The sequence below is a fragment of the Bidens hawaiensis genome, unplaced genomic scaffold (genome assembly GCF_021521415.1).
Source record: "Bidens hawaiensis isolate Kalapana, Puna unplaced genomic scaffold, B.hawaiensis_p1.1 tig00009922_1, whole genome shotgun sequence".
Lineage (NCBI taxonomy): Eukaryota > Viridiplantae > Streptophyta > Magnoliopsida > Asterales > Asteraceae > Bidens > Bidens hawaiensis.
In genome coordinates, this window is record NW_027491747.1 from 458,991 (window position 1) to 531,079 (window position 72,089).

Here is a 72,089-nt window from a genome sequence, read left to right on the forward strand (position 1 = left end):
TGGAAATCATGTGTGAAAATAAGGGAAATGACATAAAAGGAATAACACATTTGTTGACTTTTCTCTCTCCACATGCAAAGCACATGCCAAATTCCCCCATCATTTTAAAACGTCAATAATTTTTTTTTACGACACTTTTATTGAAAAACAAATTCACCATAATAACGATTGTCTTTTCATCTTTTATATGAGTACCATATTGTTATATAAAAATTAAAAAAAATTAGTGGGTTTTTTATGTATCGTGTTTTACCAAAATTGTGTTATACAATTGTATTTATCATTGTGTTTTTTCCATTGTGTTTTTTACATTATGCTATACAATTGTGTTTTTTATTATGTTTTTATCATTGTGTTTTTTTTTCATAGTGTTTTTTTCCATTATGTTTTTTACATTGTATTTTTTAAATTGTGTTTATCATAGTGTTTTCCATTGTGTTTTTTTCGGCGGCCATTTTTCGATGACTTTTTTCGGCGACTTTTCGGTGAATTTTTGGGCGATTTTTCCGGCAAAATTTCTCGAGGATTGTTTTCCGGTGACTTTCCGACGACTTTTTCGGTGAAATTTTCCGGCGAAATTTCCAAAGACTTTTCCGGCAAGGTCGTGGCGATGGGTAACGGTGGGCGGTGGAGTGGTGGTGGTTGTAGGAGATGAGTGAATATGTAAGTGGGTTTTATGTAAGTCGGTTTTTGAAAATTAATTTAAGTGGGTTTTTATATTAAAGCATTAAGACTAAAATACCCTCCTTTCTAGCCTTGTTAGAAAAATCAAACTTCTTATTTGAACCTAACCCTGTATATATATATATATATATATATATATATATATATATATATATATATATATATATATATATATATATATATATATATATATATATATATATATATATAAATAATAAATCATTATTATTTTATTAAAAACCGACAATAATATTGAAACTTCTCATTGTTGAAACGTCTTGATAAATTTACTCATATTTATATATTATATATATAAATATATGTATATATATGTATTATTTCTAACACAAAATTTTAATAAACTTGATAAATGCGTTGGACGTATCAATTATGTTTTTACCGTTGGTTTCGTTAAGATTTCCAACATATAAATTTTATGATAATTATATAATTAAACGTTTATTATTATAGTAGGTCTTAACTCATATTTATTTAAACTAATTAATCGTAAAGCCGATTTTTGGATAAACAATGATTTTTATAATTAAATAATAATAATAATCTTTAGAAAGCAATCGTTCAATCCATAACGTATCAATCATAATTGTAACTCAAATTACATTGAAATCCCAAATCCATTATACGTATTATATCATTCATAATTCACTTATAACATTATTTAATTAGGATTCTTGTCGGTATTTCTCGAAGAGCGTGATTTCCGCTTTCTTGTCATGGTCATTCCCATTTGGCTTAATCGATCAGGTGAGTTTTATCATTACCCTATTTTACTCAATTTTCACAAACGTTTCGGGGACATATGCGTATATCATACTATACATACATATCTATATATACATACATACCAAAATAGCAAACGTGTAATTATGTGTGATTAATCAAATCTACTTGTTATGTGCTTATTTGTTTATGTGTGCATTCGTGCTCAGAGAGGTCCCGTGTATCCCCATGTATTGGGTTCTCATTATTGACCACCGTCCGATTCGCTTGGAAACGGTCTTATTCTATTTATTTGCTCATGGTTGATTTACCGGTGCCCGCAATGATTTATTCGACAACTTACTTGCTTATAGTTTGATTTCATTACCGTATTTATTACGTTTTGCTTATTTATCATATTAACATTATTTTTGGTGTCAAAACTTGGTGATAAACTCACTCAACATGTTTGTTGATAAAACTCCATTTTCTACGCATATGCAGGTTACCTGAGTTGAAAGATGGACACTTAGAAAGACCTTAGGATTATAATGAAGACATACATGGATTTAGACTTGTTGTATTTATTTATTTGAATTGTTTGGTTGTATTTGATTATTGTGTGTATTATTTGAATAAGATAATTAATTAGATATTGTCATTTATATTTATGATAGTATCTTCGAGCTGTGAGCAATCAGATCACGCCCCAGTATTTCCGCCTAAGGTTGGGATGTAACAGATTGGTATCAGAGCCGAAGGTTATAAGATAGGTCGTTAGAGATTGTCCTAGACATATGTTAGGAATCCTATACGTGCTTATCTAAACTGCCTTATGTGCTATTTAATAAATTGTTTACAGCTTTCTTAGATTAATTATTAAATTTTATTTATCTTATTTATTTATTGCACACGCACACAAATTCCGAGGCTATGCCTCACATTCAAAATATTTTTTCTAAATCTTTTATTTTGGTAGATTATCTTTTATTGTGTGAAATTCCTTAAGAATTCCCGTGTTTTTTTTTGCTCCTTCACCTTGAAGCATGGGGGTGTGACAAATGTCGTATAACCATAACATTAAGTGGTACCCGTAATCGGCTAAACGGTTGTGTGGTAAACATAACCGGCTAAACGGTTATACTTCCAAATTGTGTTTTTAGTTATTTTTAAGTTTATTTGATTCGTTGATTCAATATTTAGTTGGGTCGGTTAAATGCCATGTAACGCTCATGGTCCAAACAACTCCATTGATTCGATAATTCATTAATTAGTTGGGTTAGTTAAATGCCATGTACACACTCATGAGCTGACCAACTCAATTGTTTGTTACTCGTTATTTGAATTGTGCCAACAAATTGCCATGGAACGCTCATGGGAGGAAATTCACAAACTTTATGTTACTTTATCTAGTTATTTCATTCAAATTGCCATGGAAAGCTCATGGTAGGTCAACTAGTTTGATATGATTGATTATTTTATTCTTGGAAAATTTTATAAACATTGTTCATTTACTTAAGTGCTTCAAACTCAAACATATTATTTTAAATCCCGACTCGTCCTCGAGTCTTCACTAGCACTAATTCATATACATACATATACATACGCATCCCCATTATTTCGTGTCAACTCATTCCTACAACTCACTTGTCATCTTACACATTTTCATTGTTGATCCTCGTAGAATGTCTTCTCAATCTCATCGTCGTAATCACCGCCGTTCGTCGACCCCTCATGATCGCCGTCTGGCTGCTAGAATCACTAAGGAGTTCACTGCTGCTTTACTCGAGGTCGTGGCCCAACTGCAAAATATCAACCCCAATGGATCCGCTACTTCGGAGACACCAAACCACTATCACTACAAGAACTTCACAAGTGCTAAACCGCCTCCTTATCTTGCTGAGGAGAATGCTACTAAGCTCCTCCGCTGGTTTGAACAAATGGAGAACAAGTTTATCCATTGCGAATGTCCGGAAGATAAGCGTACAAGGTTCGCATCGAGCGTCTTTGAAGAACGAGCTCTCACTTGGTGGAACTCTTATAAAGCCCTACATGGTGTTGATGAAGTTTTGGCTATGTCTTGGGAGGAACTTAAGGACGCAATGAAGAGAGAGTTTTGTCCCATGCATGAACTGCAAAGGCTCGAGACGGAGTTTTGGGAGCTAAAACAAATTGGTGGTGACAATTCAACTTACTCGAACCGTTTTAACCTGATAATACCTCACCTTGTAACTCCTTTGGCCCGTGGTATTCGAAAGTACATTCATGGATTGTAGACGATTTTTCATGATGCAGTGGTTAGTCGAGACCCTCTCTCAATCGAGGAAGCTATTACTCTTGCTGCTTCATTGTCTGATGACCATGTTAGAGATGTAACCCTGCCTAGTAAGGATGCTAAACCTACCTTTGACAACTCTAAAACTGATTCCTAAACCAATGCTAAAACCGAACCCAAATCCACTAGTAACCCTTCTCGCCACAAACGTAAAGCCAACCACCACAACTATGCTGTTAACAAGACCAACCCACAACCCTCCAACCCAGATGCTCCTAACAAGAAGAACTATACCGGGTCTTTTTTGTTATGCTCTTTTTGCAACTACCATCACCTGCCTCAATCTCTATGTAGCTTGTGCACAAATTGCAACCGTTATGGTCACTTTGCTAACACTTGTCGTGCATCGTCCGGTACTCAGACTACCCCACTTGCTCAACCTGGTGTTCCTAAAACCAGTAATTGCTATAACTGTGGAGACCCTAGTCATCTTCGCAATGCATGCCCTCGACTTATCCATGCACATCAAGCTCAAGCTATGTCTGCCCCCTACTACAACCCCAATGCTCATCAAGTCCCAACCCATCAACCATATCCACTACAAGCTCCTATCGCCAACTCAGCCTTATCAAACTCCCTACCCGCAAGCTCAAGTTTACCCAACTCACTTCAACCCAGCCCCACTTATGCAAGCAGTACAAGTTCAACCTATCCAAGCTATCCCAAATCCATCTACCGCTACTACTCAAGTCATCAAGGATCCAGGTACCTCAAGTGCTCCAAGTCAAGGGAATCAAGTTAACCGTAATTGAAGATCTTTGGAGACTTTCAAGTTTTTATTACTTTATTTATTTCCATTTTAACACTATCCTATCTTTTCTAGTTTTTGCATCGCATCGACTCATTGGTTATTTGTGACGTTGAGTGATTTTAAGTTGAACTATGTTGCATGTTTCGTCTTATGAATGATGTTTTCTTTTGTACTTTGTTAGGTTTTTGTACTCTTATCTTATTTCTATCCATCATAATTCATTATGGCGTCTGTCTCAAGAAATCCATTTTCTTTCGATCTTCTAAATTTTACTCTTAATAATCAAAAGATATACTAAGGATTTCATGGTTTTATTAATCAAACTCGGATATTTATCACCTTTGAGTTTTAAATTATCAAAATGTTTGTTTCTTTCAAATGAGGATTTTAAATGTCTTATAAACCACATGATGAAACGAGTTATGTGGACCATCCGACGATAAGAGTAATTATGGTCCGGAACATAATTATTCAAGTCCTCGCAAGGAAATCATAATACGTAAAATTGTGTGTCATGATTTAGAACCTAAGGTAGCTTGGGTAACGGTACGAATGATAAGATGATAAGGACATGGTGGATACGCCGCTGCTACATCCTATATATAAGTGCCTTTATCGGATTGTCATTTGAAACGTTGCTTTGGTTATTAGAAGTTCTATGTTATGATATTTTCGTTAAAAGTATAATTGTTTTCAAAACGATGATGTTGTGGTTTTTCTTAATTTCGGGACGAAATTCCCTAAAGTAGGGGAGACCGTAACAACTCGGTTTTCCACGTACTAATTCATACCCGTTACTCGTCCCGTTTTATGTTCGGGAAGTTTTAGCACTGAAAAGTATCGAGTTTATCGAAAAATTTTATTATACTTTATATTTGTTTGTTAGATTTATTTAATATATATTTAATGTTGAAAAATGTACATTTTTAACCCAAATATAAAGTTTAATCTTTTATTGTTTCCACCTCAAATCTTCAGGGACTAAACTACAATTTCTACATAATCCTTTTATAATCTATTGGGCCCTGAACCCGTAACCCATGGTCAATACCCGTTTACCCATAACCGTGACCAGTTTAGAATGCTTGAGCCATAATTTTCGTCATAAACTTGGAATTGAATCATGTTTTTGATTTTCCTTACTATATGTGTAACATTCGTTACTTTTCAAACCCGAAAACCCGACCCATTTTAAAGTTTTCGGTTTCGCTTATATATATATATATATATATTAAGTTTCGTTTCATGTATTTTATTTATTTATTTGTCATTCTTATTTGTATATGTATTCGTATTTGTTAAACCGAACCGTTTTGTCGTTTCAATGTATCCTTGTTCATCGTTTATCGATAATAAAATATTCCCGGGGATTTAAATTTATCGATCGTTCATTTTCTATTCGTGTCGCACTCCGGGATTTAACGTTCTTAATTTGCAAATTATGCGGGTTAAAATATGAACATTATCCAAGTAGTAAACTTTTATAGTATCTTTTAAAACATAACAAAGTTCAAGGTTGGATTTGTAATTTGTTTTTCACTTTTCTAATTTAAAAGAAACTAAATCTTGAGAGGCTAATATTGTAAATATATTAAAATGAATTATCCCCATCCAAAACCTTTCCCCGTCACCCAGCCACCGGTTTTCCAGTGAGGAAATTTCCTGCCAAACTCCAGCGACCAGAGATGTTTCCGGCAACTTCATTTAATCAACAAAACGCGCATAAAATTCTAATTTAAAATTCGTAACGATCTTAGAACGTAACGCCAACCAATATTCAACTATATTAACGAGTCATAACGGGCCGAATCAGTGGGTATATAAACCAAAACCGCCGGAAAATTTGCAAAATCCTAATAATGATTATTAAACACCAATCGCTCCATTTGAGACTATAAATAGGACGTAAATCATCATCAAAACTCGTACCAATCATCAAATCAAACTAAAATACTCTTTAAAATCCCTCTTTGATTCATTCAAGTTCGTCTCCGACCAACCTCCGTTCACCATCTTTCCGGCACCAAATGAAGTAAGTAATATATGGTTTTTAATCATTTTTAGCCGTCTAACAAAACCCATAAATCAATTTTAACAAACAGGGAACCAATTAACAGATTATAACCTATGGTTTTCTATGAGGAAGAAGATGAACTAGAAGGTTAACTGTTATACTTCTGTTTCCATTTTTAAACCAAATGTCAAGATAGTTCAACTGGTTAGTTTGTGTGTGTGTGTGTGTGGACTTGAAGACCCGGGTTCGAACCCAGGTCATGCCATTTTTACCTTGCATTTTTTTTACCTTGTTCACATATTATTAATAACAAAATTAAATTATTAAAATTATTTTAAATCAAATGAAAATCATTTTAAACTAAATAAAGATAAGTGAAATTAATATTTTATTTTTTTTAAAATCCAAAACCCCACTTTTCTATTCCGTTAAAGTTTCATGAAACCCGACAATATTATATTATTTAATTTATTTTCAACCCGTTAATATTATTTTATTTTATTTATATATTTTAGTTTATAAAGTTAGTACGCTGAACTAATGATGCGAGATAAAAACTACGTTAAAACCAATGTTCCATAAACGTTAGAATTCTCATAAATAGATAGTTAAATAGAATTAAATTAATTTAAACCGTTAACGTTAGTTTATAATTCTTTAGCTTTTATTTCGTTAGACTTTATAATTCATTGACACAATCATTTTTGACTTAAAGCTATCGTTAAAGTCTGTAATTCGCAAATCTTATATCCCTCACAATAGTGTTAAATTATTTAAAATAATATTTAAATAAATTAAAGCGTTAAAATTCCATTAAAGTTTAAATATAACAATATAAAACACCATAAAATGCCAATAAAATATATTAAATAAAGCTTAATCCTAAAACGAATTAATTTAACTTTATCCCGATAGTTAGGTTTTGTTTTTATTTTATTTATAGTTCGAGAAGTTCGGTTGCTTTGGTTTCGTTATTATGCTTTCGGTTTGTATTTCAAGTTATCTTCTATTTCGATGTGAGTTTCTCACACCCCCTTTTTAACGCTTTTACTTCTGGGGGTAGCATATATATCCTATTAAACGCAAAGCGATTTTATACTCAGCTATTAAACTGCAATTCATATCGTGGACTTGTATGTTATATGTGCTTACTTGATTATGTGCTCAGCAAGTGGTTGCCTCAATAAGTATGATCATACGCCCCCCCTTGCACCAGGGACCATTTTGTTATGAGTGAAAAAGGGACCCCCGATCCAAGTACGTTGGTTCTTACCGACTGGAAAGGACATTGCATGCAAATTAGTTTAATTTTCACAAGCTTCACGGAATTGCATGGTTTTTACGTATTTATACAAAACTTGTGTGAACTCACCAACTATTAAGTTAGTTGACCGTATTTTATATATATGTTACAGGTACAAATATTAGAGAATGATACTTGGAGAAGACACTAGACTTAGGTTATTTAAACAAATGGATAAAATGTTTAGATGTATTTATATTTTCTTGTATTTCTTGTTTACAAACTTGTGTATATGATGTTTAAACCAATTAATGATAATATTGTCACTTAATAGTGTCACATGTGTTTTGAACAATCTGTACCTCACACTTGGGCGTTTCCGCTTTAGCCAGGGTGTTACAGATTAGTATCAGAGTCGTGACTATAAGATAGTACACTAGACGTAGTGCCCTAGTTAGTTATAGCTTATTTGTTTATTTGTTTAGGGTTGCATGATTAGATATTATGTGGGCCCTATGTGATTGTTCGAATGCACATGTTTATTAATTTATTACTGTTGATTCCTTTACGCCTCATGTACACAAGCACACACACAAGTCCAAGGCTTATGCCTAAAACAAAAATTTTCAATTAATTTCAATTGATTTGATTTCGGTTTTCCGATATTTTTCTTCATAAAGACGGTTCTATGTGGCGGGTATGTAGTAACTGTAAGGGGGACGTGCTTGTTTTCCGAACTTTTGACATCAAGGTTATTGAAACCTAAGGATAAGCAATGCGTAAAAATCCAATCAGACGCGGACCCGGTTGCTTTCCTGGAGAGTTCGGAAAGGGCATAAAACTTATTAAGCCAAAGCATACCACACCAAACGCCACGAATCACTACTTCATGCTTTCAAACGTGACCATGTTCTCTTTGTGAAAAGAATATGGTTACACTCCTAAGGATGTCACACAAGTCATGGTGGTTCATGCGACGTGTGACTCGACCCTCAATGTTTTACAATGTGTTTTAACTAAAAGTCTGACAAGTCGTGGTGATACACGAATAACCAGCTTTTGGTTCGATTTGATTACGCATTTTGATTTATGTGTTTTAACTAAAAGTCTGTCAAGTCGTGGTAATATACGAATACCCAACTTTCGATTTGATTTGATTACACATTTTTTTATTGGAACATACAAGTTATGATAATTCGTACAACGTGTGATTCCGAAGACTCAATTGTTTATATTGCGGTTTTAAAAGTCATTGGGTTATGTGAATAGTCGAGTTTTAGTTCGTTTTTCTGTGTTTATATATTCATAGAAATTTCTAAAATTTGTGCTATTACATGAATTGTTAAGTTTCAGCTCGTTTTCTTTATTTATAAATTCTATTATTATAATTTTAAAAAAAATTTGAAAGGTCATGGTGATACATGAATCGTCGAGTTTCAATTCGTTTTCTTTATTTATATATTCAATTACTGTTATGGGTTTTTAATTGAAAATACAAAAAGTCATGGTGATACATGAATAGTCGATTTTCAATTTGTTTTCTTTATATAATTCGTTTATTATCACGGTTTTAATTGGAAATTTGAAAAGTTATGAACACTCGATTTTCAATTCGATTTCACTACATATATTAAGTTTACGTTAAATTCATATTTTATTTCAAAAGTTGACATATTTTTCATATGCTTATTAAAAGATTAATTAGATTAATATTTAAATGCGAAAACTCATTTCAAATGTTGCTTCATGCGATTTTTTTTTATGATTTATAAAAATGGATTCCGATTTTTAGGAATCTTTTATATAAAGTTTCTTTTGATTTTGATATAAATTTCATATTTACGTTTCGTGTCACGTAAATTCTTCACGCTTCGTAGCATGTCTTCTCGCTTTCCTCAACATGCCCTCAAAACTCAACCCACAAAAAGACAACCTAGAGCATCTAGTAAACGACCACCGTGATCCCGGCCATGATTTCCACTAACCACAACAATACATTCAAACCTCAAAGCTATGTCTAACTCAAACCTAACCCAACAAAAATATTTACACGGGAACCCACCCTATCGTGTACGTGTGATTCCACCACTCCGTTACTGCGATGTCGAAATGCTTCAAATTGTGACAATTTTGGTCACCTCATCAACCCTTGCCACGTAAATATGCATACTCAACGCCACCCACCTGTTCCCATGACCGGTTACCCAAACATTTATCCCAACCATATGCTGCTATCATTATAGTGACCCGAGCACCCCACAATACTTAGACAAACCTAACACGTTACCGCTATGTAATAACTTACCCCGCGTTCCTTGTCGTCTTAAAAGTTTATTGATTTCCGACATCAATACCTAGTCTTTTCAAACTCATCTACCATGACTAAATTTTAAATAAATAAATTTTTCATGTATACTTCTTTACACTTATCTCTTTTTATAAACATCTTTTACTTGAAATTTTAAATCTTGATTATTTTAAAATAGTTAATTAATAAATATATAAATCTTCAATAAATATTCTGTTATACGAAATATATTGAAGATGATTTTCTTCGAAAGAACTTTACGACAATTCAAATGATTCATTTTTATCACTATTATTAATATTATCATTACTATTATTATTACTATTATTATTATTATTATCTTTATTAATATTATTATTATTACCATTAATATTATTATTAGTATTAATATTGTTATTATTATTATTATTCCAATAACGCCCTTAAAATAAAATAAAATATTTTGCTTTAAACAGTCCAAGCCGCGAGGCTATTATATTATCATCAACGAGTTATTTTATCTAGCGACATCTATTTTTTTTAAAACGTCGACCAACCAAAAAAAAAAATCTTTTACACTAATTTTTTTCCTAAGTTTTATAAGCTTTAGCACTAGCTAAGGATATATTTTATCGTGCAAGTTATTATTATAGTTTTCCTTAAGTTATAAAAGCATCGCGTTTTTACAACCGATTTTCACAAACTCGAACGAATCTCAAACGATCATTTTTTTTCTTTGCCAACGCCAACGAGTATCAGGTTAAGAAATCATACTATAATAACCTTTATACCGCAAAATCCATCTTCGAGAAGACAAGCATCGCAAGCCATTTTTCATTTTCCTTTCTTTCTTTTTCATACATATACATTGTTATATGTATTATGTTTGGATATTATCGAAATAATTTTACGTATCGATTTCTTTCGAAGGTTGTTTACGAAGTTAATATTATGTTTGGTTATTCATTAATTAGTGAACTATTTTCAAGCATAGTGCATTTTGAATCGGTTTACTTTGTTATTTTAATCTCGTAGTCTCTAACCGATTTCCCATAAACGTAATTGTTTAGTGGAAGTTAAGACTATGAGCATGTTTATATACATGCTAAGTTTATTATCGTTACACGAATCTTTTTGAGTATGATATTAGTTTTATTCCCGCTCAATGTTTTATTTGAATTATTTCGATATTCTTGATTTCAATATATCGTAATGTTTTATTTCGATCTTAAATTTTCAATTATTTATTCTTGACTCAGTGTTTTATCAATTTGAGACCAAAGTTGTACTTTGATTTTGAAGTTACAGTATTTATTCTTAATTCCAACGTTGCCCTTATTCACATTGATATTTTATTTATTGGAAACTTTGAATTGTTTAAGGAGTCATTATTGGCTCGAAGAACTTACACCATCCTGATATTTTGAAATTTAAAGTTTTGTTTATTTATCTTATTCACGAACCCAATGCCTTACTGATTTTCGTGTTTGTATTTATGCCACATTTATTTACTCTGTTATTCTCGACTCCAATGTTTCGTTTAATTGCAAAGATGTTAATGACCTTGATGTTTTCATTCATTATTAATTTAAGTTACGATTACTTCGTTTAAACTCCAATAACATCGTTTACCTCGTTTAAATTTCAAATGATTTCATACAGACGTAATGCTTTCGCTTATCCTTGACCTCAAGGACTTGTTTATAGATTTTTGCTATTTTTCAATCCTTATAGTTTATTATTTAAAAGCTTTCAAATAAAAATTTATTTAATCCTAACCCAAACAATGGGACGAATTATGTGGACCATCCGACGATAAAGGTAATTATGGGTCGACACGTAATTATCCAAATCCTCGCATGGAAGACATAATAAGTACGTTGTGTGCAATAACTCGAAACTTGGAAGGATTTTAAAAGATGGGACAAATGCAATATGATAAGGGCATGGTGGATACACCGCTGGTACATCCTATATATAAGTGTCCTTACCATATTCCCATTTGTGGCGTCTTTCGGGTCACTCAAAGATCGACGTTATTGTTTTTATTTAATTGTGTACTTATACAATTGTTAAAACCTTTTTACAACTCCTTGTATAAGTTGTTTTCTTTTAAAATTTTATTTTTATTTTAATTTCGGGACGAAATTTCCAAAAATTGTGAATCCTGTAACATTCGTTACTTTTCAAACCCGAAAACCCGACCCATTTTAAAATTTTCGGTTTCGCTTATATATATATATATATAAAGTTTCGTTTCATGTATTTTATTTATTTATTCGTCATTCTTATTTGTATATGTATTCGTATTTGTTAAACCGAACCGTTTTGTCGTTTCAATGTATCCTTGTTCATCGTTTATCGATAATAAAATATTCCCGAGGATTTAAGTTTATCGATCGTTCATTGTCTATTCGTGTCGCACTCCGGGATTTAACGTTCTTAATTTGCAAATTATGCGGGTTAAAATATGAACATTATCTAAGTAGTAAACTTTTATAGTATCTTTTAAAACATAACAAAGTTTAAGGTTGGATTTGTAATTTGTTTTTCACTTTTCTAATTTAAAAGAAACTAAATCTTGAGGAGCTAATATTGTAAATATATTAAAATGAATTATCCCCACCCAAAACCTTTCCCCGTCACCCAGCCACCGGTTTTCCGGTGAGGAAATTTCCGGCCAAACTCCGGCGACCAGAGATGTTTCTGGCAACTTCATTTAATCAACAAAACGCGCATAAAATTTTGATTTAAAATTCGTAACGATCTTAGAATGTAACGCCAACCAATATTCAACAATATTAACGAATTATAACGGACCGAATCAGTGGGTATATAAACCGAAACCGCCGGAAAATTTGCGAAATCCTAATAATGATTATTAAACACCAATCGCTCCATTTGAGACTATAAATATGACCTAAATCATCATCAAAACTCGTACCAATCATCAATTGAAACTAAAATACTCTTTAAAATCCCTCTTTGATTCATTCAAGTTCGTCTCCGGCCAACCTCCGTTCACCATCTTTCCGGCACCAAATCAAGTAAGTAATATATGGTTTTTAATCATTTTTAGCCGTCTAACAAAACCCCTAAATCAATTTTAACAAACAGGGAACCAATTAACAGATTATAACCTATGGTTTTCTATGAGGAAGAAGATGAACTAGAAGGTTAACTATTATACTTCTGTTTCCATTTTTAAACCATTTTAATATAAAACACCATAAAATGCCAATAAAATATATTAAATAAAGCTTAATCCTAAAACGAATTAATTTAACTTTATCCCGATAGTTAGGTTTTGTTTTTATTTTATTTATAGTTCGAGAAGTTCGGTTGCTTTGGTTTCGTTATTATGCTTTCGGTTTGTATTTCAAGTTATCTTCGATTTCGATGTGAGTTTCTCACACCCCCTTTTTAACGCTTTTACTTCTGGGGGTAGCATATATATCCTATTAAACGCAAAGCGATTTTATACTCAGCTATTAAACGGCAATTCATATCGTGGACTTGTATGTTATATGTGCTTACTTGATTATGTGCTCAGCAAGTGGTTGCCTCAATAAGTATGATCATACGCCCCCCCTTGCACTAGGGACCATTTTGTTATGAGTGAAAAAGGGACCCCAATCCAAGTACGTTGGTTCTTACCTACTGGAAAGGACATTGCATGCAAATTAGTTTAATTTTCACAAGCTTCACGGAATTGCATGGTTTTTACGTATTTATACAAAACTTGTGTGAACTCACCAACTATTAAGCTAGTTGACCGTATTTTATATATATGTTATAGGTACAAACATTAGAGAATGATACTTGGAGAAGACACTAGACTTAGGTTATTTAAACAAATGGATAAAATGTTTAGTTGTATTTATATTTTCTTGTATTTCTTGTTTACAAACTTGTGTATATGATGTTTAAACCAATTAATGATAATATTGTCACTTAATAGTGTCACATGTGTTTTAAACAATCTATACGTCACACTCGGGCGTTTTCGCTTTAGCCGGGGTGTTACAATATGCGGCCTAACCGACAACACTAATTAAGAAACAAGATCATATATAACGCGTATTGATTCATTAGCTAAACCGACTTGACCTAAAACCGATTATGTAACTTAGGATTAATTATAATTTAATTCCTTGCATCTGCCAATATCTAGACCTAGCGTAAACCAAAGCCCTATGGTTAATTGAGTTATCTAGGGATGGCAATGAAACCCAAACCCGATGGGAAAACCCGAAACCCGATATAAATGGGACGGGTAATACCAACCCGTTAGGGTTTGGGATGGGTTTGGGAATAGTTTTGAAATTTTTCGCGGGTTTGGGATTTTTGATATGCCTGATTTCCCGACCCGATTACCCAATAACATAGACCAATTTACCCGATTATATACCCAATGTACCCGATATAGCTTATTATATTATACATATACAGTATTCCAAATATATTATTTGTCGAAACTTATTTATGTCAATTATTTGAGATATTTTACCTTTATGGTAACCATCTTTGTAATCGATTAGTTATATTTTTTTAAAACCCCGGTAGAAACCATACGATTTTTGAGCCGGGTATACTCGACGAGTATTTTGTCAAAACCGGATGGGAAACCCGAAACCCGATGGGAAAACCGAAACCCGACGGGTAATTACCCAATTAAAACTCGACGGGTTTGGGATGGACTTTTATAACCAGGTATGGGTTTGGGAATACCTAAACCCGACCCAAACCCGACCCATTGCCATCCCTAGATTATCAAAGTTTGGTGATACCCTGTTCGTCGTTCCTTCTTGCCGGCCCTGTTAATTCAAATTGAATCTATGTTCAAGCATCAAATTAGGTAATCAGTTATATCGTTGAGTTCGTTTTGGAATGCTTTACAAAAACCCTAAATCAATTTAAACAAACATTAAACAGATTGAACGATTGCAGATTTAGGGTTCTTATTTCAAATTTGGTTTTAATAGTATTGTATAAATAAGATTGTTTTCATTCCATAACCAACTAACACACCAGCGCGTATGGCTAGTGTGTGTGTGTTAAACCTTGGAGTAGGTCCTTGGCGCGGGGTCGAGTCCCAGCTAGCCGAGTTCCGGTTATTTTTATTTTTTTATGATTTTAATTTGTTTTAACGATTTATGATATATTATAATTAATATTAAGTACTAAATAAACAATATTTTATTTAACCGACATCATAAAGTTAAACGTTTCGTGTCAATTAGCCTCATTGCAAGTTTTCGTATATATATATATATATATATATATATATATATATATATGTTATATACTAAACTAACGATTATTTTATTAAAATCTAACACCAATATTGATGTTTCTCGTTGTAAAACGTCTTTATAAATTTGCTCATATTTATTAGATATTATATATATATATGTATTATTTTTAAAACAAAACTATAATAAACGTATTAAAAGTGTTAATTATATTTTTACCATCGAATTTCGTTAAGATTTCCAAAATATAAATTTTATGATAATTATATAATTAAGCGTTTATCATTATAGAATATCTCAACTCATATTTATTCAAACTAATTATTTGTCAGTTCGATTATACGATAAACAATGATTTTTATAATTGAATGATAACAATAATCCGTAGAGATCAATCGTTCAATCCATAACGTACCCAATCACAAATATAACTCAATTCACATTGCAATCCTAAATTCTTTATACGTATTATATCATTTATAATTCATTCATAATATTGTATTATTTAATTAAGATTCTTGTCGGTAATTCCCGAAGAGCGTGATTCCCACTTTCTTGTCGTATTCATTCCCGTTTGGCTTATTTGCTCAGGTGAGTTTATCATTCCCCTATTTTACAACTTTTCTAAACGTTTTGGGTACATATGCGTACGTATCCGTATTTCATACTATATATATATTCAAACAAATGCATATGCGTTATTGTGAGTGACTTAATCAAACATATGTGCTACTTGCTTACTTGTGTTACCATTCAATCATTCATATATTGGGATTACTGTTCATTCATTCATATAGCGGGTGTTCCTGCTGGTGACCAATGCCCGATTCGCTTAGCAACGGTCTACATACTTGTTCATGGTTTGATTTTATTTACCGCACTTATCACGTCATGCTTATTTATATTGTTGTGTCAAAACTGGTGATATTCTCACTCAAATTTATGTTGACAAAACTCCATTTTATACGTATATGCAGGTTGTTTGTATTGAAGATTGAAGTTTGGACACGTCGAAAAGACTTTAAGATATAATCAAGTTAACCTTTACTTGAACTTATATTTGTATATTTAAATTGTTTATTGTATTTGGATATTGTGTGTATAATTGAAATAAAATAATTAATTAGATATTGTCACATTTATATTATGATAGTATCTTCGAGCCGTAAGCAATCAGATCACGCCCCGACATTTCCGCCTTAGGTTGGGGTGTGACAATGAGACATGAACTCTCAAACGCTTTACATGCACGCTTACACAGCTTTAGAAAAAGAAAATTTTAAGTGCTAAATCAACTATTAACTTTAATGGTTTCGTTTGTGTGTTCTACGGGAGTTACGGTGTTTAAAACCATATAATCAAAAATTCGGATGTTTGAAGTTTTGGGTGTGGAAACAAATATTGGAATTATGACAAAAATATATTTATCGTTTAATGTTAAAAAAATATTAAAGAATTTTATAAAATTTTGAATATTTGAAATTAATTATATTAACGAACCGGACAAACATTGCGTTCATATTCGTTCCTTTAACAATTGAGCATATAGCATATTCGTGTTCATTTATGTTCGTTCGCATAAAATATATATGAGCAATTCATGAATATATTTTAACACACATAATTGAACATACAAATACTTTTAATTACATAGTAGGTATTATAGTAGTATAACTATTATTTTCTGTTAATATATGCGTTAAAGCAAATCTAGGCCCTTTAGGATTGTGGATCAAGACCAGCTCGAATAACAGATAATATAAGTGATATTGAGACAAGTATGAGAGATTATATGAAACACATAGTTAAAGGTGTATTGTATTGTTGATAATCATATGAGCATTGTTACAGTTATATATTGCTATTTATAGCGACAATATGGTACCTACAGATTGTACTATCGTTCTTCATGGTCGACCGAGTGGTTTGACTTTCCTTTCTTCTCTACAACCATTATCTTGTCCTTTTGTCTTTACTAAAGGGTCATTCCTTTTGTATCTAGTATCGCGATGCTAAATCATTCGTACCAATGCTTCTTTCGTGTAAGACCCCGAATCTCGGGATTCCTACAGTTGGTATTCATACAAAATACTTATAAAAATACTTAACGCAAAATCGGTTCATTCCATTAAAATAGCTAATTCAGAGTATAATTCAGCGGAAAACCATAATTAATAAAACAAGTTCCCAAAACCCGGGAGTTATGCCCAAAACCAAGTTAAATGTAGTTAATAGAACTTTAAAAGGAAAATGTTCAATATTAAAACTTCCGTCTACGTATGCCCTTCACCATCCAAGTAGCTTCGTGCACGTCCAAGCGGTAATGCATTCTCCTCCTAGCCTGAAACTCACACTAACATGCGCAAAAGTCAGCTTGAGATGAGTGAGTTCAAGTTTTAATAATTACATCAATAATAAAAATCATCATAGTCATTCCAAGAGTTTCAAAATAATCGGGATATAACAGTTAGGCCATCATCATAAATAAATAATCATTCTTATATATATATATATACATATATAAATAAACATCCTTATAATTACATCCCTATATATATATATCATCCAAGTAATAACATCAGGGTCGAGCACACGTACAACCCAAACACATAACATCTCATCCAACGTATGCAAACACAAAGTAGGCATATGTAAACATCCTTAGGCGATAACGACTAATAAACATCGCCAATTATTGGCCATACAATAATACATACAAACATACTATAATATCATCCCAAGGCCTACCCTATACAAGTAAGCCTATACAAAATAGTTTAAACGGTTCATCAAGCAAAATTGCTTAGGTATGCATGCTAGCCCAAAAAAAATAAAAGAGTAAAAAGGGGCATCATGAATTCACCTAACACAAGGCACGAGTTCACCACGAGCTAGAGAACCCCTAAGTATCCCCACAACTCAAACGCCTGTCGGTTTACACACAATCATTACTAATGACATCGAAAGGACTCGTTTATCCTACAAGACGTTCTAACATGGTTCGAGTTGCCTAAAGCCTCGACCTCATCAAACTCAATCATAAAAGCCCCCGGGGCCTTGCATTCACCAACACGACCCTTAGGTACTTCCGGGAATAAAGAATTCCCAAATTACCCCCGGAAGCACTAGGTGACACTAGCACGCGCTTTTAAGAGTTGTTTAGGGAATTAACATCCAACCCAGCCCCGTGTGGACCCAATATGGTAAATTCACAGCCAATAAGTCCACACGACGCTACACGAGTCAAATGGGTCGGAAACTCGCAAGTACAACGCACCAACTATTCAATAAACGTAAATGCGCGTTGTACCGTCCCATTTGAGTAACCGACAACCAATTCAACCCCATAACTTATAAAAATGATTTTTCAACAGCCCATACATCAACCCAAGTTCACCCAAGCTGAATTGGTCGTTAATCACTTCAACCTTCGCGTTAAACGCAACAATCTACAATTCTAGTCAACCAAACACTAGCATTCAAACTACAACTAGTTGACCAATCAAACGGACACCAATGAACATGATTTCAAAGTATGTTATACTAGACATACCTAGGAAGACTTTGGTGCAAAAACCTCAATCAAAACAGTCCCGAAACCGCTCAATTGGACAGCCACCCGGTTAACCTAAAACAAGCCATTTATCGATCAATACGCGCGATATAAAGATCAATTAAGGTGTAAAAGACTTGGGGAAACATAGAACTAAACTTGAATTGAAGTTTTAGACCCTAATGATGGCTGGAAAAAATAAAAATCACAAGTGGGGGAGGCTACTGTAGGCCGATTGGACATGGGGGGAGGGGCTAATGTTAGTTTTATGATATAAAACAACAATTTACACTATAGTCCCTCATGTATGAAGTGTGAGGCAACTAGGGTGGAAAGTTAAATGAATTTAATGTACCGGGAAGTTGATAAGGTCAACGAGGCAAGCCGGATAACTCCCGAGAAATATACATACTTTACAAGCTTCAAATCTTTGACCCGAAAATTAACTGGTGTTACATTTCGGGGTGTTCCCCTACAAGCCCCCCCCCCCCCTAATCAGTCGATGCTACGCTTTGTTTTAGGATCATCTGACTATTTCCGTGTGGGTCCTTTGACTTTTCTTTGTCCGATGCCAAGTGTCTTCCGACTTGACAAGATCCCTTTCTCTGAGACGGTTGCGTCATCCCTATTTTCCCGCTTCCCAACTTGCCATAGGGCTGTAATTGCTTTTCATTTTTCTTTTATCCTTTCATTCCAACCCTCTTCATTTTCTTTCCTCTCCATAGGTATCTCTTCCTCTCTTCTCCTTCTGATATTTTATTTCGTCATGTCGTCTTCCTCTAAAAATGGCATGTCTGAACGTTTTCGATAATGAACGACGATGACATTAGGGCTGTCGTCGACGAATTTCATAATCCATTAGATTTGAATCCGACTAGAGCTCCGTCGGATAAACCCATTTATCCCTTTCCTAAGGTGTCTAACTGTGGGATTCCCTTTAATAAGTTTCTGATAAGAACCTTGATATCTTTTGGCTTACATATTTCTCAATGTCATCCGTTGGCACTGACTCGTCTTTCCCATTTTGAGGTGCTATCCCAGTCTTTTCGAAAGACTACCGTGAATATTTTTAGGGCTCTCTGCCGTTTGATTAGGACTGGTCAATGGTTTATTTTGAGAAGCGTCATAATGTCACTCTTGCCACTAACCCTCTTTCGAATCTCCAAAATCATTTCTTTTACCTTGATAATCGTTGTTTGCGGATCAATATTCACGGACATTAATAAACAAATAAAAATGAAAAAGGTAGATAAACATAAGTGAGGGTAAGTTAAATTAGGCTCGTCTGACTTGAAACGAAGCCGGGCTAATTTCGAGCAGACCGAAACCCATCCATTATCCCGCCCTGCAAATTCTCCGAGATTAACACTATGCATATACACTGACGGAATCACTACCACCACTATTGTTATTATTATTAATGGGAGGCGTCCAATTTCAACAACACCACCAACAAATGATGAACCCAATTTCCAGAAGTAGCCTTCGCTTACGCTCCGTCCTCTCCAACTGCTGTTTCTTCTTCTCCACCTCCACTAAATTAAAATTATTATGCTCCACTAATAGTCTCAAAACTAAGGTAACTAAGGGGGCTTCTGCTGATGAACTCAAACACCAGTGGTTGCATTCTCTCACTTGCCCCTCTTCTCTTGTTAATCAAACGGATGAGGATGGTGTTGTTTCCCCGCAGTGGGTTATTGGGGTTGACCCGGATGTGTCCGGTGCGTTGGCGGTATTGAAACCATATGATGTTTTGGGCTCTTCTGCAGCTCAGGTATCATTCATTCACCCTAAATTTATATTTGCAGTTGTTATGTTATGCTGCAGCCTGCCTGCAACTAGTGTGTAGCTATGCATTTTTGCCCATGATAGCAGTGATGTAGAACCAAGACCATCTCCAAGAATCGTGAAAATTTTTGGGCCGAAGGCAAAAAAAAGTTGGGCCTTAAATTAGTTGAGTAATTGGGTTTAAATATTAAGATTACATATATTTTTTTTTCCAAAAAATATATATAATTTTTTTTTTCAAAACAAAAACATTTAATTTTTTTAAAAAAACAAAAATTCAGGCCTATCGGGGTGTCGGGCCGGGGTCAGTCGACCACCTAGCCCTGCCTCATAGTCGGCCTTGTGTAGAACTTGCTAGGTGTTACCGGTTAATTGGGATTAATCAGATTGGAATTTTATATGTATTTTTTCAGTATTAAATATATACAATTTTTTTCAAAGTTTTATATGTAGTTTTTCAAACTTATTAATCGGATTGGATTAATAAGTATAATTTTTCGAATACTTCAAAGATTTTGACATCATTGAAGTTCATATGAGCTGTACAGTCTATACAAGGAAAATACGGTCATATGGGCTGTATAGCAGGGAGAAAATGGTCCAATGGGTCGTATGAGTGCAAGTTATATGGGTCATATGATGTTTTTGAATGGCAAGTGATTAGGAATGACTAATTTATCACTACAAAAGTTATTATGACCATTTTCCGCCTGTATGATGTGATAGGCATTATATATTGATTGTGCCTTATGCACCAGTATCTGTTCTATTATAATTTTTGAAATTTAGGGTAAAATCATAAATCTTTTTTGGTGATCTTGTTTTGAATCTCATTAGTTATTGGTGTGTTCTGATTATAAGCTCTTTGATGTTATGCTTTTTGCATAGATGCAGCATTCTTGATTTATGCAGGAAATAATTATTTAAGTTGTATGAAGTGGATTCAGGTTCATGTTTGGACGTTTGCTGTTGTTTGTATGTTTCAGGTGTACGATTCTCCTAACGTGAAAGTGTTGATAGGAAACCGTGTGCGTCGTCGTATGGACACTAAGGCTGTTGTTGAGTTACTTAGGAGTCTTAGTATTCCAACTGGTATGTTACTGTCTCTTCCACCATTCATGATTTATCATAACGTCTATTTATTATTAGTTTAAGCTCAATATCTTTTTTGGTCATTTCAACATGGATAGTTGCTTAAACAGTTTATACGAATTCTCTAACCAAATTTACTTATGAATTGGTTGATTTGAGTTGTTATAATTTTAAGAAATTGGTCAATTCGTGGAACTGGTCCAAAAATGCCAGTGTGTAAAACATCTTAAATAATTTTTATAATAATTTAGTCTATTAAATATAACAAACTTGTTTATTCGTTTTTACGTTATTAAGTTTGTAACATGTATAAATTTTGGACAACTAGTACTTCTGCTCAACCCGACCCATACAGAATTGTAAGATGTATTATATATAATGAGCTTTTTAAATCATTTAGCATCCTATAATTGTAAGTGATTGACTATAAATTTTGTTGCATGACAGTGTATTCTACAGAGTGCAAATCACGCTAGTGATTTATGGCGCTTACTACTTTTTTATAATTTTCTTTTTATGAAACTTAGAAGTTAACAAATAGTAGCCTCCTCAGGTTCATGTCATTCTAATATTTATATATATGTTGTGACTTGCAAAATTTTCATCAGGAACAACTGCATATATAGAACAATCAATTCCGTATCCAGGAGACGGGAAACAGGTTTGTTTTTTCTTTATTTATTTTATGTTGGTGTTCGGATATGCGTTTTAAACTGTTCATTGTAATTTGAAGTTCAATGATCAGATTTTAATGCTTGGATTCTGCTTTTGTTATGTGATTATTTGTGGTTAATATACAGTTTTGAATATTTAGTTTCAACTCTTCTTTTATCCTTAAAAGAATTTATTCTTCATAAAATTGTCACTTTTGGACATTGTATCTATCAAATAATTCGTTTTGCTTATATTATTATTACAATTTTACAAAACAAAAATACATCCAAACACTATCTTCTTCTACAAAGCTTTTTGTTTAAAAAGATTTACTTATTCTATTTTTCAATTTCACATTATCACTTTCAAAACGTGCATCGAAACACCCTTTTAACTCCCAAAATATTGTTTTTATGAGGTTTAAAATGTTCAGGGATGGTGGAGTGGCGGATTCAATTATGGGCTTTGGATTGGGGTCCTAGTTGCGTCCGGGGTTTCTGTGGTCCCAGTGCCATCTTTGCGATGGAAACAGGAATTCAAACTGTCCGGAAATGGCAAAACAAAGGTTTGTTAATTGCTCCTAAATACAAAAGAAAATATATTATTATCCTTTTAAATTTTCATATACTTAACTAGGATCAGTGCTTTTTTGGCATTTCTTGAAAAATTATATATTCCGAGTACCGTAAAGTAATATTATTTTTGTTAAACCTTTCGGTGTTTTAATTCTAATATGTGAAAAATATGTTTGCAGGACGATAGCAGGGCACTTGCATGCTCCCTCTTTCCATCATTAAGTTCCTCACTGAAAAGGAAAAAGGATCACGGTACTTGCACATATATCTCTATTTTTCCTGTCAGTTGAAAGTGGTCAGGTTGGGTAACAGGTTCAGTTTGGTCGGGCCGGGCCGGGCCAATCCACATTCACTTTTTTTTTCCCTATTTTGCTAATTTTAAATAACTAGTACGTCAAATATGATTACAATGTGCAAACCTACAATGTTAATAGGGGTGTAAACGAGCCGAGCGGAGCTGAATCGCGCTGCTCATGTATATATTTATATACTAGATAGAAACCGTAAGTTACATGGGTTGAATAAAGGTAAATTTTGAATTAAATATTATATAGTTAGAAATAAAGATCTAGAAATTAGAAAAGCATAACCGGAAAACAACTTATATATTAGATGGAGAAAGAAGAGCGGGAAAAGTAAATGATGACTCACAAGATTGTACCGAGTGGCGCTCTCAAGCGTCCCATTTACTTATATATTATAAATAGATTTATAATAATTATATGATGTAAATGTATGTTTAATGCATTCAATAATAATATATAAATAATTGGCTTGTTTAGGCTCATGAGCCTACTCGATCTTGATAAATGAAGCTCGGGCATGGGTTCATTTATTAAACGAGCTTGTTTTTAGACCAGATATCGAGCTCATTTAAGCTCGGCTCGATTTGAGCTTTTAGCGAGTCGATCTCGAGCACGAGCAGCTTGGCTTGTTTATACTATATTATTATATATCTAAACCTTTTTTTAGTAAAACAATTTAGAAGGCTTATGCACTTGAATAAATTTTGGATAACTTTCATCTTGTTTAACAACCAGATGCATTTTTAAGTTGACTCTTTTAGATTAACTTGTTTGACCTGTTAGAGATTTACTTTTGATTTCTGCATGGGTTAACTTTTGCAGGGCGGGCTGAGGCGCTGCTCATTGCTGCATATGGTAAAGGCATAAGATTAAACTCTGAATCCAAGTCATTAATGACCATTGACACGGACAATAGTACATTGTAAGATGTTCATGCCTGTGGATAGCTTGGAAATGCATGTGTTAGTGAGTAACGGGCCTAATTACGTTAACTAAAGTTGGTTTTCATATGGAATCTAATTATGGGTAAATGTGACTTGGTTATGGAATTTGAGGATTGTTTTTCTGTACAATTGGCGGCATCTGTAAGCATATGCTCTTAATACATTTTTATGTAGATCTTATTGGTTAAATAGTGTTTTTTTTTTTAACAATATTTGTGTTATCTTTCTTCTAGCCAGAACACTATCAAGTAGTATCAACATAGTACCAAATATGTTAAAATCAGTTTACATTTTGTTGAAGACCGAGTTGTGTTTAGTCTTGTCTAGCTACATTCCATTGACTTATTTGTTGATGTTTTTTTTCACTTTACTTTACCTTTTGAACTGGAGGTGGAAAACAATACTGGGTTGCAACGCGAGCTTGGTTTTCAACCCGAACTGAACTTGATTTGGTTGAACTGGTTTGGACCTGAACCAAACTGTAGGGTTGAAATTGGTTTGTAATCCTAGACTTTGAAACGGTTAAAATGTGGTTTTAAACTGGTAAAATTCGATCCTTTCCTTCTAGAAACATGTTCAACTTGAACAAGGGTAGGCCATCCTTTGAACTAGAGATGTAAAAAGAACCGGTTTGGGACCGGTTCACTGCAAACCGACCCGAACTAGTTTGACAAGAGAACCGGTTTCACCTAAACCGGGTCCCAACGGACCCAGCCCGCCGACCGATTCCCTTTTTGACCTATCAAGCTGGTTTGAGGAAAACCGGTTCTAAACCGAACCGAATCGAGTTGGACAAGTTCGACCTTTCTTGCTCCCAAACCAGTTTCTAAACTGAATCGGTTTGAGTCAAACTGGTTTGGACCATGGTTTGACCTAACCGGTTCGGTTTGGGAAAAAAAACTGGTTTTGTACACCTCTACTTAGAGGTGGACAACAAAACCGGTTCCTGGAACCGGTTCGGCGGAACCGAACCGGAACCGAACCGGTTCCTACCCGTTTTTCGTAGGAACCGGTTCGGTTCCGTTTCAACCCGACGATCCGGGACCGGTTTGACATGTTTGGAGGTGGACCGGGTAGGAACCGGAACCGAACCGGAACCGGTTCTGGAACCGGTTCGACCGGAACCGGTTCCGAACCGGTTATAGCCGTTGGAGTGGTTCTAGCCGTTGGGAAACGGTTTTATGGCCGTTTTTTGACCGTTGGGGTCAAAAATGGCCGTTTTTTTGGCTCCCCAAACACTCCACTACTAGTATAAATAGGTATTTAGTGTAATGGGTTCATCACAACACTCAAAACGCAAACCCGAACGCAAAAAAATACAAAAAAACGCTATTACAACGTTCTGAGTTCTCTAATCTCTTGTTTTCTCTTCTTCTATATTCATATTTGTTGTTATGGCTGCCTCACAATCATCGGTTGGTCAAGGTTCCACCGCCGGACCAAGTTTCGTTCGTATTGTACCTCATAATCGTAATCAAGAGATTTGGTGCAATTGGGATTTGGTTGAATTGAGTGACCATTCATTGAAGGCTCGGTGCAAGTTTTGTGGGATTTATTTAAACCCACTTTCGAATTCAAATTTGAAGAAACACATCGAAAGACCGTATTGCAGGGCGTTGAAACAGAACGTCGAGTCGCAACAAACGCAAATGGATAGTGAAGGCGGAATATTTACATACCAAATTGATCGAGTTCAAGATCGTATGGCGAAGTTTGTGATTCAAGAAGCTTTGCCGTTTAGCCACTTCGACAACCCTCGCTTAACCGCCATGATTCGAGATACGCTTCAACCACAATACACTCACGTAAGTCGTCATACTCTTAAACGTTATTGTTTAAAATTGTGGAAGAAGGCCAAAGAGGTACTAATTGCATATTTTGAAAATATAAATACGGGAATAAACTTAACTACTGATGTTTGGTCGGCTCCACATGGTCTACCCGAATCTTATCTTTGTGTCACCGCTCATTGGGTAGACCCGTCATCGTGGGAAATGATGAAACGCACCATTGCTTTCGAACTCTTTGAGTATCCATATACGGGAGATAATTTGTTTGAAATTTTAGATTATGTTATAAAAACTTATAAACTAGAAAATAAAATATTTTCAATTGCATTTGATAACGCGTCGAATAATACATCGGCGGTTGATAAATTAAAATTAAAATATACGCCGATTTGCAATGGTGTATTTTTTCACTCAAGGTGTGTTGCACATATCATTAATTTAATCGTGCAAGACGGACTTGCTTCGGATGAGGTTACATCGGTTATAAACGATTTTAGAGTAATGCTACATGAAGTTTTTAAGAAAAGTAAAAAAAGACAAATGGATTATAGAAAATTTTGTAAAGATACGGGAAGAAAAGCTTTGGGAGCTAATTGGGATGTACCTCATCGATGGAATTCCACTTGCATAATGTTTCAAAGTGCTTTGAAACAAAGAGACACTTTACAAATGTTTCATTCTAGTCTTGCCGAGAATGATTTGGCAATCCCCTTTTCAAATGAGAAATGGGAAATTATCAATGACTTATCGACTTTTCTTGAAGTTTTTAAAACATCAACTACGAAACTATCGGGAACGTATTATCCGACAAGTCCCTTGGTTCTTTCGGAGTTATTTTTAATCGTTAACAATCTTAAAGAATTTGAAAATAAAAGTCCAATGTTTTCAAACATCATATTACCAATGAAGTTTAAATTAAGAAAATACTTTCTTGAATTGCCACCGATTTTTACTTGCGCCGCCGCTTTAAACCCAATGTTAAATGTTACGGGGGTTGAATGTGTGATAGACGAAATTTTTTCAGCCTTAGATATGCATGAAGTTGACCCAAACTTTTCAACAGAGGCACAAAATGATTTTAACTTGAATTTTAAATTTATGTATGACTTTTATATAAATAAATATGGGTCAAACATACACATGCCTACGCCGGGGGGGTCTTCATCAAGTTCAAGTGCTCCTAGAGTACGAGACCCCATGATTAGCCTTATGAACACCGTTCGCAACGTAACGGCTAAAAAACAAAGGGGTAACACCCCTTCAAGCGAACTAGGAAGGTATAGTGCATATGATTTCTCTACCGGTTTATCCGAAGAGGAATATGGCACTTTTGATGTTTTGGCTTGGTGGAAGGTAAAGGAAACCGAGTTTCCGATTCTTGCCACCATGGCCCGTGATTTACTAACCGCCCAAGCTTCTACGGTAGCTTCGGAATCTGCTTTTTCTCTTAGTGGCAGGGTAATATCGGTGAGAAGAACAAGACTGAATTCGGAGTCGGTGGAGATGTGCATTTGCTTGAAGGATCACTTGGACTCAATCGATCGTGTTCAACACGTGACCACTCTGGAAGACGAAACACCACTTGATGTTCGAGTGCACGACGAACAAGAAGGCGTTTCTACAAGTAATTCTGATGAATAAGTCGCCACTCAATAATTACGACGAACAAGAAGGCTTTTATAGAAATAATATGTCACAACTTTATATTTATAAGTTTAATGTTTTGTTAGTTTGTTTTTGAATATTTTAAAACATGTAACCTTTTTTTTTGAACTTCTTAAAGTAAATAAAATGAATTTTATGTTAATTGTTTTTTTTATTTAACATGTTATACAAATACGAATCGTATAACACCGCTCTTGATTATAATTCAGCATTTGACTTGCGTAAGCCAAAAGACTATAATACATAGCAAACTCAACAAATGTAACACGATACAGATTTAAGTTCACCATTACACGATACACGATACAGACTAATCAATTCAAACACGCTGACACTCATAGCATTAAGTTCAATATGTTGTTTACCATTGCTCTGTGGGTGAACAACAAAAGTAGCATGAGCCTCTTCAGAAATCAGAAGAACACAAATTATCACCTACACAAGCAGCGGAAACGAAAAACGAAAAAAAAAACAATATTTTACACTGTAACCGGTTGTAACCGGTTGGAACCGGTTACAGTGTAAGAACCGGTTTAGGAACCGGTCAGAACCGGTTCCACCGGTTCCGGGTCCGAGGGTTGGGGAACCGGTTCGGTTCCCTAACCGGTTCGACCATGGAACCGGTTTAAACAGTGATGTTGACTAATGGAACCGGTTCTGAACCGGTTCCGGTTCCTTTGACCAACCCGATTTGATCACCTATACCTCTACTTGAGCTGTCTCTTAATATAAGCTTGCGAGTTGGGCCCATCATGGATGGGCCTTTGAGTAGTTGGCTTGGGCCCAACCATTTCGTTGTAAAAAAAATAAAATAATGACCTTTCTATAAACCAGTATATTATTGCTTCAAAGAGAAAAAAAAAAACAAGAATGCTAATAATAATGAACTACACGATATTCATGTTCAGTTTTTGCCATCATATTGCTGTACTACACCTCATAATACCTAGGGTACAATGCACAAAGAATATGTGTTTCACACGTAATTATCTTGGTATAGATTTAGAGATTCCGTACAACCGAAACTTCACATGGTTGTGTCCATGCCAATGAGACAAATCACAAATGAATATGGATAATGATGTTGCTATATTTATTTGGTCATCTAGAAACAAAGTTGGCTAAAGGTAATTTAATTGCTTCTTTGTCCAATTTATTTAGATGTATCTACCAACCGAAAAGCATACCATAATGCATATTATATTACGATCTTATTTGCATGCATATATTTTTTAGCTATAAGCATACATCCCATGTATATTTTTATTGTTGGACTCGTTATGCCCAAGACACATATTATTATTGATGTGGTTAGTATGTCATGATCTAAGTCCGGTCATACCCAATAACAAGCTAGACAAACACCAATAATATTTGTTTATATATGACATGATCATAACAAATGAATATTAACACTTGAGTTATTTAGAAAAATGGTTTCTAAATACAATGTACTTGTGTAGTGAATAAATCATATGGATGATTTATATTTTGAGATAACTTTACATAGTGTTATTTAAGTTGGTTAAATAACAATGTGTAAACCAAATTACCAAGCAAGTTTTATAACATAATTTATAAACATATAAATTGATTGTTATAAAAATTGATAAAAATAATAACAAGAAAAGAAAGCCCCCCCCCCCCCCCCCCTCCTCTTTCTCCTTCTCCTTATTATTTTATTATTTTACTAGAGGTTAGTGGAGACATGCAAGGATTGTGAATGGGTGGACTTGGATGGTGCCACTTTGAAAGACTTATAATCTTTCTTTCTTTCATTTCACTTAACAATACAACACAAGAGACTAGAGGAAAAATCCTCTACACACTCTCCCTCTTTTTTCTCTCTTGGACGGACAAGAACAAGAACAAGGAGGAGTTGTCAAGTGTTACTAAATCCTAGTTACAAGTGGTGTTTGTTGGAAAGCTTGGGGTATGCTAGCTTGAGGAGCTTCAGATTCAAGTTCTTGCCTTCTTCATCATCATCTCCTTCCTCTTCCTTGGATTTGAAAGGTAGCTTTAACATGCATGGACTTATAGTGACATGCATGTATTTGATAGTATGTATTTCGTATTTGGATCCGGGCTTGGGTTTTGCATGTGTAAAATTGGTTTTATACATATCAAATTAACGAGATTTAAAACTAATTTCCGCTGTGTTTTTCATAAAATTGGGATTTTATGACTTTGATAATCTTGTTAAAACCCAACAATGGCATCAAGAGCCGCTTATACGGATGCATGCTTTATTAGACCCAAAAATTTTCGAGTTTATGGTGGGGTTTACCATATGGCCGAAAATTTTAGGGGTTTTGGTTACCCCATGGTTTTTCAAGGTTATACTTTACATGCATGTGGTAATCTTGAAAAACTAAGTCATTTGGATGATTAATTGTGTTGTTTGGACAAAACCCGGAACTTTCGGTTTTTGTTTGTTTTGGCCGAAAGTTTCAAGGGTCAAGGGGAACCATTTTGGGTCTTGTATTATTGCATATTTGGATATGTAATAGATGTTCATAACCTAGCCATGGCCTTGAGTTTGGTTGAATGTATGTGTTGTTATGTTTGTTCATTCAAAGTGGTTGTTTGTTCATTCAATATGGTTGTAATATTTATTTGGGTTTGTAATCTATTTATTCTTTCAATTAGTTTGTAATAATAAGTATATTAGGAACATTTCTTTTACTAGAAAAGTGTATTAGGATATGTTTTGTAAAAGAAGATGCAAGGAAGAGAACCCAAATAAAATGAAGGAGACCATAACACGGGGGTGAACACTTGGAGCATTTGGACGCGGGATCAAGTGGGAGTTCACCGACACAAGCTCATGTCCTTTTGGGTCCCTTAGGAGAGACTTTTTGACACACTTGTCTTCGGTCAACAAGTGTAGTCAACATTAGGAGGCTATAATTATTAACTTGTGGTTGTGTATTTTATGCTTGCATGGTTGATTTACTTTTGTATATGTTATTACAATTTGGATTGTTAACAACTTAAAATCAACAACTAACATAAAATTGGTTCTTTAGAAATCGTTAGGTAATAAAAATTGGTTTTATTAAAGGCTAACGATTTCATAATAAAATGGGTTTATTAATAGGAACTTTGAAAATGGGTTTTTCAACTAAGTACCATACATTTGAATGCATGCAAATGAAAGGTACATAAAAAGTTTTCCAATCTAGAATTTAGAAAACTAAAATCCCTTTTATAAAATAAGTTGAACACCATCCTTTTATACGACACTCGAATCACTTGGGAACTCGGTGTGGGATAAAGTTCACCTAACCGCATTAGAGGAAACTTGTGAGTTTGAGGTGGGTTTGCTATATTTGTGGGATAAAGGTCACCTAACCACTTGGTGTGTCTAAGTAGGACGACTTAAATTGGAAACCATGTGAATAGGGTCACCGAAGCATGGTGTACAATGGTGTTGATGGGATTAAACATGCCAACTAAGCATGAGATGCTTAACCGATCCTATAAAACTAGAAGTTGCAAAGGGTTTCAATCATCAAACATTAACTACCTTGTTAATTTAAATAGTGGGATAAAGGTCACCTAACTACTATTTGAATGTAACATTGGGTTCTAGATTTTAATCATTAATTGTCTTGGAGACATAAAGGGTATTAAAGATTAAAATAATTGATATAGAAAATATTAAAATTGAGCTTTGTTATATTTGTAGATGGCCGCAATCAACAACCCACCTAACGTTATTATTCCACCCGTTAATAACCTATCTCTAAGATCTATACTCGACGAGGATCATCTAAACTATACCAACTTTATGGATTGGTATCGAAACTTGAGAATCGTTCTCAAGCAAGAAAAGAAATACTACGTATCAAAAGATCCTATTCCCGATGAACCTAGCATTGACGATGTCGAAGACCATAACAATTGGGTTAAGCACAATGAGGATTCGGTGCAAGTTTCTTGCCTCATGTTGGGAACTATGATTCCCGAGATTCAAAAGGATTTTGAACTTCATGGAGCATACGACATGATCACCCAACTTAAGGAAATGTTCCTTACACAAGCTAGGGTGGAACGCTTCGAAACGGTTCGAGCACTTCACGCATGTCGTATGGAGGAAACCCAATCGGTCTCATCTTATGTACTTAAGATGAAAAGCCACATTGATCGTCTCGAGCGCCTTAATTGTCGCGTCTCAAACGAGTTAGCCACGGATTTGATCCTAAATGGCTTAACTAAAAGGTTTGAGACATTTGTTATGAATTATAACATGAATGGGTGGGACAAGAGCATTGGCGAGCTTCATGCAATGCTTAAAACGGCCGAGATGGGAATGGGTAAAAAGGTTTTACCCATTCTCACGATCAATGAGGGAGGCAATAAGAAAAGGCATCACCCGGAACCCAAGGCAAAGGTTGCCAGAGGTAAAGGACAAGTCAAGGGCAAGTTCAAGGGAAAGGCTAAAGTGGAACCACCCAAACCAAATAAGCTAAAGGTTAGCTCGGAGGATCCGTGCTTTGGATGTGGGGAGATTGGGCATTGGATGAGGAATTGTCCAACCCATCTCAAAGAGTTGAAAGCTAAAAGGGATGCGAGGCAAACCTTGGGTACAACTTTCATGATTCACATTGATCTTATTCTTATTTCCTCTAACACATGGGTATTGGATACCGGATGTGGAACTCATATTTGCAATTCATTGCAGGGGTTCAAGGGAAATAAAGGATTCAAGAAAGGATATATTAGTCTCTTCATGGGCAACGGAGCAAAGGTTGTTGTCGAAGCCCGAGGAGACTACACATTGAAGCTTCCAAATGGTTTGGAAGTTATTTTGAAAGACATTTTGTATGCTCCTAATTTGACTAGGAACATTATCTCCGTTTCTTTGTTAAGACAATATGGTTATGATTTTAAGTATATGGACAATGGTATTTGTGTTTTCATGGATAATGTCTTTTATTTTAAAGCAATGCTGTATAATGGCATTCATGAATTAGTTCATGATAACACATCCTTTGATAACATGTTGTACCAATCAAGCACCAAGAAACTCAAAATGGATTTGAGTAAGACTTATCTTTGGCATTGTCGCCTTGGTCACATAAACAAAGATCGCATACATACACTTCAAAAGAATGGTCTTTTGGAATCAAGTGAAGATGATTCATTTGATAAGTGTGAATCTTGTTTACTTGGAAAGATGACCAAGGACCCCTTTAGTGGAATAAATGAAGGGGCAAAAGAGTTATTGGGTATCATACATTCGGATGTATGTGGTCCCTTTAAGGCAATGACAAGGAATGGTGAAAGATACGTCATTACTTTTATCGACGATTATAGTCGTTACGGGTATGTGTACTTGTTAAGACACAAAGATGAAGCCTTTGAAATGTTCAAAGTCTTCCAAAAGGAAGTACAAAATCAACTCGATAAAACCATCAAAGTACTTCGTTCGGATAGAGGAGGTGAATACCTAAGTGATGCTTTCCGAGATCATCTTAGGAGTTGTGGGATCATCTCACAACTTACTCCACCCGGAACACCACAACATAATGGTGTGTCTAAAAGGAGGAATCGAACTCTATTGGATATGGTTCGATCTATGATGGCTAGAAGCACATTGCCTCTATCATTTTGGGGTTTCGCTTTGCTCTCCGCGGCCCGTATTCTAAATATGGCCCCAACCAAGAAAGTGGACAAAACACCTTATGAAATATGGAATAGAAGGGCTCCATCATTATCATATTTGAAGGTATGGGGTTGTGAGGCTTATGTCAAGAACAACACCCAAAACAAACTTGAAAGTCGATCCACTAAATGTATCTTTCTAGGATATCCCAAGGACTCTATGGGATATTATTTCTACAACCCAACCAAACAAAAGGTGTTCGTTGCTCAAAAGGCCGAGTTCATGGAAACTAAGTTCCTTGTGGAAGGTACTTGTAGAACGGTGGAACTCGAGGAGGATCGAGAACCACAAGCCGATACACGTTTGGTTGATACTAGCACTCAACAAGAGGTTGTTGAGAATGATCAAATGGTTGATCAAGACACACAAAACGTTCACAAATCCGGTAGAATTAGTCATCCACCCAAAAGATATGGATTTTTGGTGGTTGGATGCTATGTGGTAGATTCGGATGAACCCACCACATACCGTGATGCAATGTCACAATCTGATTGTGACAAATGGCTAGAAGCCATGAACGTTGAGATGCAATCCATGCATGACAACCAAGTATGGGATTTGGTTGTACCACCTCTTAATTCCAAACCGGTTGGAAGTAAGTGGGTTTTCAAGAAGAAAACCGGTATGCATGGAAACTTGGGTACTTATAAAGCAAGACTTGTAGCAAAAGGTTTCACTCAAACTCAAGGGGTTGACTATGATGAAACTTTTTCTCCCGTAGCAATGCTAAAGTCTATTAGGATATTGTTTGCCATAGCCGCACATTATGACTATGAGATATGGCAAATGGATGTCAAAACCGCTTTCCTAAATGGGCATCTTGAGGAAAATGTCTATATGGTTCAACCTGAAGGTTTTGTCGATCCACAACATCCTAACAAAGTATGCAAGTTAAAGAAATCAATCTATGGATTGAAACAAGCATCTAGAAGTTGGAATCACCGATTTGATGAAGAAGTTAAGAAATTTGGATTCATCAAGAATGGTGATGAAGCTTGTGTGTATAAGAAAGCTAGTAGGAGCATCATTACCTTCTTAGTATTGTATGTTGATGACATACTACTATTTGGGAATGACATTCCAACCATGGAAGGGGTAAAAGCATGTCTTGGAAGTTGTTTTTCTATCAAGGATCTTGGTGAAGCCGCCTATATTTTGGGAATAAAGATCTATAGGGATAGATCAAGGCGGTTGATAGGTTTAAACCAAAGTGAATACATTGACAAAATCTTGAAGAGGTTCAAGATGGAGAACTCTAAGAAAGGTTTGGTACCTATTCAAGGACGAACGATATTGAGTGCGTCTCAATGTCCAAGCTCGAAGGAAGAGCAAGATAGAATGAATGGGATCCCATACGAATCGGCTATTGGATCCATCATGTATGCAATGGTATGCACTAGACCGGATGTATCATGCGCTTTAAGCATGACAAGTAGATTCCAACATAACCCGAGAAGTAGCCATTGGATGGCGGTCAAGAGTATATTGAAATACCTTAGAAGGACTAAGGATATGTTTCTAAAATACAGTTTGGGTGAGGAGGAACTCGTTGTAAAGGGTTATACGGATGCGAGTTTCCAAACCGATCGAGATGATTCTAGATCACAATCGGGATATGTTTTCGTTATGAATGGTGGGGCAGTCTCTTGTAAGAGCTCAAAACAAAATGTGGTAGCTTTGTCCACCACGGAATCGGAATACATCGCCGCCTCATTGGAAGCTCAAGAAGCTGCGTGGATTAGAAAATTCATTGTCAACCTAGGGGTAGTCCGTACCATTCAGGACCCTCTAGAGATCTTTTGTGACAACGAGGGTGCGATTGCTCAAATCAAGGAACCTCGTGCACATCAAAAGACGAGGCACATTGAGCGGAGGTTCAACTACATAAGGGATGAAGTTGAAAAGGAAAAGATATGTATTCGCAAAGTTCACACCGATCAAAACATTGCGGATCCACTCACAAAGCTCCTTGAAAGGCCAAAGCATGAGGGTTATACTTATGCCTTAGGACTTCGATATTCTAGTGATTGGATATGATCGAATTTTGTATTTGGATATCGGAGCAATTGTTATTTTGACTCATTCATATGATTATGGTTTATGATTATGACATTTTGAGTTATGTTCCATTTTAGCATGTTTAAATCCGTGAATAAGTTACTTATTCTAGTCCGTAGTCGCTCATATTTGTGGGAACAAATATGAAAGTAAGACTATTATGAACTTGGATTGGTGGATATTCATGGGATATGAATATAGAGCAAGGGTTGCTGCCAAGGTTCATAGATATTTATGAGTTATAAATATTGGACTGACCCGCTCTCAAATGTTACTACATGGAATCCTTGTGATTGATCATAAGTAAATTTGAGCAAAGGCGAATATCATAGTATCCTCCGACCTGAGATACATATTGGGTCTTGATATTCACCAAGTATTATACTTTGACTTAGTTCTTCGCTGCTCTGAAACATGACAGTACATAAGGCTAAGATCAGGTCTGGTACAAGGTGATTGTGAGAGACGTATGTAGTCAAGAGGGGATTTGTCCCTCTTATTCGTTGAGAGTGAGATGTCTAAGGCCTGAAAAGTTAAATCAACAGAGAATGATCACTCTGTATCTCTAGATTTGACATGACATCTGTAGCAAAGGGATAAATGATAGATGTACCTAAATCATTTCAAGTAAGGGACTTGAAGGGGATGATGTTATTGAATGGCACTTCGTCATGCGTATTAGGGGTAGTAAACCGTAGTTAGGCGGTATTTGCTACTTGCATCAATCTTCTATGTATCTTGTGCAAGTGGGAGATTGTTGGACTCGTTATGCCCAAAACATATTATTATTGATGTGGGTAGTATGTCATGATCCAAGTCGGGTCATACCCAATAACAAGCTAGACAAACACCAATAATATTTGTTTATATATGATATGATCATAACAAATGAATATTAACACTTGAGTTATTTAGAAAAAGGGTTTCTAAATACAATGTACTTGTGTAGTGAATATATCATATGGATTATATTTTGAGAGAACTTTACATAGTGTTATTTAAGTTGGTTAAATAACAATGCGTAAACCAAATTACCAAGCATGTCACCTACAAGTTTTATAACATAATTTATAAACATATAAATTGATTGTTATAAAAATTGATAAAAATAATAACAAGAAAAGAAAGCCCCCCCCCCCCCCCCCCCTCTTTCTCCTTCTCCTTATTATTTTATTATTTTACTAGAGGTTAGTGGAGACATACAAGGATTGTGAATGGGTGGACTTGGATGGTGCCACTTTGAAAGACTTATAATCTTTCTTTCTTTCATTTCACTTAACAATACAACACAACAGACTAGAGGAAAAATCCTCTACACACTCTCCCTCTTTTTTCTCTCTTGGACGGACAAGAACAAGAACAAGGAGGAGTTGTCAAGTGTTACCAAATCCTAGCTACAAGTGGTGTTTGTTGGAAAGCTTGGGATATGCTAGCTTGAGGAGCTTCATATTCAAGTTCTTGCCTTCTTCATCATTATCTCCTTCCTCTTCCTTGGATTTGAAAGGTAGCTTTAACATGCATGGACTTATAGTGACATGCATGTATTTGATAGTATGTATTTTGTATTTGGATCCGGGCTTGGGTTTTGCATGTGTAAAATTGGTTTTATACATATCAAATTAACGAGATTTAAAACTAATTTTCGCTGCGTTTTTCATAAAATTGGGATTTTATGACTTTGATAATCTTGTTAAAACCCAACATTAATGTGTCATATTTATATATTGTAAGGGTTGTTAAACGTGTCGTGTTTGTGGGTTGGCAGGTCCATTTGACACGAACCCAAACGTGACCTGACTCGAAAATTGTTTCGGACACATGAATTCAAACACGGCCTGCACATGTTTTATTATTGTGTTTCACACGAATTAGCTTAATCACTTTATAACTTTTAGGCATTAGGCTAGCTAATTCTATATGTAGAAAGTAAAAAACCATTTAGTTTTCCTGTGTTCACCTAGCCATTTCAGTGTCGAAATAGTTGTAAAGCCGTTTCTCATATTCGGTTCAACACCTGACAGCATCAAGTTTTATTCACGAGTGGTGGCTATACCTGTTAGTTTGTTAAAACTTAACCTTTAGATTTTTAAAAATACAATATGAAATTTTAAAAAACTTTAATGCACAGAAAAAGGTTAGAATATGTAGCTTAAAATTAGTGGATTATTCTATTACTAAGTCATATAAAAAGCTAAGTTTAAACAAAAAGAAATCCTTTAAGGACACGTTTCGTGTAGATAAGCACACATTTTTCCGATAATCATCTAATACCATACTCGTCCAGATATCCGGTTTTCTTTAAAACTAACCTTAAGTCTAAAGATATGTCTTATTACCGGTTTCGAATAGTTTTTAAGTTTATTTTCCTTCCATGTGTGTATCAATCATTTTGGGAAATCAGAATAGAAACAAAAACTAGATAAACTTAACTTCACATTCAAGTATTCAACAATGACATTTTACCATATAATCCTAGTCCTTATAATACACCCCTAAACACCATTCACCATATTATCTGTCACAATGACATTTTTACTTCTTCTCATCACCTTCACTTTGATGATCTTCCTCTTTCACACTCTCTACCACCACCTCTGGTTCAAGCTCCCGCCCGGCCCACGCCCCTGGCCGATCGTCGGGAACCTCTACGACATTAAACCCGACAGATTTCGTTGTTACGCTGAGTGGGCGCAGCATTACGGGCCCATCATATCCGTATGGTTTGGATCAACACTAACTGTTGTCGTGTCGAACAGCGATTTGGCAAAAGAGGTTTTGAAGGAGAAGGACCAGCTGTTGATGAATCATCAGAGGAGCCAATTGGCGGCCATGTTCACCCGGGACGGGCAGGATTTCATTTGGGCGGATTATGGACCGCATTATGTGAAGGTGCGAAAAGTGTGCATGCTTGAGTTGTTTACGCCGAAGAGGCTTGAGGCGCTTCAGCCTATTAGGGAAGACGAAGTTACCGCTATGATCGAATCCATTGTCAACGACTGCACTCGTCCTGGTGAGTATAATAAGTTCATAGTTCTGAACACAATGTATAGTTGTAACAAATTAATATTTATTATGTTTGAACAGATAGAGCTGGCAAGAGTTTGGTGTTGAGATATTACCTGGGAGCAGTATCATTCAACAACCTTACAAGACTCCTTTTCTGGAAACGGTTTATGAGCAACGAAGGCGTGATAGACGACCAAGGAAACGAGTTGAAGGCAATAATGGCCAACGGGTTGAAGCTGGATGCATCTTTGGCCATACCCGAGCACATTCCATGGCTGCGTTGGTTCTTCCCGCTCGATGGAAAGGCGATTGCAAAACATGGTTAGCGCATTGAGCGTCTCACACGTGCCATTATGGACGAGCATACGGCTGCTTGTGTGAAAACCGAAGGCACCGAGCAACACTTTGTCGCTGCGTTGCTCACCCTTCAAAAGCAATATGACCTCAGTGACGACACGGTTATTGGCTTACTCTGGGTAGGCATTGTTATTTTGATAATGGGTGTTCGGGTACTCGGTTAACTAATTATTGTTTCACATGTGAACAGGATATGATCGTTGCTGGAATGGATACAACCGTGATCTCTGTTGAGTGGGCGATGGCGGACATTATCAAGAACCCGAGGGTGCAACGAAAAGCACAAGAGGAGTTAGATAGTGTGATTGGACCCGAACGTGTCCTCACCGAGCCCGACTTCGTTAGCCTCCCATACCTTCAATGTGTAGCCAAAGAGGCATTGCGGTTGCACCCTCCAACCCCGCTCATGCTCCCTCACAAAGCGAATACAAATATCAAACTCGGTGGCTATGACATCCCTAAGGGCACGAGCGTGCATGTAAACTTTTGGGCGATAGCTCGAGACCCTGCTACATGGGAAAACCCACTTGAGTTTCGTCTTGAGCGGTTTTTATAAGAGGACGTGGACATGAGAGGACACGACTTTCGGCTATTGCCATTTGGTGCAGGAAGGAGAGTTTGTCCGGGTGCACAATTAGGTATCAACCTGGTGACCTCGATGTTGGGTCCCCTTCTGCATCATTTCTCATGGTCTTTCGCTGACGGCGTGAGACCAGAAGAAATTGACATGTCAGGAAACCCGGGGTTGGTGATGTATATGCACTCCATTGCAAGTGGTCCCCACATCAAGGTTACATCCTATGATGCAAAAGTAGAGAACAAACTATCTTAAAATAAAGGGAATGCAAGTTGCAAACTGATTCTCTATTTAGTGGTTATATTATTAAATTGTAACACGTGCATGCCTATCATCCATGTTTCCGGCTTGCAATCTACGGTACAATTCATAGTTAATATAAAGTGATATTGATATAGACTTGCGTATTAAGAACAATGCAGACAAACAAATAACACCACGCGATAGCGATAATGGTGGGTGCAATCATAATGTTTAAAATCACAAATAACAAATTGATGTAAATTTCACTTTCTTTTTTCAAAACGAGGGTATTTTGGTCATCTTAAATAACATAACTATAAAAACTAACACCAATATTATTCTAACTAGTAACCAAGTGCATAAATATTTGACTTATTTTAAATCATACAAAATGTAGCATCTAAGAACTACATGACACTCAAATGTAGCATCTAAAGGGTTATATCATATATAACTCCCTCAAGATTTGAGATCACCGAACGAGTACCTTCAACTTCATGGATCTGCAGCCCATGCGCAATAGCTTCTTTAGTAACCATAACATCCATCCTGCATTGACAAATCGATTATCATCTAGAATTCACTTCCGACAATACAAGCAAACTCTTATCTTTTTACCCTTTTCACAAAAATACATGCCAAGTCGATTATAGACCGCGCTACTTACATTTTTGAACGAGATACATAAGCCAATATGAATCTGCATCACTCTTTTCCTCTTCGACAAAGGAGCTGTTTCACTGTGTCAAAGAGTGGAGGCACGCTATTTTGCTGAAAGCTTATAAATTGTCAAGGCAAAATTCATTTGGATGTTACACAAATAAGATTATTCAAAGGCACTGCACTTATATTGGTACTAAAAAAATATGAAAGCAGGATTGTCCCCTATTTACTTGTTCTTGTATTTAAACAGTCACCGGTATAAGGTATCAGGGCGTTCTTGGCAAATGGGTTCGCCTCGGTTTACTCGAAAATGGTTTCGGCTTGGATTTTTGGGTACTACCACCGGATCAAAAATTGTGAATTGTGTACAAAACTCAACAATAAATAAAATGTTAAAAATCATTATTTCTTTTAGGCATCCATCCTCTTTATTTCTTTTATATTTTTTCAATAAGTCAATGAATATGATTGAAAGGATTAAAACAAAGTTACTTTATAAGGCCAACAAATTTGGAAGGATAACTTATATAATTTATGTTCTGTTTTTATTTTAAAAAAATGGAAATGCCTTTTTTTTTCCAATATAACTTTATTTTAGTTTTAAAAAATAGAATTTGGATACTTTGGGTAAATTATCTATTTAACATAATGAAATTGTTTTTTAATATATAATTCAGTTTTAATTTAAAAAATGGAAAAAAAAAGAAAAAAAAGTGGGGTTTACCAAATCCATCAATTTGGGTACTTTTCAATGGATTTGGTAAAAAACGAGGTGACACTCCCTCATTGGTTGGAGCAATTTGGGTACTTCCGGTATATGCATACATACACGCGAAGAAAAGATCATATAAGGATATAGATGTCAGCTCCAAGAACCAGATCAAATCCCTCCGGATGCTTCTGTACTATATGGTTTAGCTGTTCCGAGTTTCCCCATTCTAGTTTTTCTGCACTTAAAGCTGTTGACAACAATCTCGATATTAGGCAATCAGTACCATAGTTATGGCTGTAAACGAATCGAACGCTTCGGCGGGAAGTTCGTCTACATTCGTTCGTTTAATAAATGGATGAACATGAACAAAGAATTTTGTTCGGTGAACTAAATGAAAAAACAAGAACAGAGGCCATGCTCGTTCAATTTTGTTCATGAACGTTCAATAATGTGTCTGTTTATGTTCGTTAATGTTTGTTTGTATTTAAAAAAATATCTTCGAGTATTATGTGATTAATTTATATGTAAAATTAGCATATGAATATGAATTAAAAAAAACACCAACACAAACTTGGTAGCCAGACCGAATCGCTAACACTGGCCATTTTCGGTTAGCTAAATCAAATAAAACAGTGTTTGCGTTCACTAATCTTCGTTTGTGTCTGTGTACCGTTCACGAACAGGTTCGTTTCCTTAACAAACGAACACGAACAAGAACAAGAACAAGAAATTTCGTTCGGTCAGCTGTTCGTGAACCGTTAGCTTGCCCGATAAAAGCTTAACGAACGAACATGAACAAGGCCTTGTGCGGTTCGGTGCATCTGTCCATAATTACTCTAATACCAATTAATCTTACCAGCACATGAACTAGGATTCTCAGAAGATTCATGAAGCTCAATGTTTTTCATCAAGATCTGAAAACCACAAGTTACGTAAATAGTTAAAAGCCATAACTTTGTGCAGGATAATAGTAGTCTTGCAATCATGCCTTGAGGACTTCATCATTATGATCAGTAAGCACCACTTCACGGCAAAATCTGCTGCTAAGTATACCAGTAATACCTGCATACGTAGCACAAAATAGATTTAAATGATTAATATGAGTATCTGATGTCAAACAATTTGCAGACAGACAATGAATGATTGAGTGTAGTGTCTGAAAGTAACCAACCTACACCAGATCCTAACTCGATAGCAGAACATCCTTGCAGAAGCTCAGCGTTATTGGAAATGTATCCGTTTATGTATTTAGAATTAGAATTTTACACATTTACTGATACAGGGTAATTGTTTCTTGGGTTGATCTTTGGATTGAATATTAAATATCTAAATTTAAAGTCTTATTAGAAGCTCTTTTGTAATTATATCTTTCTATATGCACGCACGCATGTGTGTGTGCTGGGGCGATTTCATCAGGAACCACAAAAAAGTCTGGGAACATGTAAAAAAATCCTATAAAAATTATTTATACATGTAAAAAAACCTTTTTTTTACATAAAAAGTTGTTAGGGCTATTGTATATAAACATATTTGGAAGTCGTTTTAATAAAAAAAAACTCAAAAATAAAAAATAAAAGTTAAGAAAAGAAAAAAAAAGTAAAATTCAAAAGCGAGTTTTTGTTAGAATGTCTACTACATGTATTTATAGCAAAAGCTTCAAAAAAAATAATGAAAAGTTGAATTTTACATGTAAAATTGAGCTTTTTAAAAATATGTGTGTGCTTATATGATTATGTGTGCATAAATAAAATGCATAATTTTAATTCAAATTTCAAACCGAATCGAATAGAAAATCACAACTTTTTATTTTTTATCGACTCGAAACCTGATTACTAAATTTGAATCGAACCCAATTCCCAGAAACCGAATTCGAATACCGAACACAAAATAAAAATTGAACATACTGGAAGCTGATTGGAGACAGAGAAGCTGAAGAACATGAGGCCCAAATGTAAAAGTAGCAACCTCATAGCTTCACATTAACATACAAATTTAAAAAATATATATATATGAATCAATTGTCCAATAATAATCATTTGTTGAGACTTGATTGACGGGTACTTGTTATCTATGAAGAATGATTCTCCCAAGCAAACTGTACCATCATCATCATCGTCGTCGTCATCACTGACGTTTGCATTTGGTTTAACCAGTTTGTTTTCAGACATGGAGTTTGTTTTGTGATGCACAAAAACCCTAACAAACAACAAAACATAAACCTTAACCTTTGCAACTTGCTTGCGACTAGTTATGTTTGTTAAAAACTCTAATCGAGTCGAGCCATAAATTAAAACGAGATTTATTTGAGCTGGCTCGCAAGCATAAACGAGCTTATTATTTATACAATTTTTATTTTATATATTACATATAAAGAACACTTGTTTACGTCTCACAATGGTGAGTTGACTTTACTTCGGAAGGGTTGACGTCACTGTTGGTTGCCTTGCCCCGACTATCGTGAGAGATCTCCTGACAATCCATCGCCAAATACTCAATTATGTCGTGATTTTGGACATTTTAAGAGGATCAGATGCTAGGAGAAGAGGAGAACCAACATTAGAGGCTGGGAGAAGCTGGTTAGAAGATTGGAGATCATCTAGAGCCAGGGCCGTCCCTGAGAATACGTTGACCTTTATAGACCCCGTGCGAATTAAAAAAATGGCCCCCTAGATAAGTTAATTATAGTAATTGAACGATAAGTGCGATAACATATTAGCATTAATAAAAACAATAATTGTAGTTAAACTTTCAAATAATCAAGCACATTTAAATGCATCTATAAATAAATAAACCTAATGCACAATTTCATAATAATACTTCGTAATAGCCCGATCATGAGATCAAAGTTTGATTCATTTTCAACAGTTTAGAAGGCAAAATGAGGGAAAAACTAAATTAAAGAAAACACGGTAAAGTTTGTATGAAATGAAATTATGAAAGTAAATTAGGAAAATAAATCAGCACATGGATGCATAAATCGTACAATACAACGGGTAAGTGGAGAAGTGGGCTGGGGTGTTTTAATTGGTTTTAAATTGTTTGGGCCAACCATTTCAGAATTGGGCCAAATACAACAAAGTTTTATTTGAGATTATTGGACCTGCTTGGTGCTAATAAAATTTTGATGGGCCCCTTCCGGTTTTGGGCCTTGTACGGCTGCACAGCCTGCAGATGCCCAAATCCGGCCCTGTCTGGAGCTAAGATCGAGACAATAAATGGGTTATGTGGTTCAGTTTTATTGTTTAATTAATATTTACATGTTTATTTCAATCACGATAAACATGTTTATGTCTTATGCTACGGTTTTGGAGATGCCAGTTAATATGAGAGGCTAAACCTCTTTAGTATTGATAAGGATGGGTTGAGCAATGTTGATTTATGCATGTTTCGGGTTCCTTTATGATTTGTATCTATGGTTATGATGATGTTATTATGAGTTGATTTTGTGTTTTTGCTGTTGATTATGATTTCATTTGGGTTGATTGAATCACGGTAGTCTTACTGCATTCTTTGCGTATTGGAATTGAGATTGTATGTTTTCTGGACACTTTGTGTGTCTAGTTGATGTATGGTAGACATCACTATTGGATTTGACCAGTTGAATGACCTCATTGTCAGTAGTGTACCTTCTATTAGTCAGACCATCATGATAGGAGTTGTTTTGTCTAGTCGGCTATTTTGGGGTTACCTATCGATATAAGACCAAGGTTGCTAATTTCATATATTTAGCGTGTGAAACAAGTTAATAAACTCATCTAACGTCATTAGCCCCAGAGTACCCTAAGTCATTGATAAACTAATCTTATGAGAAACCACGTGATTTATCTTTAGGGGTCATTAGAATATTAACCGTGTGACAAACTGATTAATTAAGTATTTAGGTGATTCGTTAGAGAGATTGGCCACGTCTATCTATACTAATAAACAAAAATAATAATGATGATGTGTCCTAACCACATTCAATCCTAACTTTAATTTCCCTCCTATTTTCAAATCTCTACTCTTCTTAATCCATGTTATTCGTGGGCCATGGGTTTAATTGGTATGACCAATTAGTTATAACTCATATGCAAAAACATGTATTAAATGTAATTTAAATCACACTAAGTTTTACTAGCCCGTTACATCTAATTTTACCATTAGATATAGAAAGTTTAACCATGATTTATTTAAAAAAGCATAAAAACTATTGAATATCCAGAATAAGTTTAAAATCAAACAGTGAATTATTAAATTAGTTAAATAATTATTTACTAGCCATTATCATATAAAAATTAGTGACCTATGCTTATAAAAGATATTTAATTATATGTGCACTTCAAGTTTCGTCAAATAATTACAATATTTATGAACTTATAATTTGTAAAACATTATTTAACTTACATTCGTGTTGATCATATAAAGCATCTTTAATGTGTTTATGTAATCACTACTATTTGATTTTATACCATCTTAAAACATTATTTTAATCTTAGAAAAATGTAACATTTAAATATGTAACATTTGAAGTGTATGTGATAATATTAAAGTTAATCTATAAATTCAAAAGAAAATCTTTAAATTACGTATATTTAAATACCTAAATTTCGGTCATTTGACAAATCACGTGTAATATACGGGTTCAAAAGCGAGTGATTTAAAAATCCCTAATACCATTAAGTTGACTTATTATTCGAAACAAGATATACAAGCCGCTAGAATCTGAAGTTGCATTAATTGACATTAGGATCCCTAGTCTAGGAGATTCTCCTTTCCTGTATTCTGACTTCGCTATTTCATATCTTCAAAGTGTTAATATTTATTTATATACTAACATAAGTGTACGCGCGTTGTGGCGGATGTAAAACTCGATCATATTACTCTCTTAGGTTTAGCATTTTTTACAGTCTTATATTCTCACCAATTGATCCTCTCATGATATTTCGTATCATGAAATGCATCTACTGTTAAACTCATACATATCCGGGTATTCTAAATAATAAACTTTTTTATACACAATCCGAAAATGATGATATGATGACGTGCTACACTTAATAAAGAATACAAAAAGCTTTGGAAGTTAATTTAGTTTGGAAAGAAATGATAAATTTATGTCATAACTGCACTAATGGAAACGTGTATTCCACGAGATTTAGAATTAAAGTGAATAGAAGCGTAAAAATAAAAGAAATTCAAGTAACGAAGCATGGCTGGATTCATTTTATTCAAAGATCTTGCAAAGGTATTGTTTTTGTCATTAGAAGGCATAATTATTTATCAAGAATCGAATTGAACACCATTTGCAGGTTAATCCAATCTTATCCAACCCGTTTTGACCCGTTGTAAGAAAGAGATGATTACCAGTTTTGTAGGTGGAATTGTCCTCTCGAATTGTAGATTTTTTTTTAAATAGTAGGTTTATTATTAAAAAAATGGCTTTTAGGTACCTGACAACGAGGCAAATGGGATTTAGGTATCCAGCCATCTGAGATGGCTGGATTGAATTCTTTTCTCCTAGTGGCATATTGTTTCTTTCAAAATAGGGATTTTAAATGTTTTATAACCCACATGATGAAACGAGTTATGTGGACCATCCGACGATAAACGTAATTATGATCCGAAACATAATTATTCAAGTCCTTGCATGGAAATTATAATACGTAAAATTGCGTGTCATGATTTAGAACCTAAGGTAGCTAGGGTAACGGTACGAATGATGAGATGATAAGGACATGGTGGATACGCCGCTGGTACATCTTATATATAAGTGCCCTTACCGGATTGTCATTTGAAGCGTTGTTTCGGTTATTAAAAGTTCTATGTTATGATATTTTCATTAAAAAGATTAATTGTTTTCAGAACGATAATGTTGTGGTTTTCCTTAATTTCGAGACGAAATTCCCTAGGGGAGACTGTAACAACTCGGATTTTCCAAACCCGTAATTGGTACTCATAATCCGACCCGTTTTAAACTCGGGAAATTTTAACATCGAAAAGTATCGCGTTTATCGAGTAATTATTATATAATTATTATTTGTTTATTATATCTATTTAATATATATTCAACTTTGGAAAGTGTACACTTTTAACCCAAAAACCCAACTTAAATCCTCTATTGTTCCCACCTTCATTCTATAAGGACCAAATTACAAATTCTGTAAATTAAATTTATTCCCCTTTGGTCCCTGAACCCAGACCCGTAAACCATATCCATCTACCCAAAACCGTTACCCGTTTAGTTTCTTGAACCACAATTTTCAATCTAAACTAGGAATTTAATCGCGTATATGATTCCCCGTATCATTTACGGCCTAACCGTCTTAGTTAATTAGGAAACAAGATCAAGCATTACGTATAATTGATATATCACGAACCAACTTAACCAAGAATCAAATATATACGCTAGGGTTTATTATAAATCAATTAATTCCGTCTGCACGTCCCTCATGCCAGCGCCTATTGAACCCCTAAGGTTAATTGGATTGCCGAAGTCTGGATTTACTTGTTCATCGACCTTATAGCCAGCCCTGTTACGCTGAAATTAACCTGCGTTTAATCATCGTATTAGGTAATCAATTATATGTTTTTGTTCGTCTTGTTGAGCTTTACAATAGCCCTAATGTTAATTAAACAAACGAATAACGGCTTGTTCAATTGAGAATCTAAGGTTTCTAATCAATTTGGGTTTAAATGGATTATGTATATATATTACTGGTTTCATATTGTTAACAACTGACACACCAGCTGGTGTGTGTGTGTGTTCAAGATTCAGGCCGGCTGCCACCCGGGTTTGAGTCCCAGCTAGGCCAAGTTTTTGATATTTTTTCTATTTAAGGGTTTAAAACTTGTTTTATTGATATATAATATATTATAATTAATATTAATTATTAAATAAAAAATATTTTATTTATACCGACATCATAAGTTAACGTTTCATGTCAAATGGTTTCGATACAAGTTTTCGTGTGTGTGTGTGTGTATTTGTACATATATATACATATATATGTGTATGTATTATAAGTATATATTTATTTATTAAACAATCATTATTTTATTAAAACCGACACCACTATTGATGTTTCACATTGTTAAAACGTTTTTATAAAATTGTTCATAAATATTATATATATATATATATATATATATATATTAGTCTTTTTAAAACAAGAATTATAATAAATGTATTAAGCATGATTAAAAGTGTTAATGATATTTTTACCATCGAAATTTGTTAAGGATTTTAAAATATAAATTTTATAATAATTATATACTTAAATGGTTATTATTATAAATAGATCTCAATCCATATTTATTTAAACTAATTATTCGTAAACCGGATTTTATAACAAACAATGATTTTTATAATTAAAATGATAACAATAATCCGTAGAGATCAATCGTTTAATTCGTAACATACCAAATCATAATTGTAACTCAAATCACATCGAAATCTTAAATTCGTTATACATGTTATATCATTATAATTCACTCGTAATATCATTTAATTAGGATTCTTGTCGATAATTCTCGAAGAGTGTGATTTCCCCCTTTTTGTCATAAACATTCCCGTTTGGTTTATTCAACCAGGTGAGTTTTATCATTCCCCTATTTTACTCGATTTTCATAAACGTTTTGCGAACATATGCGTATATAATACTATACATACATATCTATATATACATACATATCAAAAATAGCAAACGTGTAATTGTGCGTGACTAATCAAATCTACTTGTTATGTGCTTATGTGTTATTGTATTCATTCGTTTGACATATCCCCTTGGAGAGGGTTCTCATTCTATTGACCACTGCCCGATTCGCTTGGCAACGGTCTTATTCTTATATGCTTATGGTTGATTCACCAGCGCCCGATTCGCTTGGCAATGGTTTAATCGACAACTTACATGCTTATGGTTGATACCGCATTTATTACGTTTTGCTTATTTATTATATTATTCTTATTTTATTACAAAACTGGTGGTAGACTCACTCAACATGTGTTGTTGACCAAAACTTCATTTTCTACGCATATGCAGGTTGCCTGAGTTGAAGGATGGACACTTAGAAAGATTTTAGGGTTATATTGAAGACAAACTTAAATTTAATTGACTATATTTATTTATTTGAATTGTATTGTTGTAATTGAATATCGTGTATTATTTTAATTAAATAATTAATTAGATATTGTCACATTTTATATATGATAGTATCTTCGAGATGTGAGCAATCGGTTCACGCCCTGGTATTTCCGCCTTAGGTTGGGGTGTGGCATTCATTTGCTCCATTGTCAAGTACCTAAAAAGCCATTTTTTTAATACTAAACCTACTATTTAAAAAAAAATCTGAATTGTAGGGGTTGCAATGAGTCACAAAAGAACCAATCTATGTAATTATATAATGATCGTGTTTCGAGGTAGACCAACATGCAAAACTTGAGAAACAAGGTACTAAGTCTTTATAACGAATCTGCACCAAAAGATATGCAAACACATATAAGAACATTCTACAAATATGATACGATTACATTTATCACGATTAGAATGCCTAAAATAATAAACTGTGAAATGATGTAATTAAAAACTTAGAAACCACAAAACAACGTGTACATGCTGGCAGCATATGTAAACTGAACAGAAATGAAATCAAGTATAATCTAATTATATTCAATATTTTTATATTGTATACTCAAATTAGAACTTAGCATTTCTGTCAACCCTTTATAGATAAATATGGTGCGTTAAGAAAAAATTGATAATGTGTTCAGTAGGGATAAGAGGGATTCGGTTGGTAGGAGTTGGTTAGTTAGGGTAACTACATTTTGCACAATCAAATTAGTAGTCGGTAAAAAAATATGAAATTTATATAGCATTATCACAAACAGTAAGTTAAGCATAGTTATGTATTTAATTTTTCTTTTTTTAAACTTAATAAACGACGGTTCCTTAGTCATTCGCTATAGTATGCAATTTCTAGACTAACTTGCCAACCCTACGACCAACTAATCCTCAACAAAGTTATATTCATAATATTTTGTATAATCTTTAAAGACCTTTTGGATTACATCGAAACAGAAGGCAAGCGGGCAACAAGCTGCGCCGCTACCCCTTTTTGAATTGCAAAATCCAATCTTTTAAAAACTATATTAAACATAAATTTTATGATTAGAACCTTCACTTGCCCATATAGTACCCGAGTTTTAATCCCTGTTGTTTATCAAGTGAGCCATTACAGCCTAGACATGAAAGTCACCCACCATAAAATCACCAATGACCTCGACATCAAAATCAATCGCCTTGCAATTTTTACAAACCTCAAGTCTCAAAGAATTCATATTAGTTAATATCTTGAAAATAATTATTTACACATTAGAAGCCGAACAATGGATTTTGAAGGTCTCAAATAATCAAACTCATTTTAAATTAATGCCCTTTTGCTTGCCTACAAGAACATGCAAAGAGATGAAGATTAAACATGAACTAAGCACTATTAAGAGTTTAGTTACCTAATTTTGGAGTCTCAATGTATTTGAGAGGCAATAGGGTTATACCTTCTGTAACTTCTGCATAGTTGAGCTAAAATGATAAGAAAATATTGAGCTTCATTAAAAATTTATGATCATGTTTTATTATTTTTTGCAAGCATGTTTTCAAAAATAAAGTATCTAGTGTTATAGTTGACTAATATTTCTTGGATTTGACCAAAAATCCAACATGAAAGGTCGTGATGTTTTAAAGGCACTGGTTCATCACAATAAATACTTATGGATAATTGTAATCAAATATAAAGTGTGCTAAGATTTTATAAAAAAATCTCTATTTTAATCCAATCTTAAAGGAGTAAGTCAATGCTATAGTTGAAACTAATTGGAACCAAATTTGCCATCTCATTTAACAGTTAGAACATGTCATCATTAGTTTTACTAAATAGCTAGCACTGGACATTCACACCTACAAGCATTGCAACTCGATTTAACAACGGCTGCTAACTACAAGAAATGACAAACTTGAGTGGTTGGCTCGGCCTGACAAACCAGTTTGACAGCTCAGTTCCCGCTGTTTGAACCAATAGTTATTATTTATTTATGTTGGCATGATCAATTCAGTTTCCATGGTTGTTTTAAGATTCAAGCCGAATGATTAAATCACCAAACCAAAAGAATTGAACTATGAACCATGTACCAGCCGACTTGTTTAGAATGCTTCAATCAGTTTCAATTGTTTTCTTGAACACAACTTAGTGGTCCTCATTCAGTCATTCTGCAACTTGATGAAAATTCTACTCTACTTTTCTTGGAGAGAATAAATCTTAATAAGCTGCTCATATTCACAGAAATAAATCTATGTTTACTAAAACAAATTTTCCACACTTCTTTAATAAATGAATACATAGTTTATTAAAAAAAATTGTACATGTACAGTTTATAAATGAACGCATAGTTTTAACCACTATTGCTAGCCTTCAAATGCATCTCCTATTAATGGTGGAATAGAACCATAACCTTGAAGAGTTTGCTCAAATGCATGCCCCACTCTTAGCAATTTCTCTCAACAATTAAACCTAAGGAATTAAGAAAAATAATAATAATAAAATCAGCCTAAACAAAAATGTTAGGCCTTGCTCCTATGTCCATCCATAGTGGGTGTCTTCCCTCCCATACCCCCCTCCCCCGGGGGCACTTTGGAGCTTTTGGAAGTGGGGGCGCTTCTCACGCAACGTTGGTGTTGTAGGATTGTGATTGGTGGAGGTGTTTTCATGTTTTAAAATAATAATGGGATAATGATTGAAATGGGGCTATCCACTGCACACATTTTGTGTATAATGTCGCTATGGTAGCGTCGCGTCACATGGCAAACAACGCCCCCATAGAAGTGTTATCCAGTATCCACGCACACGGTCAAACCAAATAAACTTTCCTTGCCAAAAAATAACTAGCCCGCCAACTAAAACAAGAGTAGATGTAAAATTTGTCAAACTCTTATTATACCTCACAAACACCCTGACCCAAGTTTTCTTACAAACAACTACATCTCAAATTCAAATTATTCCCTCTTCACAACAAATAACCTAAACCCATAGATATGTACAAGTTGTTTTATAAGGATCCCGTTTCAAGACTCCCATCTCTAATGTCTATGTTGACCAAGCAAGATCCCCCACCCCCTCCAACATTTTCTACACAACGTAACCCTACAAAACGCCAGAGGGGAGGGGGCGTTAGCGTTTTGGGCTAAAATGTGAGGCAAAAACTCTAGAATACGCATTGTCTTAGAAAACTAATAATAAGTTGTGACAATTGAGGCAAAACCAGGTACCCCCTGATATACAGTTACCAAAATAACAATTAAACGCGTATTACGTAACGATCAAATGATTAACTGAACGGGTCTGGTTATGACCCAGATATTCCGGGAGGCCATCTATAAGTGATGTACGATTAATATAAGCTAATATATTGGTAATATGGCCTTAGTTTAATAGCAAATAAGTTAAACGAAAATCTACTCATTTAACTACCCGCTATAGATTTAAACGCGAAAGATAGTTACAAACCAAGCATTGTATCATCCGTTAAGCCAAAAAAGACTTACCAAACACTTATTTGAAATGTTTTAAGCGATCCATGAAAATATTTTCAAATTTTACAAATGTATAGTATATTTTTATAAATTTACATAAAAATAGCCGAAAAACACTCGTTTTCGCACTGTTTGACGTACCCGATATGTTTTTCGCGCCAAAAACCGAACCCGAAATAAATTTGAACTTGGGCTTGTAGAATCACATATTTTTTTATATATATAACATGTTAGATATTTTTGTAACATAAAACTCAGCAAGTTTTGGATTTCACTCTATATTTCAACGGAACATTCAAAACCTAGGTAAAAATTTCATTTAAATCATGTTTTCATTTTATTAATCAAGTTTAATTCCATATAAGCATAGTTTGATTACCAAAAATCATTCCTAACCATGTAAAAATCCTAAAAATGGTCCATAAACATGTTTTGATCATACACATGGTTAGGAACCTGTTTTGATAGTTTTTTTGGCCATAAACACGGATTAGAGGGTTTAAACGGCGTTTTTACAGTTCAAAAGTTCGGTTTTATACCCTAGCCGAAACCTTAAGTTAAGGGGTTGTTGTGTTGATGAAACTTGCTTGGTTTATGATATGGGAGCTCTATCTAGCTTTCATAGGAGTACAAGAACCTGAAAACTTGATTAGAAAGGCGAAAACGAACCGAAACCGCTAAGGTAATACCGAAACACTCGCTTACGGGCTGTTTAGGATTCGATTGTTATGTGCATATTTTTAGGTTATAAAATTTTGCAGGGACATCAGGGACCATATCATTAAGTCTCTATTCAAATTTGGTAATTTTTCGACCATCCGAGAATATTTGGTGAATTTATTACCGAATTGGGGCGTATATTTGGGAAAAATAGTTAAAATGCTTCAAAAATTATGAAATTTTGTGGGGAGCTCAGATTTGGTATATTTTGATCACATATGAAATTTGGTAGCATTTGGAAAAGTCTAAGTAGGTTTTATGCATTTGCGTTCATATGAGTTTTTGTAGTCGTTTTTGGCCCGAAAAGAATATTGAACAAGGTTGTTACATTCTGGAATTGATACAGATGGTTTTGGGATATAATTTGAGCATCCAAGAATTTTTGTGAAATTTTGGAAATTGTTTGGGATAAACGGACGATTTTCAGGCTAAATATAACAGGAAAAATGAATTTTTATAAATTAATAAACCAGTAAATAATTCCAGAAATATTTTTATAAAAATCTAAATATTTTATTTGATAAGTGGCTAAATTTTCATAAGTTAATGATTAACGGTTAATTATTTATGCTAATTTGAAAATTTAAACAAATTCAATTCTGATAAAAACCGGCAAGTTTGTGATTAGCAAACCTGCGGGAATATCAGAATACCAAGAATGATCAAAAATCATATTTTTGGATTAATTAAGTAAAAACAAACCCTTTTGGATAGATTGTGTGTGTTTCTCCTCAAATCAAACTGAATAAACGGAAACGGGCCCCGTAGCGAATTCGGAACCCCAATGTGTGATCTTTTTTTATAACTTAATCATTTTATCGACCAACACATTTACCCAAGCTTACTTCCCCACAACTATTTTATGAACTCATAAACGAACAACTTGGCCCAGCTAGGAAAACGGGGAAACTGAGCCAAGTTCGGTTTTAAGGATTAGACATTGAACAACATCACAACCTAAGCCTATTGACTCTTTCTGGGCATTCCAGCTATACCTAGATTAGATATACAGCCCATTTTAGTATTGAGATTATAATAATATTATAATATTAATATTATTATAATTTTAATTATAGGGACCAGTGATTACGAGTCGAGCAAACCCTGAATTGTTGCACTACTGATTCCCTCTCTTTAAACAATTTTATGAACTTTTGGGATGAAAAGCATGTTTTATTACATATGCATTCCTGAAACATGTATTGATGTGAATTATCTAAGTGCTAACACATGAAAGTCCCCACTAACACAGTGATTAACTTCGAGCCAGTGGCTTGTGAATAGTACTATTGGTTTTACAAACCCAAATGGAGCCGGCATGTGTTGCTGAGACTTTACCCCGTTTGCACATGGCCATAACTATACAAACACGCTATGTAGTGTTAGACATAGCTACTTGGGGCATATTGTGGACGGAAAGGGGGCCACAGTGGTTGATTGGACGTGGGAAATGGATGCACGCAGCACAAACAGTCAAGGCTTCACTGTAGCTTAGCATAATTACATCAGTTACATACATACTTATATCATAATCACAAGTGTTACTTGTGATTAATCATAACTGTTTTCTCGAAACGCGTGAAACTCACCAACTCTAGTAGTTGACCCGTTTTAAGCTGCTTTTCAGTATACCAAAGTTAGAATAATTTGGTGACTAGCTACGTGAACAAGGTGTGGTTGATGCTATGTGAATAGAAGCAAGGGTGCTAGTAGTAAGATTAATTAGTTTAACGAACTAGTTCTATTTGTATCGCCTAGAGTGTAAAACGATGATAGAACAACGTAATGTGATATATTGTAAATTAGTTTGTAATGTTTTTTTATAAACAATGTGGTTGATATCAGAGGTGTCTGTTACATTCTCGTTTTACGCTTCCGCATTGTGCTAGTCGGGGTGTGACAGAAGTTGGTATTAGAGCCATTGGTTATAAAGGATTAGGTTATCCCTTAAGGTACCTAAAATATAACCGTAGGCTCGATTAACTCTGGGAGAATAATTAAATAATATTTTAATATTTTATACTGATGGATGTCGGGATGAACTTGTAGGGCAAGTAAGTTATTGTGGTCCGGAACATAATAACAGACTTGCTTGTACGAGGGAATTCGGGGAAAAGTCGCGAAACGTGCAAATAGATAAAACTGGCAACATATGTGTATAAAAAGTAATACTGAGTACGTATATATACGTAAAACACATACGTGCTTATTTGAAACAAGGTGTACGAACACGTGTACGTACGATACTATTGATAACGGTAAATCTTATTATGAATATTATATTCATTTATATTCAATATTAATTCTTGCTATAATTAAAATTAAATTTTAATAAAACTAATATTATATTTTATTATAATTAATATTAAATTTGGTTTAATAAATTAACCTCCCCTACAATAGTTAACCCTAGTAATAAATATTATTCTTGTAAATAACCATTGTGCAGAGGTATGGCAAGAAATAACTACGTACCGGAAGAAGAACCGATAATATCTATTGAGGAGGAGTACCCATAGGAGGATCCAGAGGAGGACCCAGAAGAGGATACGGAGGAAGATCCGGAGGAGGATGAGGAAGAGGTTGAAGAGGAAGTGATTTGCAGAGAGCTACCCATAAACGAGCCTGACCTATCCGGCTACAGATGCGATAGTTATCCACCCAGGTCACCACACAGAGGTCAGAACGAAGTTACCAGTCAGTATCATTTACCTATTAGGGTAGCTAGATCACCCACTCCACATGTCCACCTGTCCCCTACAACTGCAGCTACTTCACGAGTCAGACAGACTGCTCGTATTAGGGTAACCCTCATTGACCCTACCTCAGTCCCATTTAGATCTACCTACCATCGGGGAGAGCCTTCACGTCCTAGGACAGGTACTCCACCTTCCCGTTCGTTGAGTAAATCTACATCTAACCCTAACCTCCCAAATATAGGAACCAACTCTTGGATGGCTGTCCTGACTGGCCGTGTGATACACCACTCGATAGCCATAGCTAACATTAACCAGGGGGGAGAGACATGACCCAGTGCTTATTGACATTACAGCAGATAATACTGAACTTGTAGCAATCGGATGCTTACCATCGATGGTGTTTGGATAGGATGATAGTCCGTCTGTGGAACTGTTACTGGGTGATTCCGATGCTGTTATTTTTATGCTTGTGGTTAACCCATCAGTTGTATGGATAGATGTAGGATGTTACAAATTTGTGTACGTGGTCTTTTGACACTCCATGTATGTATATAGTAGTATGTTATGCTAACATGGAGCATGATTTTGTGTATTATTAAAAGTACTGACCCTTACCGGGTTAAGTCTAGCTGTCACTTAGTGACAGATTTTGATATATACATGCAAGCACTGGCCTTTATCAGGCTAAGTCTATGTACCTTTTGTTATCATGTACATAACAGTTTGTGAAATACCAATGTGTTGTCTGATTTACTTGTTCAACCCTTATTGTAATTATTGTTACAATGTGTCATATATTAGAATTAGTATTAATTAGCTTATATTTGATTGTCATTATAGAATGGCCCCAAGAAAGCAAATCCTATGACTGAGGCAGAAATAGCCGAGATGATTGATCGGGAAATGCAGGCAGCAATCCCACTTATTGTAACACAAGTAACTGCCGGTGTAAATGCTAGTATGCAAATAAATCAACAACCAAACAACAATGCTCCCCTAACCAACACTGAAACTGTCACAAATAACATTCCCCAACCTGATACAAATGCCCCTCCCAATGCAAATAATCCCCCACCTGATACAAATAATGTCAACAACAATAATCCTCCACCGAACCCAAACAATAACAATAACAATCCTAATCCCTCTCATAGAGAATACTCAATTTAGAACTTTATGGCCTGTAAACCGATTGACTTCAAAGGCACCGAAGGGCCAAACGGATTGATCAAACGGATCGAGAAAATTGAATATGTTCTTAATATTAGCAATTGTCCACCCGAGAGCATTGTTAAGTATGTTGCCTCTACTTTTGCGGATCACGCTTTGATGTGGTGGAACACTACAGTTCAGATAAATGGGCAAGATACGGTTAATCGCATGACTTGGGCTGAACTCAAAACATTGATGCTAGAACATTTCTACCCAAAGAATGAAATACAAAGGTTAGAACATGAACTTTGGAGTCTAGAGATGAAATGAGCGGATCATTTGGGATACACGAACCGCTTCAATGAACTGGCTCGCTTAGTACCATGGTTAGTAAATCCTGAAGACATACGAATTGAATGTTATATGTGGGGTTTAGCCCCAGAAGTGAGGATTTTGGTGAACTCTGTTGCTCATACATCGTTTGAGAATTCCGTGACTCAAGCCGGCATTGTAACTTTTGACTTGGTGAGAAGTGGAGTATTGAGAATGGCTGGGGATTCATCGGGTATGAAGCGAACCAATTATGGATCGGGATCACAAAGAAGGCAAACAAATAAACGTGCACGCCCGACAATACAAAATTATGTCATGAGCAGTTCTGAGGTGAAACGAGATAGGTACAAGGGACCATGGCCAAAATGTGATAAGTGTAGTTTTCATCACGTGGGTGAGTGCAGATCGTTAATTTGTCAGAAGTGTGGGAGAACGTGGCACAATGGCCCTAGTTGTAGAGTCAGTATGGAGATTGTCAACCGATCCACCTAAGCAACTCAACCTCGCCGTTCACGACCACCTAGAAAGCAACCGACTCGTCAACAACCCATCCAACAAATTACGGCTCCAGCAACCCGCCATGCTTGCTATGAATGTGGTAGCACGGAGAATTTTAGAAAGGAATGCCCCAAGCTGAACCAAGGAGCAGTCACCGGTCGGAACCAAACATCAACTTCTGGTGCGCCTAGAGGACTCGCGTTCGTTATCGGGTCAGGAGAAGCACGACAAGGCCCGAATGTAGTAACAGGTACATTTGTAGTTTCTGATCAATACGCTTCTGTATTATTTGATACTGGTGCCGATAGATGTTTCGTTTCCACTATCTTTGTATCACTTGGAAATATGCCAGTTAGTGAACTAACAAATCCCTATACTATAGAACTCGCTAACGATAACTCTATATCTATCAACCAAATAGTCCAAAACTGTTCCATTATTCTAAATGACCACCCATTCCTTATTGACCTACTCCCAGTAGAGTTAGGAAGTTTCGATGTTATAGTCGGCATGGATTGGTTAGCCAAGTATAAAGCGGAGATTGTGTGTAATGACAAGACAGTTAAAATTCCTCTTTCGGATGGTGAAATGAATATAGTACAAGGAGAGAAGTCTGGTTCGATATTACCTCTCGTGTCTCATCTCAAAGTGTTGAAATATTTACGCTAAAGGTGTATGGAGTTTTTGGCAAACGTGACCATAAAGAACCCTGATGAAAAACACATAGAGGATATCCCCGTTGTACATGAATACCCCCAATGTCTTTCCCGACGATTTACCTAGATTACCATCGAACCTAGAGGTTGAATTCCGTATTGACCTAATCCAAGGATCAGCCCCTATTGCTAAGGCACCCTATCGATTGGCACCCTCTGAAATGCAAGAATTAGCCAACCAGTTACAAGAGTTGTTAGATAAGGGTTTCATACGTCCTAGCAGCTCCTTGGGGAGCACCGTTACTGTTTGTAAAGAAAAAGGATGGAAGTTTTAGAATGTGCATTGATTACTGGGAGTTAAACAAAGTTACCATCAAAAACCAATACCCTCTTCCAAGAATAGACGACTTATTTGACCAATTTCAAGGGGCAAACTATTTCTCAAAAATCGACCTCCGATCTGGTTACCATCAAGTTAAAATCCAAGAGGAAGATGTGTCTAAAACAGCGTTTCGAACTCGTTATGGTCATTATGAATTCTTAGTCATGCCTTTTGGGCTGACTAATGCACCCGCAGTTTTCATGGACCTCATGAACCGAGTTTGTAAGCCGTACCTCGACAAATTCGTTATCGTATTTATAGATGACATTATGATATATTCGAAAACCAAGGAGGAACACGAACAGCATTTACAAGCCATCTTAGAATTGTTGAGGCAGGAAAAACTGTATGCCAAGTTATCAAAATGCGAATTTTGGCTACAAGAGGTACAATTTTTAGGGCACGTTGTTAACCGACACGGGATCCATGTAGACCCGACCAAAATTGAAGCCATTAAAAATTGGCAAGCCCCGAAGTCATCAAAAGAGATACGTCAATTTTTGGGATTAGCTGGATATTACCGGCGCTTTATCGCAAACTTTTCCAGTATAGCCTAACCTCTAACCCTTTTGACACAAAAAGATCGTGCTTATGTTTGGGGAGAAGAACAAGAAGCGGCTTTTCAATTGTTGAAACAGAAACTATGCCAAGCCCCGATATTAACAGCATTTACAAGCCATCTTAGAATTGTTGAGGCAGGAAAAACTGTATGCCAAGTTATCAAAATGCGAATTTTGGCTACAAGAGGTACAATTTTTAGGGCACGTTGTTAACCGACACGGGATCCATGTAGACCCGACCAAAATTGAAGCCATTAAAAATTGGCAAGCCCCGAAGTCATCAAAAGAGATACGTCAATTTTTGGGATTAGCTGGATATTACCGGCGCTTTATCGCAAACTTTTCCAGTATAGCCTAACCTCTAACCCTTTTGACACAAAAAGATCGTGCTTATGTTTGGGGAGAAGAACAAGAAGCGGCTTTTCAATTGTTGAAACAGAAACTATGCCAAGCCCCGATATTAAATCTTTCAGAGGGAACTGACGATCTGGTAGTTTATTTTGACGCGTCCCGGAAAGGCTTTGGATGCGTACTGATGTAAAGAAACAAAGTCATGGCATATGCTTCTCGACAATTAAAGGTGCACGAGAAGAATTACACCACCCATGATTTGAACTAGGCGCGGTTATTTTCGCACTTAAGATCTAGAGGCACTACTTGTATGGCACTAAATGCACAGTATACACTGACCACAAAAGCCTACAACACATATTTGACCAGAAGGAACTAAACATGAGGCAAAGAAGATGGGTAGAACTATTGAATGATTATGACTGTGAGATTCGATAACATCCAGGCAAGGCTAATATAGTAGCAGATGCCTTGAGCAGAAAAGATAGAATCAAACCATTACGGGTCCGAGCACTTGGAATGATTGTCCAAACTAGCCTTACCGAACAAATCCGCATTGCCCAAAATGAAGCCTTCAGAGAAGATCACGTGGAGAATGAAGACTTACGTGGCAACGAGCAAAATTTTGAAGAAAGAGCCGACGAGATTTTATACTTCAAAAGTCGAGTTTGGATTCCCACTCTTAACAAATTGTAGGATTTAATCATGGACGAAGGCCATAACACCAAGTATTACATTCACCCAGGAGCAGATAAGATGTACAAAGACTTGAAGGAGTATTATTGGTGGCCTGATATGAAGAAGGATATAGCCACGTATGTCGGTAAATGTTTAACTTGTGCGAGGGTTAAGGCTGAATATCAAAAACCTTCGGGAATGTTGCACCAACCGGAAATACCGCAATGGAAATGGGAATAAATTACCATGGATTTTGTAACGCACTTTCCTTAAACTTTGTGAGGAAACGATGCAATATGGGTAATAGTTGACCGATTAACCAAATCCGCACATATCCTTCCAATTCGTACCACTTACACAACCGAAAAACTTTCTCACATTTACATCAACGAAATCCTATTCAGACACGGCATACCCGTTTCAATCATCTCTGATCGTGATAGCCATTTCACTTCTCGATTCTGGCAAGCCGTACAAGAAGCCTTGGGAACCCGAATTGACCTATGTACTGCCTACCATCCCCAAACCGACGGTCAATCCGAGCGAACCATTCAAACCTTAGAAGATTTACTTTGCGCTTGTGTACTAGACTTCGGTGGGAACTGGGATCAACATCTTCAACTAGTTGAATTTTCGTATAATAATAGCTATCACAGTAGCATTCAAGCGGCACCAAACGAAGCGCTGTATGGTCGAAAATATAGATCACCCCTATGCTGGACTGAGGTTAAAGACACGCAAATTACCCGATCTGACTAGATTCAAGAAACCACTGACAAAATTCGTAAAATCACAAACAAATTGAAAATCGCCCGAGACCGACCGAAAAGCTATGCTGATGTTCGTAGAAAACCGTTATCCTTTGAAATAGGCGATAAAGTTTTCCTAAAAGTATCCCCGTGGCAAGGCGTTATTCGATTCGGCAAAACTGGTAAATTAGCTCCGCGATACATTGGGCCTTATGAAGTCATTCCTAAGATCGGTCCAGTATCCTACCGACTGAAACTTCCTCCAGAGCTGAGTTTTATTCACGACGTCTTTCACATTTCGAACCTGAAGAAGTGCCTTACTGACGAAACGAAATTGTGTCACTAAAAGATTTAAACATAAATGAAAAACTAAACTTCGTAGAGGAACTAGTGGAAATACTAGAGGGGAAAATAAAACAATTAAGACATAACAAAATCTCTCTGGTCAAAGTTCGATGGAATTCAAAACGGGGACCCGAATTCATGTGGGAGTGAAAATCTGAATTTAAAAAGAAATACCTGCATTTGTTTCCAAATAAGGGCAAAGTTGAATAATCGAATTTTGGGGACGAAATTTTCTAATGTGGGGAGAAGGTGACAATTGAAGCAAAAACAGGTACACCCTGATATACAGTTACAGAATTAACGATTAAACGCATATTACGTATTGATCAAACGATTAACCGAACGAGTCTGGTTATGACCCAGATATTCGGGGAGGCCATCTATAAGTGATATACGATTAATATAAGCTAATATATTGGTAATATGACCTTAATTTAATAGCAAACAAGTTAAACGAAAATCTACTCATTTAACTACCCGCTATAGATTTAAACGCGAAAGATAGTTACAAACCAAGCATTGTGTCATCCGTTAAGTCGAAAAAGATATACCAAACACTTAGTTGAAATGTTTTAAGCGATCCATGAAAGTATTTTTGAAATTTACAAACGTATAGTATATTTTTATAAATTTACATAAAAATAGCCGAAAAACACTCGTTTTCACACTGTTTAACGTACCCGATACGTTTTTCGCTCAAAAAACCGAACCCGAAATAAATTTGAACTTGGGCTTTCACGTTTGGGCTTGTAGAATCACATGTTTGGGCCAAAATAAGCCCAAGGGGGGGGGGGGGCTACTATGGTCCGGCCGCAAGAAAGAAACCCCCCCCCCCAGGGTTTCTTATTTTTATATATATAGCATGTTAGATAATTTTGTAACATAAAACTCAGAAAGTTCTGGATTTCACTCTATATTTCAACAAAACATTCAAAATCCAGATAAAAATTTCATTTAAATCATGTTTTTCATTTTATTAATCAAGTTTAATTCTATATAAGCATAGTTTGATTACCAAAAATATTCCTAACCATGTAAAAATCCTAAAAATGGTCCATAAACATGTTTCAATCGTACACATTGTTAGGAACCTGGTTTGATAGTTTTTTTGGCAATAAACACGGATTAGAGGGTTTAAACGGCGTTTTTACGGTTCAAAAGTTTGGTTTTATACCCTAGCCGAAACCCTAAGTTAAGGGGTTGTTGTGTTGATGAAACTTACTTAGTTTGTGATGTAGGACCTGTATCTAGATTGCGTAGGAGTACAAGAACCCATAAACTTGATTGGAAAGGAGAAAACGAACCGAAATCGCTAAAGTAATACCGAAACACTCGATTACGGGCTGTTTAGGATTCGATTGTTATGTGCATATTTTTAGGTTATAAAATTTTGTAGAGACATCAGGGACCATATCATTAAGTCCTTGTTCAAATTTGGTAATTTTTCGACCATCCGAGAATATTGGCGAATTTATTACCGAATTGGGGCGTATATTTGGGAAAAATAGTTAAAATGCTTCCAAAATTATGAATTTTGTGGGGAGCTCAGATTTCATATACTTTTATCACATATAAAATTTGGGAACATTTGGAAGAGTCTATGTAGGTTTTATGCATTTGCGTTCATATGAGTTTTTATCGTCGTTTTTGGCCCGAAAAGAATATTGAACAAGGTTGTTACATTCTGGAATTGATACAGATGGTTTTGGGATATAATTTGTGCATCCAGGAATTTTGGTGGAACTTTTGGAAGTCATTTGGGATAAACGGACGATTTTCAGGCTAAATATAGCAGGTAAAATGAATTTTTATAAACTAATAAACCAGTATATAATTCCATAAATACTTTTATAAAAATCTACATATTTTATTTGATAAGTGGGTAAATTTTTATAATTTAATGATTAACGGTTAATTATTTATTCTAATTTGAAAATTTAAACAAATTCAATTCTGATAAAAACCGGCAAGTTCGTGATTAGCAAACCTGCGGGAATATCAGAACACCAAGAGTGATCAAAAATCATATTTTTGGATTAATTAAGTAAAAACGAACCTTTTTATGAGAAACATGGACAAATTGGATAGATTATGCGCGTTTCTCTTCAAATCAAACTGAATTAACGGAAATGGGCCCCGTAGCGAATCCGGAACCCTAATGTGTGATCTTTCTTTGTAACTTAATCATTTTATTTACCAACACATTTACCCAAGATTACTTCCTCATAACTGTTTTCTAAACGCATAAACGAATAACTTGGCCCAGCTGGGAAAAAGGGGAAACTAAGCCAAGTTCGGTTTTAAGGATTAGACATTGAAAAATATCACAACCTAAGCCTATTGACTCTTTCTGGGCAATCCAGCTATACCCAGATTAGATGAACAACATAAAAAGCTAGGCTTTTTATTGCTTTAATGTTTAGTTGTGGGTATTGTAAGTTGATCATGTCGAGTATCCTAAAAGAATTATCGGCTTATATATACACATACACATACATATAGTAGATGTGTGGTATAAGAATTCATTGCTCGGACATAACCAGCACCAGATCAAGATATTAGTTTGATGAGTTTGAATCTCTCGGATCCACGGTATCCGCTAACAGCAGCAATAATCGGAGCCCATACTTTGGAAAGAGAAGTGGAATTCGGTTATTGCTCCAACATAACGAGTAACGGATTGAGATATTAGTTAGGACTTACCTGAATAGGTTGGCACGTATGATGACGTGGATTTAGGTTCGGTGTTGTCGCTGACATTAACACGTTTGCTTACAGCTTTCGTTATCGCCGGCATAATACACAATGAAAGCACAAACTCAAATAACAATCTATACAACAACAATGCTATTGTATGGATTGTTGTTTGAGTTTGTGCCTTCATTGTGTATTATGCCGGAGATAACGAAAGCTTTAAGCAAACGTGTTAATGTCATCGTCAACACCAAACCTAAACCCACGCCAGCATACGTGCTCCTGTTATCGCTGCCGTTAGTCGATACCGCGGATCCGAGAGATTCAAACTCATCAAACCGATATCTCAATCTAGTGCTGGTTATGTCGGAGCAATGAATTCTTATATCACATGTCTACTATATATATGTCTGTGTATATATAAGCCGGTAAATCTTTTAGCATACGCAAGATGATCAACTTACAATACCCACAATTAAACATTAAAGTAATAAGAAGCCTAAGCTTAAGCTTAGTGACGACTGATATGCGTTGAGTGAACACAACTACCGTTGTCGATGGTGGCCGAAGGTCAAGACAACTGGAGTTTGAAGACATCGAAGAGCCGGATTTGAGATGCCAATACTGAAAGCATCTAAGAAAGGGTTTGTTTGACACTGTTAGTTTTTCCCAAGGTAATCACTGTAACTTATCAAGTTGTCCATAACGGTATCAGCCAATAAATTGGAAGGTCACCTCGCAATGTCAATTTTCCCAGATAAGTGCTGCTACTGAGTGCCCTTTGCCAATTCCGAATGGTAATATGTTATTCATAAATAAAATAATATTAATAAAAATAATTATAAATAACAATAAATAACAAAAAAAAGAAAAGAAAAAAAACAATAAACATAATAAGACAAAATGGTGGGTTTTTCTAGAAAAGCCCATAATACGCCGCGTATAGACCTATACTATTAGTTTGATGACAACCTGCCCTGCAAAAGCAAGGCTAGGTTGTCAACTCGTACCTTATACGCCGCGTATAGATCTATACGCGGCGTATTGCTTTTGCTGAATTATTGGAGCCCGGCTCCCATCCCTTCCCCTCCTTTCCTTTCTCTATTATAAAGGCATGAGTGTCTTCTTGACGTTCAACCAAAAAACAACATAACATTTGTACTACATATACCCAGAATGTCTTGGTTTAACCATTTATTTCCGGAGGAAGAGCCGGGTTATGCCGCTAACGACCAGCCTGGCACGTCGTGGTTACCTGACTTGAACCAGGTTTCGTTATATATTTATTTAGTATGAATTTGGTAGTTTTTCTTACTAACACGTGCTATATTTCGTTTTTTCAGGAGTATGTTAGGTATGATACCGAGCCCCAACAACCTTATTGTCAGCCCGAACAGTTTTATGGTAACACTGGCTCGCCGGGCTTGCCAAACTTGAACCAGGTTTCGTTATAACTGTTATTAATATTTATTATTATCACTAGCACTGTTGTTTGAATTTCTAATTTATGTATTGTAGGAGTACTTCGTATCGGATTACGGTATTCAGTCGGCGTACTCGTCACCTGTCGCCTGGTCGGATTATGGAGGTCAGGTTTCGTCATCGTACCAGCCACCAGTAGCAAATGATCCTTTTTATGGAACTGAGTCTTCATCGCACCACGGACGAAAAGATCATGTTGGGCCAAACCCAAACAATGAAGATGAGTACGATGACGACTACATACGCGAAGTGTAGGTTTCGTATAAAACAGATGCTGTAAGACATCGTGTGTTTTGTTTAAGTTAATTTTATTTATTTGTATGTTATTTAATAAACGGCTTAATAAATAGCGTAAAAATGTTTCAGATTTTTGAGAGCCGCGAGGAGCTGGAGAAATGGGTAAAAATTAGAGGACGAGAGCATGGCTTTTTTGTTGTGGTCCAGTGGTCAAGGAAAAACGCTGTGGACCTTCCATGCAATCGTGGGGGCGAACCAAAAAGAAAGGCGACGATAAGACGTACCGGCAGCATAAAAAAATGTTGTCCGTTTAAGATCATGGGCAGGTATGACTCGAGAGGTGCCTGTTGGAGGGTTCAAGTGGTAAACGAGACTCACAACCACGATCCCGTTGAATTCGAGGAGGGGTGTGCATCTTTTAGAAAAATGAACAGCGACCAGCTGGATATGGTTGAGAGTTTACACAGGACCGGCGTTAAGCCGCAACAAATCGAAGCAGCCCTCCGCGAAAAGTTTCCCGGTATGCAACTTGTAATAAAAGACATATACAACCACACCGCCAAGATTAGGAGGGATGGACTACTAGGCGACACCCCTATGAAGGTAGTTCAAAACATTTGTAGTTTTAATGTGTACCTACCGTGCTTGGAATATTTACTAAAGTTTTATTTCACCCAATGCAGGCGCTGGAAAACTTTCTCGCAGGTAACGGTTACACGTTCTATACCCAGGAGAGTGATACCGATGACAGGACGGAGGAAATTTTCTTCTGTCAAAATAAGTCGCATAAGATGTGGCGTGCGTTCCCCGTGGTGTTGATGATTGACACGACGTACAACACCAACATGTACGACTGGCCGTTGGTTCAGTTTATCGGTGTGACGTCGACATCAAAGTCGTTTTGTATCGCCACCGCGTTTGTTATCAAGGAATGGCAGAGGAACTTCACATGGGCTCTGGAGAAACTTAAACAAATGCTCGATGACTGCATGGAGCCACGCGTGATCCTGACTGACGCGGACCAGGCCCTCATGAATGCCTGCGACGCGGTCTTCCCTAATGGTACAAAAAATTTATGCAGGTGGCACATATCCGAGAATATAAGGAGGAAATTTAAGGGCTTATATAGGACGGATATGGGGACGGACTTTGCGTACTGGTGGAAGGTCCTGTATCAGTCTCCGACGATACAGGACTACGACAACCATCGCATCAACATGGAGCGTCATTTGATACAGGACGATAGAGTAGGTGAGTCCTTCGTACCAGATGACAGTTTTTAATAGCCTAAACATACGTCTTAATAACGCTTGCCTTTATTTTTCAGAGGTCTGGCAATACATTCGCAACAGCTGGCTGGATCCATACAGACACAAGTTTGTAGCATGCGGATCGACGAACGCCAAAACTACGACGAAACTACGACGAACCGAGTTGAGAGCCAGCACACAAATTTGAAAAGGTACCTCAATGGAAGCAACAACTCGCTCGACACAATTTCCAGGCACATCCTTAAAATGGTCAACTGGCAGATAAAAGAGATCGGTAAATCTTTTCACGACTCCCGTTCCAAGGTCATGGAAGGACATCGAAAACACGTCTGGTTGAAGAAGCTAATAAACAGGATGTCGATTCACGCTCTGGGTCTACTTGTGAACAAGTATGGGTTGATACACAAGATGCATGACGGCGGGGCTTCATGCGACCACCATTTGTATTCGTCTTCGGGGCTGCCATGTGCTTGTCGGATTGAGGGATACATAGTTAACGACCCGTGTATCCCAATAAAGGATGTTGACCCGTTCTGGAGGAGGCTTAATTTTGATCCAGCCTATTCGCCAAACAAAGAGCCAGACTACGAAGCGGGTCCTTGGGACATCACACATAAGCTATCGTCCATAGATGACCCTAATCAAAAGAAAAGGTTTTTTTGCCAAGCTCATATCTGCTACGCCCAGACGGTAACTGCGGTTTCCGATCAATCGCCGTGGGTTTGGGGATACATGAGAAACTCTGGTCGGATATTAGGCGGGCAATGCAGAACGAGTTGGAAACCAACGAAGGGTGGTGGAGGGCGATGTTCAGCAAAGAGGATGAAAGATTGTACGGCTGGGTTCATTCCAGCATTCCCTACTCCAACACGGTCAAACCGGCGTCGCCGAGTTGTTGGTTCAGCGTACCCGGTCACGGGCACGTGGCTGCCCAGACATACGGGTGTGTGTTAGTAAACCTAGCTGGCAATCAGACCGAATCTTACTTCCCATTGAGAATCGGTCCTGACTTGATTCCGGATCCAGTGGTTATAGGCATTGCTAACCGGGGAGGTGATCACTGGATATATATCAAACTGGTTGGAGATTTCCCAATACCTATGCCGAACCTTAATTGGGAAAGAAGCGCCATACCAGCGGCCCTCGAGTGGAAAACACTATACGGACAACGTATGGAGGAGTACAAACAGATACGCACGGGTTGGCGAAGGGAACCCTCTAACGTAGAACTAGATAGCTTATAGAAAAAACTGTATCAATATGGATGTATGTAGACACACACACACATATACATACATAAATAATAATATATAAAGAAATAATAATAATATTAATAACTAATAATAATAATAATAATAATAAATAATAAATAATAACATTAATAACTAATAATAATAATAATACTAAATACTAATAACATAATAAATAGTAATAATAATAAATCATAAATAATAACATTAGTAACTAATAATAATAATACTAAATACTAATAATATAATAAATAATAATAATAAATAAATAATAAATAATAATATTGTAACTAATAATAATAATACTAAATACTAATAAATAATAAATAATAAATAATAATAAATAAATAACAAACAAATAATAAAAATAAATAATAAAAATAGGCAGAATACGCCGCGTATATACCTATACGTGGCGTATTTATGCCCCCTTATATTGAACGCCGGCTGCTCAACTTTATTTCAAAATTCAAACTCCCTCTCGAGCATCTGAGTATCCGAGCATCCAAACACGAGTCTACGTTGGACCGACACCGACCGGATTACGACACGAGCCGAGGAGATTTGACCCGACACCGACACGACATGGAGGTAATTTTTTAATATTATGTTGATGATGATGGTTATGTGTAGATGATGATGTGATGATGATGACGCTGCTGTGTGGATGGATAAGACCGTCGGCCGGAGTCCGGCCGTCGGCTTTCAGTGACTATCAGCGGCGGCGTATAGCCCTATACGCTGCCTCTGATATATAATTTTTTTAATTTATTAACATTATCTATTTTATTATAAATATTATTATTAATTATTAGTATTTATTAATATTAATATTATTATTATTGTTATTAATTATTATTATTAATATTATAGGTATTATTATTATTGTAATTGTTATTGTTATAATTATTATTATTATTATTTGTTATTATTATAGTTTGGGGACGATGAGATTGAGGACGAGATCGAGCAGGAGTACGAGCAGCAGATGGAGCGGGGCTGGGGCCATGGCCGGGGCCGGTGCGGGGGCCGGGGACCCCCACCGGGTGACGACGTGTTGGTCACCTACCCTCATGTGCAGTTCGCTGAGGGTTCAGACGCCCACACACGATACTCTCGCCTAAGCCAGATGTTCTCGTTTCCCAACACCATTATATCCTGGTCGTTTTTGGAGCGTTGTGACGCTTACCAGCGAGCGGCTGAGTACATCGGACAGGATACGCCTTGGAGCCGGTGCTTCAGTATGCCATGATCAGGGTACTGGGAGCTGACACTGGAGGTTTACTCCACAATAGACGTTACGTAAGTTTACTCCACGTTGTTATGTTTTTAATATTTATTATATTATATTATATAACACTATGTTATATAATATTAAATTATATTTTATTATATTATATTGTATTGTATTATATTATATTATATTATATTATATTATATTATATTATATTATATTATATTATATTATATTATATTATATTATATTATATTATATTATATTATATTATTGCAGGCCCCGTGCGTCTGGTACGCCCCAGACTCGGATGAGGGTGCCAGGCGCCGATACGACACAGTCGGAGGTTTCCTTCCGCATGTTTGGGCAGGATGTCCATCTCTCTATGGAGGAGTTCGCGGTTGCTATTGGCTTATATACCGAGCAGGAGGTGACCAGCCCGATATACACGGAGAGCATCCACTAGATGCCGGAGGACGACCTGCGGGTATGGTGGAGGGCCATCAGCGATCACGACTTCGGAGATAGGCCCTTGGACACCAAGTCCAAGGTCTCCGCTATTAGGGACCCGCTGCACAAGTACGTTCTTAAAATGAATTGTATTGTTTAATATAACGTAATATATATTGATAATTATATTATATTATATTATATTATATTATATTATATTATATTATATTATATTATATTATTATTGTTGTTAATAAATTATATTATCTTATATTACACAGGTACTTATACAGGCTGATTGCGACGTCCATCGCGGATCGCAATCAGGGCGCGGAGCACTGCAGCCTGCGCGACTTGTTTTTTTAGATGTCTACTGACTCACACGCACTGCAACCTTGCTAGGGGGTTTGCAGACTATTTTGTCACCTACTTGTTTAGGCAGGGACGAGGGTCCTTGATGGGTGGCGGGTACGTCACCCAGCTTGAGATATCTCTGGGCCATGGAGCCCTGGTGGAAGGCCTGCGTATCGATCCGACCCCTCCGAGCGAGCTGGACTGCGTCCGTTGCGGCGGCATGCACATTGTGCGTTTGTTCACCGAGCCCAACGGCCCGTACGACAGACTGATGGTCGGGGCGGGGGCACGTGTGCCTTACGTCTTGGTGCCTTTAGTCGAGCCTCTCCCGGTCGCGGCACCGGAGGTGGAGCTTGTCCATGAGCCTATCGACGCGGGGGAGGGGGCCGGCGGGGATTCAGATGACGGTGGTGACGGACATGAGGATCCGGGCGCATCACAGGTACGTTTTAATATATTATCGTTTCTTTTAATTCGTCTTCGTATTAAACGTATTTCTGTTATTTTGTTGTTAGGGGTCGATGCAGCACGTTCCATGCACATATCGCGCGGTGCGTCTGGGTCTCGCCACCGACACTAGGTTGGAGGCCATTGAGTTGGAGATGAGGCAGATGTCGCGCCAGATAGACTGGCGGATGAGCCAGATGTCGCGCTAGACCGACTGGGTTGTTAGCAGTCGGGTAGCGGAGCTGTCTGGACAGCAGTACACCGTGCCACTGCCACCACCCCCCATTTTTGACCACGAGGCGAGCACGTCTGGCGTGAGACGCGGACGGGGCGATGACGTGGATGCCACGGACGGTTTGGGGCCTATGCGCAGGGGAGAGGACGACGCCGACGTTGGCGCGGTGTTTGGGGGCCACGACGACGGCTTGGGCAAGAACATGGACGACTTCGTGCCGTAGATTTTTATGTTCTAATTGTCGTATTTTTTTTATTTGTACAGTTTATCAATATAACAATGATTTTTGGTATATATATGTGTTCATTGTTTTCACCGAAATAATATTAAATATTAAATAAATAATTAATATATAATGATAATAATGATAAATAACAATAACAATAATAACAAAAAAAAACAACAAAAAAAAAAAACAAAAAAACATAATAAGACAAAACTGGTGGTGTTTTCTAGAAAAACCGCTCAATACGTCGCGTATAGCCCTATACGTGACGTATTGGACGGCGTTTTAGCAATCAGGGCGGTGTCCCTGAAAAATCCGTATCCTTTTCATCAATCTTACCATATGGGTCCACAATATAAAATTATGAAAAATAGATATAACAAAAAACCGTGCAAAATTGGCCCTCCTAATTTGAAACGTCAAAATCCTAAATGTGAAATTGTTTTCTCTTTTAGAGATAATTTAGTCTAATGAAAACCAGAGCTCTCGTTAACAAACGGAGCAGCGGTTCGAGCCCGCAACTCTTCTATACTCTCTCTTTCCTTTGCTCTCTCCAAAACCTGCAATCAACTTGATTAGTCACACAATA

At 36.0% G+C, this 72,089-nt stretch overlaps 1 protein-coding gene and 2 pseudogenes across 2 annotated transcripts; 2 read left to right on the top strand and 1 right to left on the bottom strand.

Moving 5' to 3' along the window:
- The first annotated feature begins 20,262 nt into the window (after nucleotides 1-20,262).
- Nucleotides 20,263-24,204, top strand: LOC143533826 (Holliday junction resolvase MOC1, chloroplastic-like). The gene is made up of 6 exons (XM_077028480.1): nucleotides 20,263-20,616; nucleotides 21,617-21,722; nucleotides 22,331-22,383; nucleotides 22,810-22,941; nucleotides 23,131-23,203; nucleotides 24,079-24,204. The coding sequence occupies exons 1-6, from the start codon at nucleotides 20,263-20,265 to the stop codon at nucleotides 24,180-24,182; spliced, it is 822 nt and encodes a 273-aa protein (XP_076884595.1). The 3' UTR covers nucleotides 24,183-24,204.
- A 13,703-nt stretch (nucleotides 24,205-37,907) lies between these two features.
- LOC143533827 (cytochrome P450 98A2-like) lies at nucleotides 37,908-39,562 on the top strand (annotated as a pseudogene). The gene is made up of 3 exons (XR_013135427.1): nucleotides 37,908-38,394; nucleotides 38,469-38,866; nucleotides 38,938-39,562. The product of XR_013135427.1 is annotated as a cytochrome P450 98A2-like (transcript).
- A 409-nt stretch (nucleotides 39,563-39,971) lies between these two features.
- On the bottom strand, nucleotides 39,972-43,110 carry LOC143533831 (uncharacterized; annotated as a pseudogene).
- Nucleotides 43,111-72,089: the final 28,979 nt, after the last annotated feature.

Bases quoted from the DNA above. Each gene is read 5' to 3' on its own strand.
- LOC143533826 (XM_077028480.1), top strand. From the start codon at position 20,263: ATGGGAGGCGTCCAATTTCAACAACACCACCAACAAATGATGAACCCA. The intron at 20,617-21,616 runs GTATCATTCATT...TGTATGTTTCAG, and splicing joins TGGGCTCTTCTGCAGCTCAG to GTGTACGATTCTCCTAACGT. The intron at 22,942-23,130 runs GTTTGTTAATTG...ATATGTTTGCAG, and splicing joins CCGGAAATGGCAAAACAAAG to GACGATAGCAGGGCACTTGC.